This window comes from Tripterygium wilfordii, chromosome 7 (genome assembly GCF_013401445.1).
Source record: "Tripterygium wilfordii isolate XIE 37 chromosome 7, ASM1340144v1, whole genome shotgun sequence".
NCBI classification, from domain to species: domain Eukaryota; kingdom Viridiplantae; phylum Streptophyta; class Magnoliopsida; order Celastrales; family Celastraceae; genus Tripterygium; species Tripterygium wilfordii.
Window position 1 is genome coordinate 13,215,858 of NC_052238.1, and position 72,089 is coordinate 13,287,946.

General features: G+C 36.8%; 6 protein-coding genes across 7 annotated transcripts; 4 read left to right on the top strand and 2 right to left on the bottom strand.

The window, feature by feature from the left end:
• Positions 1–29,819: 29,819 nt before the first annotated feature.
• Positions 29,820–30,772, top strand: LOC120002605 (PKS-NRPS hybrid synthetase CHGG_01239-like). The gene is made up of 2 exons (XM_038851365.1): positions 29,820–29,869; positions 30,013–30,772. Exons 1-2 carry the CDS (start codon positions 29,820–29,822, stop codon positions 30,770–30,772), a joined length of 810 nt encoding a protein of 269 aa, XP_038707293.1.
• A 30-nt stretch (positions 30,773–30,802) lies between these two features.
• On the top strand, positions 30,803–32,203 carry LOC120002606. The gene is made up of 2 exons (XM_038851366.1): positions 30,803–30,820; positions 31,175–32,203. The coding sequence occupies exons 1-2, from the start codon at positions 30,803–30,805 to the stop codon at positions 32,201–32,203; spliced, it is 1,047 nt and encodes a 348-aa protein (XP_038707294.1).
• An 11,159-nt stretch (positions 32,204–43,362) lies between these two features.
• On the top strand, positions 43,363–44,691 carry LOC120002607 (RING-H2 finger protein ATL16-like). Its single transcript, XM_038851367.1, has 2 exons — positions 43,363–43,390; positions 44,348–44,691. The coding sequence occupies exons 1-2, from the start codon at positions 43,363–43,365 to the stop codon at positions 44,689–44,691; spliced, it is 372 nt and encodes a 123-aa protein (XP_038707295.1).
• A 1,396-nt stretch (positions 44,692–46,087) lies between these two features.
• LOC120001293 (GDSL esterase/lipase APG-like) lies at positions 46,088–54,698 on the bottom strand. Its single transcript, XM_038849543.1, has 13 exons — positions 54,683–54,698; positions 54,503–54,543; positions 52,245–52,478; positions 51,945–52,150; positions 51,653–51,749; positions 51,250–51,523; positions 49,181–49,222; positions 48,850–48,920; positions 47,631–47,951; positions 47,281–47,411; positions 46,950–47,183; positions 46,591–46,846; positions 46,088–46,496 (listed from the first exon to the last, which is right to left on the bottom strand). Exons 9-13 carry the CDS (start codon positions 47,887–47,889, stop codon positions 46,300–46,302), a joined length of 1,077 nt encoding a protein of 358 aa, XP_038705471.1. The 5' UTR covers positions 47,890–47,951; positions 48,850–48,920; positions 49,181–49,222; positions 51,250–51,523; positions 51,653–51,749; positions 51,945–52,150; positions 52,245–52,478; positions 54,503–54,543; positions 54,683–54,698; the 3' UTR covers positions 46,088–46,299.
• Positions 54,699–58,949: 4,251 nt separating this feature from the next.
• LOC120002608 lies at positions 58,950–59,976 on the top strand. Its single transcript, XM_038851368.1, has 2 exons — positions 58,950–59,009; positions 59,503–59,976. The coding sequence occupies exons 1-2, from the start codon at positions 58,950–58,952 to the stop codon at positions 59,974–59,976; spliced, it is 534 nt and encodes a 177-aa protein (XP_038707296.1).
• Positions 59,977–63,029: 3,053 nt separating this feature from the next.
• Positions 63,030–66,211, bottom strand: LOC120001775 (protein IQ-DOMAIN 1-like). 2 transcript variants are annotated; one of them, XM_038850235.1, is made up of 5 exons: positions 66,011–66,211; positions 65,729–65,929; positions 64,538–64,765; positions 64,314–64,427; positions 63,030–64,195 (listed from the first exon to the last, which is right to left on the bottom strand). In XM_038850235.1, exons 1-5 carry the CDS (start codon positions 66,077–66,079, stop codon positions 63,509–63,511), a joined length of 1,299 nt encoding a protein of 432 aa, XP_038706163.1. In that variant the 5' UTR covers positions 66,080–66,211; the 3' UTR covers positions 63,030–63,508. The 2 variants fall into 2 exon arrangements, with proteins under 2 accessions (XP_038706163.1, XP_038706164.1); XM_038850236.1 differs by having other exon boundaries at positions 63,030–64,192; positions 66,011–66,210.
• Between the last annotated feature and the right edge of the window lie 5,878 nt (positions 66,212–72,089).

The following is a 72,089-nucleotide window of genomic DNA, read 5'->3' on the forward strand; positions in this document are numbered from 1 at the left end:
AAGTAACTACCCAGGTACAGTTGTGCTGAGAGTGGTCCATGAAAAGAGGAAGAAGTTGTGGTAGTTACCACAAGGTGGTCCAGGTGGCAGCTTGTGAGAGATTTAAGGGAAAACTGACATGAAGAGGTGGTAATGGCTTCAAACTGACAGAAAATGACACAAATGAGGGGTAACTATAGTAGGATCATGGTTTATGGAGGAGATTTTTGTGCAAGACAGGAGGTATAAAAGATGGTAGACAGACAGATGGAGGGGACACACACAATCAGTCAAACAGACAACAAAAACTCAAGCCCAAAGGTACTTTCAAGCTTCTTAGCATTTCAAATACTTTCCAAATCCTTGTCAATTTCAAGCTATGTCATTCATTCCAAATTTTCTTGTATTTATTTCTTGTCAAGTTTCAATGCCAACCATCGTTGTGTAAATTGTTCTTGGCGTCTATCTATTTTTCTTCATTACAAGATAGTTCGTTCAATTGTCTAGATAGAAGTCTTATTTACATTCGGTGCATTTCATTTCATTAGTGTAGGAAACTATAATTCTTGGCACACCTGCAAATTATCATCACATTGGGCCACTTTTTGGTGACAACAACCTTTTTTGGCACACCTGGTTGGATTGGAGTAGAAAAATCTCAAATCTACCATGGCACTACGTACTCGCTTGTCAGGAAAATAACCAATCACCGGGGAGAATCCGTAGGAGGAAAACCCACAGACTGAGATGGAAGAGGCTGCCAATAATGGTAGCACTGAAGAAAAGCAAGAGCTCATTGAACGATCAGCTGGCTTATCTGATGAAGCCGCCATTTTGTTTGAACATTTGGTCAAAACCATCAAAAATCTGGAGGTACGTTCTAACCAAACAACTGAAGATGCCATGAAACAGGTGGAGCGAAAATTGGAACAAAAGTTTGAAGATATGACTATGGGGGGGGGGCAATTCCCATCACAGAAAGGAGCAAACTACCAGGCTGATGGTGGTTACAACAAGTACACTCCTCCCCCAATGCGCTCTCCATCTGGTAATGGTCAGAATTTCAGGCCTGTCGCATATGGGAATACTAATCCTATGAATAATCCAACTGCCTATGCAACCACTGAACCTGCTGGACCAGGAGGCAACGTCGCTGCAGGGGTGGGTACTGCTCGTAGGGTGCAACCTATTATTCCACCACAAACACCACCTGTTGATCTGGAGATTCTCAGATAGTTACTTCAAGATTTATATGGCCACGGCCTTAGACAGGTTGGTTGGCCAGAGCATCACAAACCCTATCCAGTTGTTGTGGATAGGGAGAATCCTTACCCAAGAGGATTTAGAGTACCTGATTTCACTTTATTCTCTGGAGAAGAAGGACTGTCCACCTTGGAGCATATCGGTCGTTTCACCATACAATGTGGTGAATTGGCGAACTATGACAACTTTGACAACTTTCGTCTCAGATTATTTCCAAATTCTTTGACAGGAGATGCTTTTACTTGGTATTCTACATTACCAAGAAATTCCATTAACACATGGTGGGAGATGGAACGGTCATTTCATACTTAGTTCTTTAGAGCTGAACCAGAGGTGTCTGTGGCTGAATTATCCAGATTGGTGCGGAAGGTAGGAGAAACCACCGATGCTTATATTGCTCGTTTTAAAAGGCTGAGAAATAGATGCCGCATCTATCTGCCTGAGTCAGAATTTGTCAAAATGACCTAGCGAGGATTGGACATTAAACTACGCAAGAAGTTCCAAGGTATGGAATTTTATGACTTTTATGAAATGGCAACAAAGCAGAATATGAAGAATTGTTGAAAGAAGAAAGTAGGAGAAAGAAATCTTCTATGGGAACTTACTACCAGGAGGTGGAGATGGCTGCTGCAGAGGTCACTTCAGAAAAGAAAGTGTGGGTTTGCCCCGCATTATCCAAACCAAAGACAACTGAGCCAGTAAAGAAGCAGCCCACGGGTGGTAACATCAATTACACTTTTGATGTAACCAAAACAGAGGAGATTTTTGATTTTTTATGGCAGGAAAAGTTTGTTACATTTTCAACTGGACACAAAATACCATCCCAGGAGGATATGAAAGGGAAGGAGTATCGCAAATACCATGACCTATGGTCTTATACCACCAACAACTGCTGGACTCTGAAGAACATGATTCAGGATAAAATAAACAAGGGTGTCTTAAGATTCCCTGATAAGGAGTCGATGCTGGTAGATGAAGATCCATTTCCTCTAGTGGCAACCATAATGCATGCAATTGATGTAGATCTTCGTGACTACCTAGAACTTAAAAGGAAACTGAAGGAGAAATCTCAGGTATGGGAACCAAAAGCTCATAATTCTCAAAATTCTCAGGTTCATAATGAGAAAAAGACCCAGAAACCACGCTATGTGCAACCACCAGCCAGCACTATTACCAATAGATGACAATTGGTGAAACATAAGAAGTTTCCGGCACCTTTGACCAGAACTCAGTTGAGGAGAAAGCAGAGGCAGTATGCTACCTATATGAGGAGTTATTACAAGCCTCCAGTGATTCAACGCAGGAGCTGGACATGGGTACACAGAGAAGAAGCAAGAGGATAACCATCAAGTAAAAAAGGATCAACCACCTACAAAGGAATTCATGGTGGGAGCAATTCAGGTACCATATGAATGTTCTACTACTACTTTAGTTTTGCCAGCTGCTTGGCAGGCTAAGAAGTATATGAAAGAAAATCAAATGCCAAAGCTTGACCGGCTAGGGAAAGGCGATCAACCTTTCAGTTCAGTGACGGTGCAGATAGTGGATGAAGAAACCCCCAAAAGGGTTATCTTGGAGAAACCTTCAATCCAAATGTCACAACACATCAAGCCACTGTATGTCAGAGCGCATATGAATGACAAACCGATTGATAGAGTCTTGGTAGACAATGGTTCTGTAGTCAATACCATTCCACGATCAGTTCTCAGGTTGTTGGGTAAGAAAGAAGATGATTTAATTCCAACTGACGTGACTATGGCAGGTTTTACAAGTGAAATTACTAAGGCAGTTGGTATACTGCCAGTGGAGTTGACTGTCGAGCAAAAATCTTCCATGACTGCCTTCTTTGTCATTGACAGTCAGGCCAAATATCAAGCTTTATTGGGAAGAGATTGGATTCATTCCAATTGGTGCATTCCATATTCACTACATCAGCTCTTGGTGTGCTGGAGAGGAAATGATGTAGAAATCATTTGGGCAGACAACCAGCCATTCAAGACTACGTCAGACCAGGTGGAAGCTCGCTATTACCATGCCCAATGTGGACCAATCCAGTTTGAAACCAAGAAAGAAGAGATGCATAAAATTGCAAGATAATTGTTGCAACCAACAAGCATTGTTTCTTATAGGTCGAGGAGGTCAGAACCAATCATTGAAGAAGTTCCATGACATGGTCAAAGGATGAAGAGAGGATAGTGGCGGCCGTAATAAATAAGATTGTAGTACAAGCTGCCATTGACAGAATTGTAACAGAAGAAATTAGTGAAAAAGAAATGATAGTAGAAGATGATGGCTGTTTAGCCACTAATAATAAAGAGGATTTGAATTGGAATGATTTGCAAATAGCAGCGGCCAAATTAGATGATTTGAAGGTCGAAACCCAAGATCCTTTGGAAGAAGTGAACTTGGTGGGGCAAGAAGAGTCCAGAGTTACCTACATAAGTTCTACCTTGGATCCATCTATCAAGGTAAAACTAATAGCTTTACTTCACGAGTTTCGTGATTGTTTTGCTTGGGATTACCAGGAAATGCCGGATTGAATAGAAAGGTAGTGGAACACAGACTGCCTATCAAACCAGGATACAAACCATACCAACAACCATCTAGAAGAATGTCTCCAAAAGTGGAGTTGCGTGTCAAAGAAGAAATACAAAAGTTGGTTAAGGTCTGCTTCATACGGCCAACCAGGTACGCTGAATGGTTATCCAATATTGTACCGGTAGTTAAAAAAATGGCAAAATTCGTATTTGTGTAGATTTTCGTGATTTAAATACCGCTAAACCTAAAGATATGTATGTTATGCCAATTGCTGACATGATGATAGATAGTGTGTCTCAACACGAGTTACTATCTATGATGGATGTTTACTCTGGATAAAACCAGATATTTATTGCTGAACAAGATGTTTCAAAAACGGCATTTAGATGTCTAGGAGCATTGGGCACTTATGAATGGGTGATGATGTCCTTTGGCCTAAAAAATATTGGAGCCACCTACCAACGGGCAATGAATGCTATCTTTCATGATATGATAGGCAGAAAACTGAAAGTTTATATTGATGATATCATTGTTAAGTCATTCAAGGCCAATGACCATGTGGCCGATCTCAAACTTGCATTTGAAAGGATGAGTCAATACCAACTAAAGCTCAATCCTTTGAAATGTGCATTTGGAGTTAAAGCTAGAAACTGCCTGGGGTTTTTGGTCCATCAAAGAGGCATGGAGGTTGACCAAAACAAAGCCAAAGCCATATGCCAAGCTCAACCACCGAAGAACAAACAACAACTCCAAAGCTTCTTTGATCAGGTAAATTACCTTAGAAGATTTATTTCTAATCTTGCAGGTAATACCAAGTTATTCTCAGAATTATTGAAGTTAAAGAAGGAGGAGGCATTCAGATGGGAGTCAAAACATGAAGAGGCCTTTCAAACCATCAAGGCCTACTTAAGCAAACCTCCAATTCTCATGCCACCTACCAGGCACAAACCATTGAAGTTGTATATATCAGTTACTGATGATTCCATTGGGTACTTACTGGCCCAGGATAATGATGTTGGAAGAGAAAGAGCAGTCTACTACCTGAGTAGATTGCTGATAGATACTGAAGGATGATATTCTGTGGTGGAGAAGCTCTGCCTTGCATTATATTTTGTATGTACCAAGTTGAGGCACTACTTGCTTCAAACTAAGGTATACATGATCTCAAAGATGGATTTGATCAAGCACATGCTGACCAAGCCATTGCTAATAGGAAGGATAGGTAGATGATCATTGGCCTTGACAGAATTCAACCTCAAATGGAGACCACAACAGGCAGTCAAAGGGCAAGCACTTGCTGATTTTCTTGCTGACCATCCATGTCTGGAAATTCCGGAGACTTTACAAGGCATGATAGATGCGCATACTACACCAAACTTTGAAGATGAAGGTGAATGGGTGCTAAAATTCGATGGGTCTAGCACTGAGATGGCTGCTGGAGCTAGGGTAGTCATTCAATCCCCAAGAGGTACAAAAACCACCTTAGCTTTTAATTTGGATTTTGATTGTACTAACAACCATGCAGAATATGAAGCGCTCATCATTGGCTTGGAGATCTTACTTGAATTAAAAGCCAAAAATATTATGGTGGTTGGAGATTCTCAATTGGTGCTAAAACAACTGGTTGGAGAATACAAATGTGCTAGTTTTACATTGTCACCATACTACAGTAAAGCCTTGCAATTGCTTGATGACTTCCAGGAGGTGGAGTTGAAGTACATTACACGAGAACAAAATCATGAGGCCAACGGATTGGCCTAATTAGCTTCTGGTTTAATACTCCCAGAAAGTTTGATACAACAAATCGTCACGGTGGAAAGACGATCACATCCATCTATCATAGAAAGAGGCATGGCAATTGAATGCCTAGCTCTTGACAATCAGATGGAAGATTGGAGGAGAGATATCATTAATCATCTGACATATCCCAATGATCCAGCATCCAGAAAGGTCAAAGTGATGGCACAAAGCTATATAATGATCGAGGGGGAATTCTTCAGAAAAGGATATGATGGTTTGATACTTCGCTACCCTAGTTTTATTGAAAGTATGAAAATAATGCAACAGGTACATGAAGGTATCTGTGGTGCACATCAAGCCGGTCCAAAGATGAGATGGTTGATAAAAAGACAAGGCTATTATTGGCCGACCATCCTGAAAGATTGCATTAAATATGCAAAAGGCTGTCAACAATGCCAGAAGTTTTGCAACATTCAAAAAGCACCAACAACAGACATGCAGCCTATCATTAAACCATGGCCATTCAGAGGGTGAGCACTTGATATCATTGGAAAAATCTTTCCTGCCTCATCTAAAGGCCATCATTTTATCCTGGTGGCTACTGATTATTTTACAAAATGGGTAGAGGCAATACCCCTGAAAAAGGTCGAACAAGCAGATGTAGTAAATTTCATCAAAGAACACCTCATTTTCAGATTTGGCATTCCAGAAACCATCAGAACTGACCAGGGGACAATGTTCACTGGAGGGGAGGTTAAAGCATTCCTGGAAGACTATGGAGTTAAATTTATCATATCTACTCCATACTATGCTCAGGCCAATGGACAAGCAGAGGCTTCAAATAAGGTGATCATCTCTATTTTTCATAAAACTATCAAGGATAATCCCAAAGCATGACACAAGATACTACCAGAGACTTTATGGGCCTACCGCATATCCAAGAGAACAAACACTGCAACTAGCCCTTTTGTTCTCACTTATGGGCATGATGCAGTACTACCTATGGAGCTGGTAGTTCCATCTTTGAGGATCATGAAGCAGCATGGTCTATCTACTAAAGAATATTCGGAAGCTATGAATATGGAGCTGGAACAGTTGGATAAAAGTAGGATGGAGGCTTTGAACAGGATGATAGTCCAAAAGAAGAAGATAGCAAAAGCCTACAACAAAAAAGTGAAGAAGAAAGTGTTCCATGAAGGCCAAATGGTGTGGAAGGTGATCCTACCATCAGGAATCAAGGATAGAGAGTTGGGTAAATGGTCTCCAAATTGGGAAGGACCCTTCAAGGTGCACAGAATTCTCAAAGGCAATGCATACTGGTTGGCAGACCTAGATGGTCAGCCACATAAGAGATTTATTAATGGTAAATACTTAAAGCCATATTTCCCAAGCATTTGGGAATCCACATCTGTAATGGTATAAAGAATGTAAAAGCAGGCTATTTAGCCGCAGCCATGAGCTAGCCCTGGTGGCCGCATATTATGAATTAAAATAGTAGATGGCCACAGGCCACACAAAGGAAATTACAAATAAATTATTAGCAATTATAAAAGAAAATATCCGAAATTAAGGCCAAATAATGGCCAAAGTCAAGTACTAGAAGCCAATACAGATGGCAATAAAATAAACCAACCAAGGCCAAACAAAGGCCAAAATCCAACGATCAAGTTAGCATATGCTTTAAGGCCGACCAGGTATTCTGATGAGTCTGAAGACGTGCTTGAGTTAGCTGCAAATCTGAAGACCAAGCTTGAGCATCAGGTAGTCGTGACTTGATGGAAGAACCTAGAGTATTGAGGCTTTGCTGAGCCTCTTGGAATTTTTTATGCACCTACCTTCTTGCATCATATTGCTACAAAATATTATCTTTCAAACCTTGGATTTTGAGCTCCGAAGCTTCAATTTCTTCTTGAGCAGCAATAATATCCTTTTGAATCCCAAGGTCTTCAGTAGGCAGGCTTTCAAAATTGACAAGTAAAATTTCGTAAGCAGCTCGGTCTTTGGATAAACTTTCCAACTTACTAGATAAGGTCTGTTCCAGAGAATAGTCTTGATGAAAAGCAGTGGGTAGATGATGCAAATCATGCTCCAAATGTATGAGCCTACTTTTACTCTTTGGAGCTATCTGAGGATCTGCCAGCAAAGTCTTCACATGCTTCAAAGCTTCCTTACCATCTGCTTCTTGAACATTTGAAAGGTTTGTCTCGAAAAGCTGGACCAATCTATGGTTGCATGCTACAGTTCTTCCTCAGTTGGCACTTTGCTAGCAAGAGGAGGTGGAGTTAGGAAGGAGAAATCCAGACCTGTCAATGGATTTCCCACGCTGGTTGGAATGATGGAGGTAAACACTTTAAATGATGTTGCTGCCTGCATACATACGATACTGTCATAAGCATCAAAGAATTATTTGTGGTAGTAAAGTAAAGAAAGTGAAAGATATCAACCTGGGAAGAGAGAGGAGTAACTGAGCCAGAAGGTTGGTTAGAAATTTTGGGAGTGACAATTGGCTCATCTGATGAGGGAACTCCTACATAGCTGGTGGAAATCTTTTCACTCTCATCTCCAGAAGCTTCACTATCATCATCTCCTGAAGTTGTAATAGGCTCTAAACTTGATTGGGTGGTTTTCTTAATTCTAGTAGAATATCGTTGAGATATTCACACAGCTACTACTTTCCTGTTGATTTTTGGCTTCTTTTTGGGGGAATTGGCTCATGTTTAATGTTCAAGTTTCTAGAAGAAATTGGAATAGCAGGAATAGCTGCATAGCATATTGCCATATCAGAATTTCATAGACAGACAAGCAAATGAAAAAGAGGTAAAGAAATATACCAGGTGTAACATCTGCAATGTTTGCCTCAGATTCAATATTGAGAAGAGGTAGTGGATCAAGTGGAAGTAGACTTGTGTAATATCTTTCCCTCCAGGATAGATAGTCAGAAGTACTACCAGGACTGAATGGTGGTAGTAGCTGGAACACAAATCTCCTCAAAGCGTTACTATTGGCAGCCACCTGGTTTTCAATCCTTTCTCTGGAATGAACACTGGTTCTCTCTTCTCCAAGAGGGTTGTAATGGAAAAGGCGGTTAAGAGGCATATTTTGGGTATAACCCAACTGCCTAGCACAGAGTTGAGGATTGTAGGCCTCAAAGCCACAAGTAGGGTTCACAGGGTTGTCAATATTGGCACCTTCATAGAGATACCTGGGTGTAACAAGACTGGCCCAGAAATCACGAAGGAGATGGTCCATTACCATAGAGATGGTAACTTTTGAAGACAATAATGGCATCAAAGGACCACCAGGAAAAGTATCAGCAAACAAGAAATATTCAGAATCAGGTCGATCTGAAGGCAAGGATAAGAAGAAATTGAAGATTTGTACAAAAGATTTATCATTAGTGCAAGCTAAGACAAACTGCCCATAGGAAGTGAATTTGGTAGGTAGTTGATAACCAGGAGAACGTAGAGCAAGGAAGTAAGTGAACAGCCAAGGCTGAAGAATCCAAAGGCTGCTAGAAAAATGATGGTAAAAGGGTTTCTCAAAGGTGAGCAAAGAAAGACAGTGACAAATACGGCCAAGCCAAATACTACCTAAAGCTACATTTTGACCTTCAGCTAGGGCATATGCAAGGGGTAGATAATCTTTGGCAGGTTGATTTGCAAAGGTACCAAAGACATACCTGCATAGCAAACACCACAGGAACAGAGCATGCTTTTTGAAGGTAGGATCCCCAAGATGCCTTGTGGAGCTCAAACCCTGGTAGGAAAAAGTTTTCTTTTTCCTTCATTAGTCCTACCTCGGTGATCCTGACAGAAGAAAAGAGGCAGAGAGCATCTGGACCTGTGATGGGCAATCCATTTAGGGCATACATATCCCTCAGGGTGATGGTTATATGGCCACCGGGAAAGACATAAGAATTTGTTGAAAGAGACCAGAAACGGCAGGCCACTGAAATCAAAGATGGGTCGAAAGGAATTGGCTCAAGGGTCATGTCAACAAGCCGATCAAGTCTTGCTTCATCCATTGTACACCGAAGGTAGTTCGAAGTCGATTGATCCAGTCTCTCCATCCCAGAGGTGGTAAGAGAAGAGTTTAAATTTTAAATAGAGTTTATTTGATAGTAATTGATATTTGAGAGGGATTTGAAGAAGGGCCGAAAAATCAGCTTGAAATCTAACTTTGAACAGTTGAAATTCAAGCTGGGGGGGCAATTGTTGGCACAAAAAAATATCTAGGGCCTAATAAGCTTAGTCCATATACAAGCCCCAAGGTGCAGCCCATACGGTCCATCATGTTTCATCACAGCCCATGAGCCCATTATATTAAGAAGAAAATGAAGCCCAGATGGTATGTAACTGCCCAGGTGCAGTTGTGCTGAGAGTGGTCCATGAAAAGAGGAATAAGTTGTGGCAGTTACCACAAGGTGGTCCAGGTGGCAGCTTGTGAGAGATTTAAGGGAAAACTGACATGAAGAGGTGGTAATGGCTTCAAACTGACAGAAAATGACACAAATGAGGGGTAACTGCAGTAGGATCATGGTTTATGGAGGAGATTTTCATGCAAGACAAGAGGTATAAAAGATGGTAGACAGACAGACGGAGGGGACACACACAATCAGTCAAACAGACAACAAAAACTCAAGCCCAAAGGCACTTTCAAGTTTCTTAGCATTTCAAATACTTTCCAAATCCTTGTCAATTTCAAGCTATGTCGTTCATTCCAAATTTTCTTGTATTTATTTCTTGTAAAGTTTCAATGCCAACCATCGTTGTGTAAATTGTTCTTGGTGTCTATCTATTTTTCTTTATTCCAATCTCAACAAAGCGCACTTCAGTGGAGTTGGGGAACCTAGAACTATTGAGGTCCCAAGATAGTTCGTTCAATTGTCTAGATAGAAGTCTTATTTACATTCGGTGCATTTCATTTCATTAGTGTAGGAAACTATAATCCTTGGCACACCTGCAAATTATCATCACCTTGGGCCACTTTTTGGTGACAACAGAAATTAATACCGAGTGATTTGGGGGTGTATGAGTGGTTTTAAAACTGAAAATTTTTACTACAGGGGTAACCGTCTAGACAGTTTTTAAAAGCCGTCCGGACAGATATAGAAGAAACTGAAACTGGTGGATTTTTAGCATAGCTGTCCGGACACCTCCTTAAAATTTTCACCCGAGATGTGTTTAAAACACCCATTTTGCTATTTCTTTCAAAACAAACCCTAAACCCCATTTTCTCTCAAATTTCCTCTCTCCCATCAATCTAAGATCATCAACCAAGGTAAGATTACCCTCTTTCAAGTTGTTTCAAGTTGGATTCCTAACTTCTCTCTCTTTGTTCTAATCTTTCAAGGTTTGAACCCAAACTCAAATCCATGGGTTCCTACATCATTTAAGGTCTAAAGGAAGCTTGAATCCCTTCCCTCTACCTGTTTCTACAACCTTAGTAAGTTTCGTAAACCTAAAAGCTAGTATTTAAAGATTTGGTGATTTGGGATTCTAGGGTTTTATGGGTTTTGTAGATTTGGAGAAAATTCTTTAAATTAGATGAAATTAGTGGTCTAATAGGTTGATTTAGACTTGTTTATGGTTGTATTGCTAGATTCTATTGTTGATTGTAGTAGCAAGCTTGAGTAGGTGAAGTTCAAGAATTTGGGAAGTTTTGGGTAAGAGAAGGTAATCAGTTCTTGATTTATTGGATTAATTTGTATTAGATATGCGCAATTGAAGTTGTTTGCATATTGATTGGAGGATGGGTTTACCTAATAATAGGTTGGTTGAGACCGGGAAAAGTCAAGGTTGAGTATTGATTTACATAGCTAATTTTTGGAGTGCGAGGTAGGGATTTCACCTTTGTTATTCTCTTGATTATGTTAACCTATCACGAATGTTGTTTTTTCCCAATGTTTATTATAAATTGGTTCTCGCCTTAATTGCATATAAGGGAGAATAGCCCCACTTTGTGATATCCTTATTGTATGATTTGAATTATATTGCATACCCTACTTGTTCAATCTTTCATTGAGCATGAATTACTCTTAAACATGCATCATGTAGTAGTAGTATATATATATATAGGATGTATAAATACCCGATTGCATAACCATGTTGGACATACATTGTAGTTGCATGGTAGATATCGGGTATGGACCCGTATATCTCCTAGTTGTGATTGATGTGAAATGTGGAATGTCGTTCGGCCGTTCACGGTTCCCATGAGTACGAGAATGCCGGTGGGCCGGATCAGGATTTCACATGTGCTCGAAACACCATGCGATGATGCCGTTGGGCTATTCAGGGCCCCGATATGTATAGGGATGTCGGTGGGTCAAGTTAGGATCTCATATGGCGTGATTATTTACTTGTGTTAGTGTACATGATATTAGCTATCATATTGTTGTATTTGTGCCTTTCTTTAAGATTTTAGCTTTATGTTATTCACTTACTCCTTATCATTCCCTACTGGGCCTTTCGCTCACCCTTTTCTTTCTCCTCTTCCCTCCTCGTAGGTGAGTCTAGTTCCGGTACCAGGGTCGCGGATCAGGAGGAAGGTGCGTGACATGGATGGACCCCTGGAGAGTGATAGGACTAGATAGTTCTAAACTTGATATATGTTATTACTATTTTGTCGTATCTATGTTTCTTAGTTAAGACATTGTGTGATATCCCTATTCGATGATGGGATGGACGGTAGAAAGGGTACTCCATGTGATCGGGACTCCCGAACCGGGTTTGTGGACTTCGTGTCCTGACGATTTCTTATGTTTGCTGGATTGCTATTTGTACTGGATGTTGATTATATATGTTGTTGTGTGGAGAAATTATGTGTGACTATTAGGTAGCCTGAGGCCCTACTTAGATGTGAGAATTGATTGATGCTATGATTGTTAGGTGGCCTGAGGCCCTACTTATAATTGAGAGTTTAAATTTGTGATGTGAATTGTTAGATGGGCGGAGGTCCTGCCTAGGTTGTGAATATATTTGTGAAATTGCTGCGTGTTAGTCCAGGTTGGCATCCTCCGTATTATGGGGAGGTGCCGTCGAAATTTTTGGTGACCTAATGATTGAATTAATTAAGAGATTGATTAAGAGGATACCAAAAGTAACGCATTCCGGGTCGGGGCGTTACACATGCCCCACCTCAATTTTTTTTTTAAAAAAACATGTACATTGATAGAGGGACAAAATCATCAAAATACAAAGCGCCCCCATCGTAGAGAGACGAAAGTGATCTAGTGATCTTCAATCCCCTTTGCAGAATTGCAGAGTTAGGGCTTTGGCCATTTTGAGATCATTAAGGCATTGCTTTGCTGTAGATTTTTTGATTTTTCAGGTTGTGGTGCTCTGTGCTCCACACAAATTTGAGGTATGAACAAACTTTGAAAAGACTAAAGTTAAGGCTTATGGGTTAGTGTTGAATTGTTGATTGTTGAATATTAGAATATTCATTTGAGATCAGTGATTATTTATTTTCCTTTGTTAATCAGGAGTTTTACTTATTTTTTTAATAGATATGTCGAGATATTTTTAGAAAAGAGAGTCATCACCCCCAAAAAGATATCTTATTCCTACAAAACAAATGAATAGGCTAAGCTCAAAATTTTCAACTTTGTGAATCCTTCAATTCTAAGTTCACAAGCAAGTGACAAATGTTAAAAGTCACACTTCTCAAATGTAATGAATTCAAAGTTATTGAAGAGCACGCTAAAAAAATTATGTGTAGATAATATTGTCTTTTAAATAATTTTTTCAATTTAAATTTTAAAATATTTAAAAGTAGAATATATATACTTCAGTCTTTTTCCCTTCTAAATTTCCAAATTTTTTATCAAATTAATTTATTCTTAATCTTTTCTAAATATTGAAAAAGATTGTGACAAGAAACACTTTAAAATTATATAAAATTTTCAAATAGGATAATACGTAAAACTGGCTTTAAACATAAATTTCTTCAAATATGATAATACTTAAAACATATTTGTGTTTATAACCAATACTTCAAAGTTATCTAAATTTTTTTTTTAAAGAAGAAAAATTGATTTCATTAAGAAATATCAACTTCTACATAATGCAGAACCAAGTCAGGACATTCTTCAATCAAAAAAACATCGCTATCAGATGAGTGAGCCAACCTAGCTAAATGATGAGCTACAAAGTCAGTTGTACTTTTAACATGAAAGAAGGTGTAGCTGTTAAACCACCTTGCGCGAGCTACAAAGTTATCTAAATTCTTTTAAATTGGATAATACTACTTTTAAAAATAAAAACTTCAAAAAGGGGGACAAATTAAACTTCATTAATCATATAATCTCATTCTAAAATATTTTTAAAAATTAATATTTCATTTAATCATACAACCATTAATATCTATCAATCAATACCATCACCATTTGTTTTTTCACTGGCCAATAAGAGCATCTCCAATGGATATTGTATCAAGTGTTTGAAACAACACTTTATGATAAAATGTAGTGTTAAAGCTCTACAATGGGACAAAAACCACACTTGAAAATATCTAGTAAATTAAAGACACACTCTAGTTATGGAGTGCACTTTAAAAACTTTAAAGTGAACATAAGTGGGACCCACATGTGGTATCATCATGCTTTTTCCTTTTTTTTTATCTCATAAGCGGGATCCACATATGATAATTGGTATTTTATCAACAATTTCAAGTGCTTATTATAGTGTGTGTCATTGTGGATGTTAGATTTCTAACATTTGATCACAAGTTTTAATACATATGGAGTATATATCAAGCATTCACCGCCGTGGATGCTCTAACATCATCACTTAGAGCAATTGTAATGGTGCAAGTGTTGTTGATGTAATAAATTATCGCAAGTGCACAAGAGTACGAATAGCATAGTGTATGCAAGTTCAAGGTCGATCCCACAGAGACTAGTTAATCTAATTAATGTACCTAAGTTGATGAATGATTGAGAAAAGGTAATGAATGAGAATATGTATGACGTAATTAAACTAAACTAGCAAAGGAATTAAAAGTCAGATTTTTGTGATATCAATATGAGAAGAACACTAGGGCAATGATTTCACCTAGTAATCCTATCACAAGCATTCAATTAACAAACACACAATTATGATTCCGATTCAAGGGATGATTCTTTCTTAAATATGCTGGTTCATTCATTCACGGTGCCACCAAATAATTATTAACAATGGATTAATCTTGTTCGGTTCGTAATTTTTAAGCCAAGGCTAACAACTCATTACAATCTAAAGAACTATAATAACCAATGAATCCCCTAAACCTTGTTCATGGCAATCGACAATTGATTTCCTTAATTCCGGTTCAGTCAAGACATGTGAATTTGGTTCGTTCCTTAGTCTTAACTAGATGAATCTAATTGAGCATTCGATTGGTGGCCAATCAATCAAACAAACAATAGATTATAAGCTTGGCAATTAAAGGCAAGAATCATGAACCAAAATTATGCATTCAATTAGTTGAAATACTTGCAACAATCATACTAGGCTGTATCAAGCCCTAGCAAAGAAGTTTAGTTACAATCCATCATCCAAGGGACAAAAACAAAATCAAAATCTAAAAGAGAATTCATAGAAAGAAGATTAAGAAACCCCATTGAGATTGATGTAATTGTTGTTGGGTAGGAAGCCTTGAGTCCTTGGATCCTTGTAGAAACTTGGAGAGCAGTTTTGCTACTTGAAACCCCAGGAAAAGAGTGTGTCTAACCCTTAAAACATGGTCCACCTTTTGTACTAAGCTTTTAGAATAAGGAAAACTTAATTCTCTGAAGTTGGCTAAAATTATTCTCTCAAGCGTATGTGGGCGGAATAATGTAAACAAATAGCAAAATCCCACATACAAGTCAAGAAGAATGCTATGAAAGAAAATAAAAATTAGATCTCGTCAACGGATATCACTCATCAAGAATCGTGAACAATATCCCAAATCACTCTTCAAAATCGAACCAAGTCATTCTCAAGATCAAGTAGGACTTTTGAGGCTTGTAACGTAAGGCTTAAGGTATAGTGTAGGTAAAAACAAGGATAAGGGGAACATAAAATTCAAGAGAACCATCCAAGTTTATATATAGCAATCCAAACCTTTCTCAAAACTTTAATTCCCAACCAATTCACAATACAACCACACTTTTCAACTCTTTGAAGCTCATCATCCTACATTACAACATATCAGCAAGACAATGATTTTTTTTCTTTCTTCTTCCAACGCATGCTCTTAATTTCTTTTTTTTTTTCATTCATTCCTGCCTCGTTTTTTTTCCTTTTTCTTGTCCGAAATTCTGCACTTTTTTTTCTCTGCATTTTTTTTGCTTTCTTGCACCACTCTACACTTAACTCCCTTTTTCATAACCCAACACAATTTTTATAAAACCCATCACAGCACATCAAACAATCAACTCTCGTTCAATTATTCAGTCAACTCAATGGTTCTCAAAAGGAAATAGAAAATTCAATTTTTATTGATCAAAAGAACCTCAATTAAATAGGGTAAGGTTGATTGGCCATGAACAAAAAGGTTTGTTTAGGCTCAAACAGGTACTAGCGATAAACATATGTAAAGATAGGCTATAAAGATATCAAACGAATCAAAGAAGGTCTACTTTCATCTCTCAAGATCAACAAAGTCATCAAAAGAAGAGTTCATCAAGACACAAATTCACAGAGATGTATTTTTGGCAAGCAATCAAAACAAGGAATATGAGATCTATTTCAAGAAAATTTAAGCACGGAAGAAATTATGGAATACAAACAAAATCCCTCCGAATAAAAATGATTGGCTCAAAATCTCACCGGGTATAAGTCTCCACAGTTTGTATGTGACAAACGACACCATGCAATTTTTTTTCAACTTCACATGCAAGTTAATGATTAATGAAATATTTAATCTCCAAATCAAGAATTCAAGCCAATAATCTTTAGAGCAATTAAGTGGCACAAAATTAATTTCATCATTGTGAAGCAGCACTGAACCCAAGACTCATCAAAGACTCTAACTAATCCTAACAGCCCATTGTCGTAGAGAATCACGGTGATATTTAGCGCATACCACAAACCTTTAAACCTTTAGGTGTCCCTAGTGGATGAGTTATAGTCTCGTGAGAGCTTACCAGGACGATAACCACAAACATCACAATATATTACTTTTTGGTTTTTATTTATTTATTTTTTGAACCAAAAAGAACAAGACCCCACCCCACACTTGAATCATGCAATGTCCTCAGTGCATAGAATAAAAAAACCATGCTCAGTTAGGGTAACACAACCTGAAAACGAAGCCATTCGGGAAGGAATTCTCACATAGACTTCAGCATTGTGTAGCTGTCGCAAAAGTATCAATTTCTCCTTCATCTGAGATTCGATTGATGAACCGTGAAATTTTACAGAAACTAGACATCTATAACTTTCTGCAGATATATGGCTTGCATTCTGGCTTGTCCTGAGCTCTTCCCAGAAAAATTGTCAATTCAGCACTTGAGCATAGTTTTTTCTCGGTGGCATTCATTGCACAAATAATCAAACTCAATTTAGTGTGGGATGAGTGCTCTTTTATAATGAACTAAAAAAATAATATAAAATAAAAGAAATGAATTTACCGGGTGGGTTGTCTCCCACCAAACGCTTTTTTTAATGTCTAGGCGAGACGTAGCTCTTCAAGTAGTTAGATTAGCGAACTTTGAAGCCCACTTTCAGCTCATTGGGTTGTAGCAATCGCCTTCCTCTAGCCACACCCACATCAGCACCTAATGCATAACTTTCGTCCTTCATAATTGCATGAGCAATTGCATCCTCAAGAAGATCAGAATATTCCTTTTCTCTTTTACCGAAAATCGCTTGTTGAAGGATATTAGCCTGCAGTGCTTTCACAATGGAGGGAAACAACTTGTTAGTGGATAAAGGAAAGGACTCAAAGGCGGGAGTATACTTACCTCTCTCATATGGCATGACTCTAGGTAGATTCATAGACTCAACCTCAGTTGGATGTTCTTCTTTCTCCACAATGTAATCTTTAATAGTGAGCACCTTCTCCATTGATTTCTCACCTCGAGCTGCCTTTTTCTTGAAGGTCACTGTTTCTTCTTTATTTATCATTGTCAATGTGCCTTTATACACATCAATTGTCATCCTTGCAGTCCTCATGAATGGTCGCCCAAAAATCAACAGAAGCTCTTCTCCTTAATCTTGGCAATCCCGCATATCAAGCACTGGAAATCAATTGAAAAAATTAGTCCGTGTACCTAAACTAAAACATCTTCTAGTACTCCCTTAGGATATCGAATAGATCGATCAGCCAATTGGATGCCCACAGAGGTCTTTTTGAGCACTCCTACATCCAAAGATTCAAAGACAGAAAGAGACATTAGATTAATTGATGCACCCAAATCCAATAGAGCATGTTCAAAATTTTTATTGGCTATGTAACAAGGTACAGTGAAACTCCCTGGATCCTTAAGCATTGGCGGCAACTTCTTTGGTAATATGGCACTACACTCTTTAGTTAGTTGAACCACCTTATTCTCATCTACTTTTTTCTTTCCTTGCACAACAGAAGGTTCCACGTTCGTCTTCAGGGTTGTGTTTTGCACTAATGGCTTTTCTTCTCTATTTCTCCTAAGACTTCCAGGAAACGGGATTGGAGGGACATAAGGTCTCACAGGTGGAGCAGGTTTGTCGGGGTCAGGCAACCCATACATGATTACACGACGCGACTGTTAAAGCGGTTGCTCTTGGGCTTGAACTTTCTGCTCTACCAACTTTGTAGCAACTCAGCTTTATTGCTCATCACAAAGTATGATAGCCATGGCATGCTCCCTAGTGTTCAGATTGATCTCAGTTTGGCTTGAAAATTTTCCAACCTCCCTTTGACTCAATACCTCTGTAATTTGACTCACTTTAGCCTCCAATTTCTATTGACTGATAGCCAATTGTCGCACCATGTCCTCCAATGTGGTGGTAGGTGGATTAGCTTGATTTTGGATGGTCTTCCAAGAAAAGTTTGGATGTGCCCAAAAACCTGGATTATAGGAGTTAGAATAGGGATCAAACCTTGGATTCCGATTATAGGAGTTCGTCGTATTTGTTTGATCTTGCACAAACTCCGAGAAATCCACTCCTTGAGGGCATGTAATAGTGGCATGGCTAGGAACATGACAAAAACTTGATGTGAAATTTAATTGCAATAGCATAAATCACACAAGTAATAAAGAGGTGAATAAAATATCGTTCCCACAAGGATATGTTGACAATTAAAATTAATGTCAAACAAGCACTGACTATGTAAATTGGGGAAAAGGATTTTTGTTGGTTTTGTTTTTAACTGAACTAAAACAAAGAACAATTAAGTTAACACAATTGTAATCAAAGATGGGAAGCACTATGGTACTTAATTTCACCTCACCTATCCAATTCAACTCCCTTGGTCCCTTAATCCCAAGTTCCTCTCTCAATAATGACAATCGGTCTCCCTAACATATCAAATGCTCTATTTCTAGTCACACCATAAGTATCTCTATCTCTAAACCCTGTTATGTCTAATAATCGGATTCAAAAGATAGAGACCCATGAAGATTTGTGGATTAACCATTTAGCGATTGCATAGGTCATGCCCCTATATTTCTATGGTTCATGCACCCTATGTCATCTATGGCTTGAGGCAAACCCTAGAAATCTCCTTCCGGTCTCAATCTGAGCAACAAATCATTTAGATGGTGATCAAACATCCAAAAGCATTAAGCACATCCATAGACAATCAATAAGAGAGAGAAATCAAGAAATAAGGAAACCAAGTTATTGAATCTTCAAGATTTGGTTACATTACGACCTTAGTAAAGAAATCTAGCCACTCATAGAGTCAAGATACATCATCAAGCAATGGAAATCAGACACGATTCTGATCGATCGGAAATGCAATCTACCTTCATGATTTTTCGGGTATTTTGATAGGTCTGATTGATCGGGAATGACCTCTGATCGATAGAAAATTGCTTCTAGAGTCGAAATCTTCATTTTGCACTCTTTTTCTCCATTTGTAACCTTGGCATCTACAATATGCAAATATAGCTTTCTTAGGCAATATCAACTCCTAATCAACTCAAAATGGAACGAACTTATGTGTAAAAGATGTACAAATGTATGTATATATTTGTCACATGAAACACCCCCACACTTAATCTTTGCTCATCCTCGAGCAAATTGAGAATGAATAAAGGAGGGAAAGAGTATTTTTCGTTAAGTTCAAATGAAAAATAAAATAACTATGACTAACTCTAAATAAGAAACTAATCTATGCCACTTTCATAGGCCTCACGATGACACTTAGCATGTGTCACAAGCCTTTAAACCCTTAGGTGCCCCTAGTAGGAGGAGTTGTGTGTCCTGAGAGTTTACCAGAATGATACCCACAAACATTAAACAACTTCAATGCCAAAATTAATGTCATTAACAAAAGTATAAATTGGATTCTCAATTGCAACCTTATCCACACTAACAAATCAAGCATTAGGGCAATCAAATCAAGAATCTTATCTCATCCACTTTGCTTAAAATTTCAAGACTTAATGCATATAATGGATTTCGCTTGATATTTGGCTTCAAAGTGACATAAACAATGGTCATGTAGTCTTCCAAGAGCAATAAGAATCAAAGAGCAAATACAATGAGCATTTATTCAAACTTCATTCCTATTCACATTTTTTTTCTTTCTTTTTCTTCTCAAAGGTGACTTGTGGAATGTTCAACCTCCTTAAGCTTTCTAAATGACCCATGTAACGAGCTTTCGACCAATGACTCCCAATCCAGTTGGCTTAGGGCACTAGGTGTTAGGATACCCCAATGGATCTAATTACCCGAGTCAAAAATGCTACGAGGTTAAAGTAGTCACCAAGGTACTCTAACATTCATTTCCTACCTTTTTACGCGAAACTCATTGCTTGCTAGGCAAGAGGCCCCGTTACTCAGCAGAAAATTTATGAAAGAAACCATTTATTCATAAACACAATTTTTTCTCTTTTCTATTCTATTCTTTTCTTTTCTATTCATTTTTTTCCTTTTTCATTGCTCAAGTAGTCCTACTTAAAACCAAATTGATCTCAAACAACCACAAATGTCAAAGTCAAGTCATATTTCATACCCCACAATCAAGTCTTTCATATTCACAAAAGCACAATGGACAAAACAATTTCCAGGATAGGAACAACTCAATTTGAAAGAATGTTCATAGCAAGATCCATCCATGCTTTAAAGATCACAAAATTCATCCAAATATACTCAAGAATGACATGGCATAGGACATTTGAAGTAAAAATTTTATTTCGAGCAAAAACTAGAAAAACCTAAATTCTCACCCCCACACTTAAAATATGCAATGTCCTCAATGCATGAAATAGGTGAAAATAGAATTAAAAAGATAGAGATAGAATAATAAAACCTGGGTTGCCTTCCAAAATTGCTTGGTTTAAAGTCTTCAACCTGCCTTCCTTTCGTGAATTCAACCAAGATCATTGAGGGTTGTGGTGTAGACTCCCCTTGATGGCTTCTTAGGATTAACATTGGATTGCTTAGGTGCCATGCAAGGAGCACAAGCCTTCATCACCACCTCTTCCTTGGAATAGACATTTTTCTTCATTTTCTTGGTCTTCCCCTTCTTCTTTTTCTTGCTCTTCTTTTACTTCTCCTTGGGATCTTCAACTTGACTTTTGAACTTCAATTTCAGCTTGGGAGGCTGCCTTAGGAACTTCATGCTCAGCCTTGGAATTTTGGCATAGGAAAACTTCCACCGGAACATATTAAGCTTCCTTCTCAAGAGTGTCGGGGATGATCATGTCAATATGTTCCACTTGGAGGCATTGTTGAGAAACCTCATCTTGCCTTCTATTGCCAAATACTTTGAAAGTGATTTGGTCACCTCCCACACCTCTCAAAGTAAGCTTCCCTTTTTCAACATCAACAAAGCTCTCCCAGTGCTTAGAATGGCCTTCCCAAGATTATAGGAGTAGTAGGGTTGGCCTCCATATCCAAGATAAGAAAATCCACTGGGAACATGAGCTCACCCACCTTCACTAAAAAATCCTCCACTATGCCAAGAGGGTACTTAATAGATCTATCCGTCATTTGCAAAGACACCGTGGTTGGACTAATCTCCTTCATCCCAATTTGCTTTGCAATAGACAATGGCATCAAATTAATGCTAGCTCCAAGATCACACAAGGATCTCTCAATCAAGGTGTTACCAATGGTGCACAGGATTGTGAAACTTCCCAGATCATCTTGCTTAATTGGGAGCTTCCTTTGCAGAATGACACTATACTCTTCGGTCAATTATATCTTTTCATGCTCCTTCAAGCTCCGCTTCTTGGATAAGATCTCCTTCATGAACTTGGCGTAGCAAGGAATTTACACTAAGGCCTCGGCAAAGGGGATGTTCACTTGAAGCTTTTTGAATACCTCCAAGAATTTAGAGAATTGATCATCATTTTTCTTGTTGCTCTTTAACTTTTGAGGAAATGGAATTGGAGGCACATAAGCCTTGACTGGAGGTGCAGGAAGTGAATTATCAGGCCAATCCAACTCCACAACATACCGAGTCTACACATCTTTCTCATTTATGCATTCTTCATCATGTACTGTAGCTGTCCGATTGATCGGGATAGGGTCCGATCGATCAAAAATGGCCCCTGGACAATTTTCAGCTTGGGTCTCCCCTGTTTTGTCGCACTCCTTCTTTTCTTGTAAAATTTTTGCCTTTTCAGCATCTGGATCAGTAACATTTTTAACCACCTTACTAGTCTGGAAAGTGATTGCCATGTATTGCTCTTTCTCCTTCACTTTTGAATTCACCTCCAATTGGCTTGGTAATGTACCTCTTTCTCTATATGACAAAGTGTTGGCTATATGCCCCATTTGTACCTCAAGATTTTGGATGGAAGCTTCATAATTTTGCATCAAATTTGCTTGAGCTTGTAGAGTGGCATCGGTTTTGCTCATGTATTGCTCCGTCCTTGTCATAAATTGGGAGGTATGAGTTGTAAGTGTATCTAGACCTCTGGCTAGCTTTGAGAACATCTTATCGATATCTCTCTTCTTCTCTTGGGGTTGCACTAGATGTTAAGGATTTTACACATTTTGAGTATTGCTCCAAGAGAAGTTGGGGTGCTTCCTAAATCCCGGATTCTAGAAGTTGGAATAAGGATCATTACGGGGTTGATTGAAATTACCTCCACCAATGGCATTCACTTGCTCACTAGAGTTAGAAAAAGAAGCAATAAGACACTCCCCCGTAGGATGATGTCCACAACAAGAATCACAAGACATATGGGAAGGTGTGCTTTGCATAGCATGCACTCATTGAGCTTGACTTAGTGTCAATGCCTCAATCTTCTTTGCCATAATAGCCAAGGTAGACATAACTTCATCATCTCTATAACTTCCCCTTTGCTTTGGATTCCCCCTCATCGAGAACCAAGAGTTAGTGGTCTTTGCCACTTTATCAAATAATTCCGAGCCTTCTCTTGATTTTTTGTCAAGAATAAAACTCTCGCGGCTGTATCAATAGTCTCCTTAGTATGCATACTCAAACCATTATAAAAGGCTTGATACACTACCCATTCCGGAAGTTCATGGCTTGGGCAACTTCGAATAATTCCTTTAAAGCGCTCCCGAGCCTCATAAAATGATTCAAGATTCTTTTGAGCAAAAGACATGATATCCACCTTAATTTGCACTGCCTTGGCCGAAGGAAAGAATTTTGCCAAGCATTGCTCCGCCATCTCATCCCAAGTGGTGATAGAATTGGGAGGCAACGACATCAACCATCCCTTAGTCTTGTCCCTCAAAGAAAATGGGAATAACCTCAACAAGATAGAACGAAAATGGGCATTGGGCTCTTCATTAGAAAGACCATAAAAATTCACCGAGTTAGAGATAATGTTGATGATAGCCGGCTTGATCTCAAAATTAGTAACATTGCTAGGAGGATAGCGGATGCTTGAAGGAGATGTATCCCAAGTAGGCATAGCACAATCCTCAAGAGAGCGAGGGTCAAATTACCTAGGAGGGTTTTCAACCTCTTCACCACCATTTCTTCCCTTAGCATCTCCACCATTACCATTATCATCATTAGCATTTAAATCACCACCGAGCTCACCAACATTCCTCCTTGCTTGATTGTCTCCCATGCCTTCCATTATATTATCAGTATGCTCCCACCTAAGATTGTGAAGTGTCCTCTCAATTTCCAAATCAATATTAATCAATTCTGAGTTAAGAGTACGCCTTCCCAAGCTCATACAAGAGAAAGAAATTCTACAGAAAAATAAAAACCAATTAACACAATTGAAAACCTAATTTGACACAAAAAAAAAATTGTCTCAATCCCCGGCAACGGCGCCAAAAACTTGATGTGAAATTTAATTACAAGCGAACAATCGCACAAGTAATAAAGAGGTGAATAAAGTATCGTTTCCACGAGGATATGTTGACAATTAAAATCAATGTCAAACAAGCAATAACTATGTAAATTGGGGAAAATGATTTTTGGTTGGTTTTGTTTTTAACTAAACTAAAACAAAGAACAAAAGAGCAATTAAGTAAACACAAATGTAATCAAAGATGGGACGCACTAGGGTACTTAATTTCACCTCACCTATCCAATTTAACTGCCTTGGTCCCTTAATCCCTAATTCCTCTCTCAATAATGAACATCGGTCTCCCTAACATATTCAATGCTCTATGTCTAGTCACACCGGAAGGATCCTGTTTTGTCTAAAATCGGATTCAAAAGATAAAGACCCATTAAGATTTGTGGATTAACCATTTAGCGATTGCATAGGTCACGCTCCTATATTTCTATGGTTCGTGCACCCTATGTCATCTATGGCTAGAGACAAACCCTAGAAATCTCCTTCCGGTCTCAATGTAGGCAACAAATCATTTAGATGGTGTTCAAGCATCCAAAAGCATTAAGCACACCCATAGACAATCAATAAGAGAGAGAAATAAAGAAATAAAGAAACCAATTTTATTGAATTTTCAAGATTTGGTTACATTAGGACCCTAGTAAAGAAATCTAGCCACTCATAGAGTCAAGATACATCATCAAGCAATGGAAATCAACCATAAAAACTAAGATAAAATAGGAGAGAGAAAACCCCTTTGTGAACCATCTTCTTCTCCAAGCTCCAATGGTGGCCTCGAAGGTAGAGAATGAATCCGAGCTCCTAGAACACTCCCAAAACCCTATTTTATACCCTTTATACTTCCCCAAACTCTTACTTCTTTTCCCAAACAAGTTGGAGTCATTTTGGTTCAAAAACACGTGAATTTGAAACTTTTTCGCGAAACTGCACTTACTGTGAATAATAACTCCGATCTATCAAACAATGTTCTGATCGATCAGAAATGCAATCTATCTCCATGAGTTTTTGGGTATTTTGACAGGTCCGATTGATTGGGAATGACCTCCGATCGATCATAAATTGCTTCTGGAGCCCAAATCTTCATTTTGCACTCTTTTCCTCCATTTCTTGCCTTGGCACCTACAATATGCAAATATAGCTTTCTTAGGCAATATCAACTCCTAATAAACTCAAAATGGAATGAATTTATGTGTAAAAGATGCACAAATGTATGTATATATTTGACACATCACTCTTGTTGAATTGTACGCCCATTCATTGCTAGTAAGTTGAATGCTAGTAAGTTGAAGCATGTTCAACTTACTAGCGATGGCATCAACCTAAGATCTCGGTGCAAAAGAGTCAGAATTATTAAGTTCATAAACTCCAGCTCGTTTACTTCTTACTTTCGAATGCTGTGTCTCAATAGCTAGTCTGTCAAATAAAGTTTGACATTCAGTTGGAGTCATATTCCTAATCAATTCCCTTGCATAATTATTAACTGAAAAATTTGCTACGAACTGTCAGTTCTTGTAGAAAATACGCATCAACACTAAGATAAGTAAAGCATGATGAAGACATTGATTCAATAAATTATTAAACCTTTCCCATGCCTCAGAAAAAGACTCATCTAGTTGTTCCTCAAACTACATGAACTTGTCCCTTAATGCATCAGTTTTTTAAGTTGAGAAATTTTTTTTCCAAGAACTTGTTTTGAATCTCTGTCCACGTACGGAGTGATCCATGCCACAGACTATTGAGTCACATCTTTGCCTTGTCCTTCATAGTGTAAGGGAAGATTTTCATCCTTAGATATTCCTTAGTGACCCCTGTAGTTAAAGACATGCTAGAAACCATATTAAAAATTTCAAGAATGTGACTAAGTCGATCCTCCGAACTTAGACCATGAATATTGGAGTGAATGGTCTTAAGCTTGTAGTTTCTAGCTGCTGTCGGGAGTGTGATGCATGATGGAGATTCTGGAATGGTGGGGATGTCAAGATCACCCATCGTTTCAGCTCGCACAACCATCGCCATTGCTTACAACCTGAAAAATAAAAAAAATTAAAATTAAAAGAAAAAAGAAAGCTAATTACACAATTAAATTAAAACTAGTCTCCGGCAACGGCGCCAAAAACTTGATGTAATAAATTCTCATAAGTGCACAAGAGTACGAATAACACAATGTATGCAAGTACGAGGTCGATCCCACAGAGAGTAGTTAATTTAATTAATGTACCTAACTTGATGAATGATTGAGAAAAGGTAATGAATGAGAATATGTACGATGTAATTAAACTAAACTAACAAAGGAATTAAAATTCATATTTTTGTGATATCAATAAGAGAAAAACACAAGGGGCAATTATTTCACCTAGTAATCCTATCATAAGCATTCAATTAACAAACACACAATTATGATTCCGATTCAAGTGTTGATTCTTTCTTAAATATGCTGGTTTGTTCGTTCGCGGTGCCAACAAATATTATTAACAATGGATTAATCATGTTCGATTTGTAGTTTTTAACCCAAGTCTATCGACTCATTACAATCTAAGAGCATCCACATCAAATTACCTAAACATGTGTCTATCTGTAAAATAGAGAACTACTGTAGAGAATTTATCAAAATTTAGCTCTGTATCAGATTACCTCGAGTTCCCTATTTTACACAATATGAGCAGTGATTCTCTACATCTAGAGAACCACTATTCACTCCCCTAAACATAAAATAATACAGTTTATTACTTTATTCTCTCTCCTCTCTTTCTCTCCTCACTCTTCTCTCTCTCCTCACTTCTCTCTCTCCTCTCCCTCTCTTTCTCTCTCCCCTCATTCTCTCTACTCTCTTTTCTCTATCCTCTACCTCTCTCCCTCTCTTTCTCGCTCCTCTCCCTCCCCTCTTTCTCTCTCCTCTTCTTCTCTCTCTTCTCTTCTCTCTTTCTCTCTCCTCATTTTTTTCTCTCCTCACTCCTCTATTGTCAAAAAAAATAATTAATCTTCTCCAATTTTTAATAGCATTAATTTATTATTTTAAATAAAAATAATTGATTTATTTTAAATATAATTAGGCTATTGTTTTAGGTGGAATTAATTTATTATTTTAAATAGAAGTAATTTATATTAATAGAATAGACAATGGAAAGAGAAAGAAATATTATTTTAATGCAGTAGAGAATATGATAGGTAATCTGATGCAGTGTTAGTTGGATAGAGAATCTGTAAAATAGAGAAAAGTGGCATTTTGTATGTATTTTAGGGAATCTGTCAAGGTAATCTACTGCAGGTGCTCTTAAAAGAACTATAACAACAAATCAATCCCCTAAACCTTGTTCATGGCAGTCGACAATTGATTTCCTTAATTCCGGTTCAGTCAAGACACGTGAATTCGATTCGTTCCTTAGTCTTAACTAGATGAATCTAATTGAACATTCGATTGGCGGCCAATCAACCAAACAAACAATAGATATAAGCTTGGAAATTAAAGACAAGAATCATGAACCAAAATTATGAATTCAATTAGTTGAAATGCTTGCAACAATCATATTAGGCTACATCAAGCCCTAGCAAAAAAAGTTTAGTTGCAATTCATCATCCAATGGACAAAAACAAAATCAAAAAGGGAATTCATAGAAAAAAGATGAAGAAACCCCCTTGAGATTGATGGAATTGTTGTTGGGTAGGAAGCCTTGATTCCTTAGATCCTTGTAAAATCTTGGAGAGGAGTTTTGCTGCTAGAAAACCTAAGAAAAGAGTGCGTCTAACCTTAAAAACGTGGGCCCCCTTTTGTACCAAGCTTTTAGAATCAAGAAAACCTAATTCTAAGTAAATTCGAAGACTTGGTCCGTCAGCATTCCGCTCGAGCAAAAATGGGTGCTTGAGAGGTAGGGAAATCAGCTTCTGGTCCCGCAACTCTATTATGCTCTGCTCGATCTCCTCTGGCAACTCGAGGGGGCATATATGAGATCCATCCTTCTCCACATATCCTTATGTCATGTATAGTTTTTGTGATGCCATTTCATTCGCCTTTGTCTCTTTTTACTCCAAATCTTCGCGACGGTGCTCCTACATCAAAAACACAAACAACACAAGTAATACCAACTTAATCCCATCAAATTTACCTAGAACAATATATAAGATACACACAAAAGTGTGTATAAATATATGCACATCAGTTGCTGGGCCAACAAAAGTCATTTTTGGGTCGCACCTCTATTACACAAAAAGTCAAGCCAAACACGTCTCCCAATATAGCCACATTAGCAAAACACAAATTCCAATACATTATTCATTCTCAGCCAACATAGAGGTAGTGGTCACCATTTGGCCCGCGGGCCTAGGCTCGACCCAGTCCAAAATTAGATCGACCCGGCCCGAAGCCCGACACTTCGGGCCAATTTTGGCCAGCCCAAGCCCAAGCCCGAGCCCAGCCCAAGCTTGACTAGACAACATATATATATATAATATGTATATATTTACATATATTATATATATACATATATATAAATATATGTATATATAAATAATGTATTTTGATTCTCAAAATCCGGCCTGGCTCGGCCCTATGCCGAGCCTTACATGGAGGCGAACAATATCTCATGCCTCCATGTTGTCCACAATAAAATTACACCAAAACACCACCTCCCAATATAGTAACATTAGCAAAATATGTCTCCCAATACAACTATATCAACAAAACACAAATCTCACACTGTTTTGTTGGCCCAAGTCTTACTAAAAAGAAGAGCTCAAGTCAGCTTTGTTTTGTTCACTTTGATTTTTTTTATTTATTTAAAAAAAGCGCACATAACAAATAAAATACCATGAAAGTACGTTATCACCTACTAGAAGTGGAAAAGACTTTTAGTGCTTTTTACACAGGTGTTGCTATTGAAACCCACCCTATACCTATATCTATATAGAAAAAAGTTAAAAAGTCAACAAATGCTGCTTCTCTCTCGACTAAAATCCTCTCTCTTTTCCTATTTCTATGCATTAAAAGCATCAATGTTATCATTACACTATCATCTTCCATGTCTCTATATATTATTTTATTTTTGTGTTTTTTATACTTTCTTTTACAAATTTATTTGTGCAATCTAATTAATGCAAAGAGCAACTTTGTTGATTGTAATATTGAAGGACATAGTCGTCATTAAAAAATGACGTAGCCGGTATTTTAGCAATTGTTGACAAGCTCCGTTTCGGGCGACCCATACCTTGTCAGAAGCGGAACGACGACAGAAATCATACACTTCGCCTTTTGGCGTAGACGTTCGATGGATTTTGGCCATCCGAGTTCGTTTAGGGCCTCATATTTGCAGTCAAAGCTCGGAGTTTACTTTTTCACATGTTTTATTTTAATTACGTTTTAATTTAGTTGGATTAGGGTTTTCAAAACATATTTAAGCCTTTGGGCCTTGTTTCAAATATATTATTGAATTTTATAAAAATCTTGGGTTTTTACCTAGCCTAGTGATAAGCATGCTCATGTCTTGTCTTGTCTTGTCCTGTGTTATTTGTTTGAAGAGAATATATTCTCTGTTAAAGTGTACAACTATTTAGTTACAGAGAATATATTCTCTGTAAAAGGGTGTAACTCTTTAGTTTCATCAACAACTTCAAGGTTAACACCATTAATCTATATATACATATACATGATTATTCTTGGCAATATACATACCAGCAGAAGATATGAATTTGGATCAATTGAGGATTTGGGCCTATGATCTGCGATTGTCAAGTGGTTCAAGTGATCATGTAAATATACAACTTTTTAATTGTTTTAGGAAATTTTTTTCTTTAATTGCAAATGCTCAAGTGAATGTCTATTGTTCTCAGGATGATATTCTTGGACACGAAATAGAACAAAAAGACGAAAATTTGGACGAAAATATTGATGGAAATGTCGATGAAAATGTTGACGAAAATGTGGACGAATTTTCCACCGACATGGTATGATATTTAATTCAATTAATATATGTTTTATTATGTCAATTTGTAATAAAAAATTGTTAATTTCTAACAGAATTAATACATTTTTAGGTATTCAATTCGTGACAATCTCTTATTGATTGGATTCAAAATACTGGATGCAGTTTAGGATATATCATTGTCATTAAAAGGTCAGAGACTAGTTTAATCGGGAAGAGTTCTAGACTGTTGTTCCAATGTGATCGCGGTGGCACGTACAGAAGCAAGAAAACCTCCACAAAGGTTACAAGCACACAAAAAATTGATTGTCCTTTCAGATTGAAAGGGGTGAAAATGCGAACAGGTGATGACTGGATGGTAAGGGTGGTATGTGGAACACATAATCATGCCCCTGCAACGAATATGGAGGGACATTCATACCCCGATCGGCTCTCTGAATTCGAAACCCAATTGACATTACATCTGTCTACGAAAAATGTGAAGCCACGAGATATTTTGACATCGTTGAAAAAGCAAAATCCGGACAACGTGTCTACCATTAAGACTGTATATAATGCACGCCATACATTTCAAACTGCAGAGAAAGCCGGTAAAACCCATATGCAAGTTGTCATGTCATTCCTACAACGTGAAGGATACATTTTCGAGAGTCGAACAAATGCTGTAACCAATGAGCCTGAAGATTTATTCTTCGCACATCCAGGATCATTAGAGCGATGGCATGCATTCCCGCACATGTTATTGATGGACGCAACATATAAAACAAACAGGTACAAGATGCCTCTCTTTGAGATTGTCGGCGTAACTGCAACTAATATGACATTTTGCATAGCATTCGTGTTCTTGCACTCAGAAAAAGTATTCAATTATTCTTGGGCTTTAAGGTGTCTACATTCAACAATGGATGGATGCACTGATCCATGAGTTATTGTCACCGACAGAGAGTTGGCCTTGATGAATGCATCTGCCCAGGTATTTCCTGATGCTAAAAAATTACTTTGTAGATGGCACATCTATAGGAGTATTTTGAGCAAATGCAGGTCATCCATAACAGACAACAAAACTTGGAATGTGTTCTACAAAATGTGGACTAAGTTGCTGGAATATGAAACTGAGAATGTGTATGTGTGCAATTTGGCGAACCTTAAGGTAGTGTTTCAAAACTTTCCAAGTATTATTAATTATCTTAAAGATGTATGGTTGACACCATATAAGGAGATGTTTGTATCTGCATGGACCGAAAGATATATGCATTTTGGAAACCAAACAACTAATAGAGTCGAGAGCCAGCATGCCAAGTTGAAATGATACTTGGAGTCATCACAGTCAGATTTGGTGACATCACTGTCGTTTATTCATCACGTCATCCAATCACAGGACATAGCTATCAAAGCAAGTATTGAGCAGAGCAAAACTATCATTCAACATCGATTCAATATACCGCACTTCCAGGAAATATGTGGTTTCGTTTCAATCCACGCATTGCATCTGATTTTGAAAGAATTTGAGCGATCTAAGAATGCCGGAGAAGTTTCCTACAAATGCGGATGTCAACTTCGTACAAGCTACGGACTACCATGTGCGCACGAGCAAGCAATATGTTTGAACGATGGTCATCCCATACCAATTAATTCCATAGATAATTTTTGGAGGAAACTTGACTTATCACTGTGTGTGTCTCTTCAAGACGATGACATCGATTGTGTCGTCGATCTGCAAGTGTTCACGAAACAATTTAAGCAGCAAACAAGGCATGGCAAATTCAATCTTTTAAGGAAGTTGAGGGAGATAATCACACCATCAACAACTTTAATTCGTGAACTTGTTGTTAAGACGAACACTCTTGGACACCCCTCGAAGAAAAAAGTTGCATCAAATACTCGTGCTAATCCGTCTGCATTAGTGTTCGTTGAGTCTGATTCCCCTCATTCTCGGGAACCAAGCAGACACAATTATTCGTTTGGAGGCCCCGACTCAAAGAGCAGGGAAGACATATCCACTCGTGCTAATACGACTACATTTGAGTTTGTTGAGCCAGATATTTTTCAGTTTCAGGAACTAGCGAGACACAGTTGCTCCTCTACTTACAACTACTCTGTACATGCCTATGTTCGTCAGTTTCCACCTATACTTCATCCTTACATTATGCATGTACAAGACTTAACATCTGATAGAAATTGTGGCTTTCGGGCGATAGCTGTCTGTCTTGGTCTTCACGAAGATGCATGGGCAACTATCCGGTATAACTTAATAGAAGAATTGTACAAATTCAGGACACAGTATGTTGAAATATTTGGCAGTGATGATCAGTGGACTCGTGTTTACAACTCACTGAACTTCTTTACATTAGATTGAGAAGCACCGATTGAGCATTGGATGACTATGCCCGACATGGGTCTCTTGATTGCTTGAAAGTTCAATGTGATATTACACGTTTTAAGTGATGCACTGAGCTTCACGTATTTTCCACTTCGATCTACTCCACCACCATCGTATCAACATGTTGCTATCGCTATCGGGTACGTAAATAATAATCACTATGTCCAGGTTGCATTGACAGAGGGTTACCCGATGCCTCTTATTATGCCTCAATGGGTTCACTTCAAACATTATTGTGCAACTGCATGGGCTACCCCGTTTGAGGAGCGAATTCTTGCGTACATGCAGTATATCCGTCCTAGGTTTCATTCTGAAACCATTGTGTTGGACGATTAGAAATGTAATATGTGTTAATATATTTGAATAAATTTGTTTTAAATATTCAAAACTTTTGTGTTATTTAATTTTACCTCGTACAGAAAGGGAATGATCGAAAATTCAATCAGATTGCATTAACTTTGTTAACAAAAAATAAAGGATACATAATTACCAACTAAATGAATAAAACTATATATAATTTAATCATCCGCGCTCTCTGATTTAAATTATCTAAAAATAAAAAAATATAATTGGAAAATCAATATCATATCAGTAACATATTATCCTTAACTTCCTTATAAAATATACAATTGTAGTGCAAGAAAAGGAAAAAAGAACCATTGAAAGTGGGGGAGGCAAGAAAGAGCCGATGAAAAAATGATAAGAAAAGAAAATATAAATAAAAATTAAAAATCACATTAGATTCTCCTGACATATTTAACACTTATCATGTCAAATAATCCAAAAAACTATATTGAAGATGACACACGCACAAACATCAGTGTCAACAAAACTTTTTAATCGGTCAAATCATGTATAGGTGGATTTAAATAGCAAATACATTGGGTCTATTTAGAAAGACCCTTTTTACACTCCAGGTCCATCCATCTTCCTTTACACATCCAGGTGCATGTATTTGCATTTTAAAACAATGCAGTTTTAGTCATCTTTATTTATTATTATTTGTTAAAACGATGCAACTTTTAGAAAGTAAGTTTGAATAATAATTTATTAATATTTGACAAATTCAACATTGCACAAGTATCCCACATCGTAAAACAAAGAAAGATGAGTACAAGGAAAACTTTTAAAAAGCACAAACAAGTCTGAGAATTGGTCTCTTGACATTAAATTAAGTTTTTTTAGTCGGGCTATCGGGTCACCCGATGGCTTGAAAATTATTAAAGTAATGACCTGGGACCTGACCTTGTGATTAATTTATCAGGTCGGGTCTGACCCGGACCGATAAAATTAATTTCAAACCCGTCCGATAAGCATTGGGTCGGTACGGGTCATCGGGTCGGATCGGGTTTGGATACCCGATGGACACCCATATATATTAGGAATGTTGGAAAGTTTTTGACGTACGCTTCTAAGAAGCACGTTAGCAAAAGAATTGGATACTTCCAGCTCTTGAAACAGAGAGAACAAACACTTGTGAGAAGAGTGTTTATCAAGCTAACCTGTTTTATTGCTTAGGGTATTTGTGTTTTGAAACCGGTAACCGATCGAGTATTGAATCATCATAACCTGAAAGTTCTTAACAATTCACGCTACAAGAGGTATGTATTCCACTGCGTACTTAAGCTATGATTTTCAACATTTGTATCGGAGCCAGGTTGGTTTTTTCACATGCTAAATACCTAAAATTGCATATAGTATGTATGCATATTTTCTGTTTTTCATTTAAGTACCTAAGATATGCATATTAAGGTTTGATTTGCTGTTTTTGATACAAACGATATCTGATTTGCATGAAATTGTGTGTGGGTTACAATAAATATTTAGATTTATCTTTGCGAATTTCATATTAATATGTGCAATAAAAAAGGCCGAACCGAGCAAAGTGTCCCGAAACTTCTTTTTAACACAATTTTTTAACCAGATAAAATTAGGCTTTGATTTTGATATGTATGGAAAGCTTATTTAATTATCTTTCTGTTGATATATTATTTGCCTAATTTGGATGTGTAGGTTAAAAGTTATGATGCTTTAAATTTTTCTAGACTTGATTTAAATTAATTTAGAAAAACTAGGTTTTATTGAAAATAATTTGTGCAGAATCTTACAAATTTCTCTCGGGAGTGGAAGGTGTAGTTCATCGTCCTACTCCCAGACACGATTTGGCCAATATGAGGCCATGGAAAAGACCAAAAACACACATATGATATAATCAAATGTTTTTAGTCAAGCTATAAGCCCAGTATGGCGGCGCGTGACATGCACGTGCCACAGAGATCATCAGCTATTTGGTGGGTTGTGAACTGGATCCGGATCCGGATTCGGGTTCGGGCGCTGGGATGACCCGCTCTCAACTAGTTGGGCCGCGCATTGGATTGGGCTGCAACCTAGTCCTGGCCCAAATGTTTATTATTGAACCAGATTTAATTTTTGCAAAATTAAATATTTTTCCTATTGGGCTGGGCCGTGCGTGGGAGAACGTGAAGACCTATAAAAATCCGATTTTTTTTTTAGAAAATTTTGTTAAAATATAAAGATTATGTTCATATTATTTTTCTGAATTTTTATGGGAATAAGTATGTTTTATGTGGTGATTTGGACATAAAATGCATTTTTTTTATGAGCTATTGCAAGGCAAATAAAGAGAGCCAATTTTTTTTGCTAAATTAAATTGCTTGATTGCTGCCTAATTCTATACTTATTTTTAGAGTATGGATAACCTAGAGTATGATGAGCCATTGGATGTCAACCCTTTAGCATAGAGAGAATATCATGGTGCTATCCCCTCTGTATCATCTTATTCAAATGATGAGATTGACGAAGAGATTGATCTTAACAGTGAGTCTGACAGTGATGACTCAGTTAGGTCAGTCATAAATATTGAGTCTGACCCCGAAATCATCGATCTAATATCGGATGATGTTGAGGGCATGCATGATGGGATTGGAGCGGCTCCTGAGATCATTGATCTCACTATGGATGAGGACATCGCGACTGAGGGCATGCATGATGGGCCAGAGGTGGCCAACATGGATGAGCCAATGTTAGATGCTGAGCCGCAAGATAATCTAAAGGATTTATTGATTTTAATGATTATTCTCATTATTTTAGGGCGCAACTAGGATTATAAGAGAGCAATTTTACTTTTAGGCATTTAATTTATTTGAGACTTTCATAGTTAGTTGTTTTGGATATTGGTTTTATAATATTCCTATGTTATTGTGTTGGATATTATTTTACAATATTCCCATATTGATCTATTTAAGTTGGACTAGTATGGTAGAAGTATGCTACTTAAAATTGATTATATACAAGTATATATATTGTTTTTCTTAGCATATGAGATACTGTATGATATGTCTAGCTTGAAATGTGATACATAATGTGTGACAATAAATGTTGTACTTGACTCTAAATGTGAATTAATTATCTTTGACAAGAGTTATGGCTGCTGTAAAAAGCATTGTCGCTGACCTGAACAAGGGTGATAAGCTGACTGACAAGAATTACGACATTTGACGTCATAAGATTGAATATCTGCTTGAAGAGCAAGACAATCTTGAAATTGTGACTCAACCAATGGTGGAACCGCCACCAGGCACCACTGCGCAACATAGGCGGGACCAAGAAGCATATGTAGCTTTCAAGTGCAAGGATCGCATTGCTCGCATTTTGATGCTAAGTAGCATGCATAGTGATCTAATGCAACGTTTTGAGAAGCATAGGACGGCTAAAGCAGTGTGGGATGCTGTGAAGCTGCAGTTTGGCGGTACTACTACCACTAGATTGTGCCATCTCTCCCTCAACTTTGAAAGGTTTGTGAAGCGCCCACATACAACTATGAGGCAACATCTGACTTTAATGGCTAACATGATTAGCAACTTGGCAGAGGCTGGGCACGTGTTGACAAATGAACAACAGGTGCAAGCTGTGATTCGATCTTTGCCACCCTCGTGGGAACATATGAGGGTAAATCTCACTCACAATGAAGGTATTGTCACTTTTGATGATGTTTCTAGACATGTGGAGCTGGAAGAGGATCGTCTCATAGGTGATAAGCCCAACTCTGAGGCAAATATGGCCCAGTCCAACAAACGCAAAGGAGGATATTAGGGTAAGGGTAGGGGCCCAAAGAAAGCAAAATATGATGCAAAAGGCCCAAAGTACCCAAACCGCAAACGTGACAAGCGTGGTGGAAAGAAGAAAGACAAGGCAGAAATGACTTGTTTTAAATGTGACAAGCTGGGTCACTTCGCTCATGAATGTCCCGAGGCGAAGGTGAGTAAAGACTATTCTATTCTTTCTCAATTATATGTGACTAGTAGTTTGATGTTGGCTGAAACTGTTCATCATTGGACTATAGACTCAGCAGCAACAGACCACATAGCACGGGATAGATCGGCCTTTGTAGATTATCGTCGCATTCCTAAGGGGAGCCATAGGATTTACATGGGAAACAACACTTATGTTGAAGTGTTGGGGATCAGTACTTGCAAATTGGATTTGCAAGGAGGACGCACCCTTTACATCCATGATGTCTTATATGCCCCTGAAGTTAGGCGGAATCTATTATCTGTTTTAGTTCTTCTAAATTTGGGTTTTCGTTTTGAATTCAAAGTTGGTTGTGTTAATTTTTTCCTGGACAAAGTATTTTATGGTTCTGGTTTCTTGCTTGATGGTTTAATGGTTTTGGATATCGTTAATAATGCGAATAATAATTTTGCTTCTTTTGTTGCTATGTCTACTAATGTTTCTGATAATAGTATGTTATGGCATGCTAGATTAGGACACATTGGGCAGATAGACTTAATCGTCTTGCTAAAGAAGGCCTTTTAGGCCCATTAGCCAAATGTGAACTGCCCATATGTGAAAATTGTTTAGCTAGAAAGGCAACAAGGTTGCCATTTGGAAAAGCAAAAAGAGTCATTTTTCCTTTGCAATTAATTCATTCTGATATCTGTGGCCCAATGAATGTAAAAGCAAGACATGGTGCTTCATATTTCATTACATTTATAGATGACTACACACGATATGGTTATGTTTATTTGATCTCCCATAAATCCGAGGCATTGGAATGCTTCACTAAATATATGAATATGGTAGAGAATCAATTAAACAAAAGCATAAAGGCACTAAGAACTGATCGTGGAGGTGAGTATCTATCAGAACAATTCAAGGAATTGTGTGATGAAAAGGGTATAGCTAGACAGCTAACTGTTCCATATACACCATAACAAAATGGTGTTGAGGAAAGGAGAAATAGAACCCTTATGGACATGGTAAGATCAATGATGGCGCAAGCTAATCTCCCAATTTCATATTGGGGAGATGTATTGTTAACTGCGGCCTATATACTTAACCGTGTGCCATCGAAGTCTGTCATGACAACACCTTATGAATTATGGACAGGAGAAAAGCCCAAATTAGGGCATTTGCGTCCATGGGGTGCTGCTGCCTACATTCATATGCCCACTTCAAAATTTGGAAAGCTGGGAGCCTGAGGAAAGAAATGTATCTTCATAAGGTACTATGAATATTCCAAGGGTTATGTTTTCATTGGAGAAGACAGTGATGGTAGGGTGACAAAAATTGAGCCACAAGATGTCACATTCCTAGAAAATGAATTCCCTACTCAAGGGGAGGTTGAAAAGGATTTTCAGTTCTATGAAACTAAAGATACCAACAATGGCGCAAGTAGTTGCCCAATTGAGGAAAATGAGGAAATACCTCAACCTCTTGGGAACAGTAGAAGCGACTTTGTACCTGAAAATGTTCAAGCGGAGCATCATCAGGATAAATCTCAACCTCGAAGGACTATGCGTGAACCTATCCCTCGTTGTCGATTTGAGATTGAAGGGGAGGCATTCATGATAGCTCCACTAGATACTGAAGATGAGCCAAAGTCAATTAAAGACGCTTTCTCTAGTGCTAGATCTAAGGAATGGATGGATGCAATGAAAGCGGAGATGGAGTCAATGGAACAAAATCATGTCTGGGACTTGGTTAGTCTTCCACCGAACCGAAAAACTATTGGGAATAAATGGATTCTCAAAATCAAACGTAAATATGATAGGACCATAGATCGATATAAGGCCAGATTAGTAGCCAAGGGTTACAATCAAAAGGAGGGAATTGACTATGAAGAGACATTCTCACCAGTTGTGAGGATTGCCTCAATTCGCCTTATCCTAGCAATTGTCGCACATATGGATTTGGACTTGTTCCAAATGGATGTAAAAACTGCATTTTTAAATGGAGAACTGGATGAGGAGATCTATATGAATCAGCCCTCTGGTTTTGAGGTCAAGGGTCAAGAGGGGAAAGTTTTACAAGCTCGAAAGATCCATTTATGGCCTAAAACAAGCATCTAGGCAATGGAATCTCAAATTTCATCAAGCCATCTTAAAAGATGGATTCACAATGATGGAAGAAGATCATTGTGTATATATTAAGACATCCAAGAATGGCATGGTCATTCTATCCTTGTATGTGGACGATATTTTATTGGATTGTAACGGCCCACCGGCCGGGCCCATGGACCGCTACCCCCAACCCCTCACCAGACTAGGGCAGGCGCACCCGAATCTAGTCCTGGTAGGTTGTTGATGAGAGTCGAACACCCGACCTCCCACCCTTTAACATAGGCCCCTCAGGCACACTATGTCACCAACTAAGCCATGGCCCGGCCGATGGGCCGTTACAGGGAATGACAAAGAGTTGATTACAACCACCAAAGGTTGGTTGGCATCAAACTTTGAGATGAAAGATATGGGTGAAGCCAGTTATGTGTTAGGTGTAAAAATCGTTAGGGATCGTTAGACAAAGTTTTTGGGTTTATCCCAAGAGACTTACATCAAAAAGGTGTTAGAGTGATTCAATATGCATAATTGCAAACCCATTGACACTCCTTGTGATAAAAATGTGAGCCTTAGTCGAAATATGGAGCCCAAGACTCCGGAAGAAAAAGAAAGAATGTCCAGGGTACCATATGCAAGTGTTGTTGGTAGTCTTATGTATGCAATGATGTGTACTAGACCAGATATAAACTATGTTGTTGGGCTAGTAAGTCGATTTCAATCGAATCCAGTGCCTGAACACTGGAAAGCGATGAAGAGGATATTAAGGTACTTGAAAGGAACGATGAACTATGTGCTAGTTTATCGAGGAAAGAATTTGCGGTTGTTTGGATATTGTGATGCTGACTGGGGAGGCGATGTAGACGAGTGCAAATCCACATCGATCAGGATATGCTTTTATACTTAATGGAGGAGCTATCTCATGGAGTAGTAAGAAGCAAACTTGTAATGCCTTGTCAACAATGGAGGCTGAGTACATTGCTTGTTACTCAGCAGTCCAAGAGGCAGTTTGGCTAAGAAGTTTTCTACAGCATTTGTCAGTTGTTAAGTCTGCATCATAACCTATCAAAATTTGGTATGACATTATGGTTGTACTGGCATATGCTAAAGATCCTAAGTACCATGGAAAGACCAAACACATTCAAATAAAATATCACTATGTCAGAGAAATGATTGCACAAAATGAGGTGGTCCTAAAACACATCTCTACCAGTCGGATGGTAACTGATCCATTGACTAAACCTATATCTAGGGACTCTTTTTTGTTACATGTAAAGTCCCTAGGATTAAGTAGGATGTGATTATTTGTTATAATGGTCCATTATTTTCACAGACTCATGTGTATGATTAATTTTATGTTGAGAATGTTTTTCAGTTTATCACTTGATGAATTTTGTGAAAAGATAAGTACAATATTGTCAATAGACAAGATTGGCTCACTCACATGAGCAATCACCTTTTTCGTAGTGGGAGTAAGTAAAGATGAGATAAATTTTAATATTGACACTGGAAGCGATTGGTGCGCTATAGAGTGGCCAAGATTCAAATATAGATCGCCTTAGTAAATGCTAAGGTGAGATTTTTTTAAAAAAGAAATCGACATGATATATCCACAATATATCGTGAGCCTATAAAGAAAGCCAAGTATGAAATTCTTTTGGCATTGGTAATAGCGAGCGAAGTTTGTAATTTCAATTTGGGCGCCAAAGGAAATAGGCGACTAAATTAATACTTGTGTGGTGTAATTTGATAGTAGACATATACTCTTAATTCATGAACGAATGAGAGAAACTCCTCCATAGCATGCATTTCATACTGCATGTGCTAGTGACCAGTTGGAAGGCGAGGGAATTAATCTCTACTTCCTCATCATGTGAGTTCCAAGATTTCTTATTTTAAAAAAAAAGAAATATATATTTGTACCCTTAGTTGACTTCAGACTATGTCATAAAGTTGTGAAATAGTTATCGCTACTTTAACATGTATCTAATGGTCATGTGATGATGCGACCTAATGGATCATAGTTAGGAAAGCGAGCTATATTCACATCCAATTGATATGAGTGCTCATGGAAAAACTGTAGTTGATTACACTAAGTTGCTTGTATTCACTAGCGCCAGGCAATGATGTCTAATAGGACAATATTGCAAATACATGTAATAAAACAAAGCTGACAAGCACATGACTCTTTGAGGGATTGAGTAATGCTTGGTCAAGATGTAACCAAACAATTTTGGGGTATGTAAAAGTACACGGCTTCCACACTGTTATGGTAAAACACTTCATCGTGACCCTCATGGGTTTCTACTTTGAAGATACCACAACCAGGTCACACGACGCATTTACCTGTATGAAAACATTAAAAGGTTAGCAAGCAATATAAGATATTCTCTCTTGATTAGACCCAAGCCCATAATGGGTGAGTGGAAGTATGTCGGAGATATGTGAATCATAAATGGGCTAGGCCCAAATTAATGGCTCAATATAAGGAGCACCCAATATGGGTATGTAATTTGATTATGATTAAGCCCATAAGGTTGTTATTTATGATAAGGCTCAAATCTCCAAATTGGATTTGAATTGAGCTTATCAGTAAATAACAACTTAATACTATTTCAAATATTAAATAGAATCCAAATACCAATTAAACTCTATTCTTAAAGGTCTCAATATTAGGACTGTTGGAGAGTTTTTGACGTATGCTTCTAAGAAGCATGTTAGTTGAAGAATTGGATACTTCCAATTCTTGAAACAGAGAGAACAAACACTTGTGAGAAGAGTGTTTATCGAGCTAACCTGTTTTATTGCTTAGGGTATTTGTGCTGTGAAACCGGTGACCGATCGAGTATTGAATCACCATAACCTGAAAGTTCTTGACAATTCACGCTACAAGAGATCGATATATATTCCGCTGCGTACTTAGGCTATGATTTTCAACATGAGCTGCACCTTTGATCTCCATCACTTCTTTAACTGGGTCATTTTGGATCATCCAGGTGCTGAAAATCCACAAATCCGCTCGTAAACCGAAGTCAACAGTATGCCAATTCTTGGAGTTTGCTACCATCGGTATTCAGTCACTTTACGGGAATGTCTCCTTAAGCATGTTACGGCTATAAGCCATGCACACCCGCTTATTTATGTGAAATTCCCGCATATGATTTTGTTTTATTTTGATTCAACAAAATATCTTTTAGGAACTTGATTTTGAAATAAATATCAAAATTTTTCTATGGTTCGTAAAGGGGCTAAGATGTGTGGGTGGGGGTGGGGGTGGGGGTGGGGGTGGTTTAGATATGTAATTAAAATATATGAAGGGTAATTTCGGAAGTTTCAAGTGTACAAAAGAAAAAAAAAAATTGGGATGTATTTGCAGTGAGTTTAAATTCGTGTATAAATAGCGGCTACCTAACACTATATTTGGTCACTCAGTTCCGGCCGAAACCGAATGGTCAATTCAATGCCACAAGTTATGAGTTATGACTCATGATTTAATTTCTTTTACACAAGAAATGTGTGTGTAGAAGCTAGGTCCCTTTCTTTCCTTCTTAAACCTTTTGTAGCCCATCCTCTCTCTCATGTTGAAATTTGTTCTATAATTTCCCTTTTGGGGTTTATAGAACCTGAACCTGAAGTTCCGAAGAAGTTTAATTTTCCTTTTAATTTTATATTTTTTAAAATTATTCTGTAGTTAAATTCTATTTGACATTTTTTGCCTTATATTCAAATAAAGTAAATGAATTTTCATTGTCCAGCTGTTTTTCTCCCCTCTTTTATATCTTTTTCTCCATCTTTGATAATCGAATAGGAATATTTAGAGGGGGTTTGTTTCTACAACTATTAATCATAGAGTACAAAGTAAATAAATGAAAGAAGGAAAATTCTTCCACTCATGCATTCAAAAGTACCGAGTTGTGCCTAATCTTTAATTCTAGAAAAATGTCAACAGCATTACATGTCAATGCCGCCATAAATATGTAGTCAATACTGGCGTTCCCAAAGCTTAAAGATATCGATCGATCAATCCACTCATTATTTGTATTTGATATAATGATTTCTCGTTTGCTTTTTTTAATTTATTTTTGCCTTCCGTGCGTACTGAGATTTAAAGTTTTACAATCAACAAGTGTGTAAAATATTGCAATAAACGGCGAATCTCTACAACCACCAAACAATAGAGGAAAAACCCAAATCATTAGCCAACCGAACGGCATGGAGGGCTAGTTTGTTGGTTGACTTGCATTTTTGTGATTTACTTATTTATATGTTATGTCTAGTTATTTGATGTTACTATTCTATCCTTGTGTGAAAGGGTATTTTGGTCAGTCTCGTTATGTGAGACTGATGGTTGTACTAGTTAGCTTCTCTCTGAAGAGTTGTATTTGTTTTATCATGTAAAGAATATATGAAAACCTCTCTGAAACCCTATATCTGTTGAAGTACGGATTCAGGGGTATTTGTGTTCTGTTCAAGTTCTTGTTCTTCTGTCTTGCTTCGTCTTATCCTACATAGCTGCCATAGCCTCTGCCACATCTGGAGACATAGAGAAACCTCGGATCAAGGAACTCGAAGAGAGAACATCTCCCTAACTATTGTTCACATCTACCACCACAACCTGTTAAGAAGCTAATCCAGTAATCGCCACCAGAAAAAAGCACAATCACATACACAGATATAGCTGTTGTAAGGCAGATAGAGAGATTCTAGATCAGTAGATTTAGGGAGAGATAAATGGAGGTGGGTTTTGTTTTTGGTATTGTTTAGTGGATAAAATCAGTGATGTTATTTCTACCACCACAACAACCAGGTTTGGTAGTAGCACCGGCAGAGATGATGATACATTTCTTTTATTTTGAACAAATCACAAACTAGTAATTAAACATAGTGTTCCTGTCAACTCACAATTCCTTCACCAAACAAATATCGGAATCCAAAGAATTTTCATTCATGTTACCATTCTTGTTCTCGTTATCGTTCCCATTTCCATGACTAACCAAACATAGCGTAAATTTTTTTGGATTATCCTTATTGGAACATGTATTTCCAATTGTGTCATTAGGCTAATTGTCCCTTTTTAAAAAAATTAGAAAAGATGCAGGTATCTCAATTTTCAAAATAAACTGAATTTTACTTAGAATCTAAACTTCCATTAGACTAATCTTTAGGATTGAAGTTCTGTTTTCCTTCTTCGTTTTCTTGTACGTCTCCTTTTTTAAGAAGGGTGTTTAAGGTTTCACCCATTCTAATCAGACATACACGATTCTTTCATGAGTTCGTCCCACATACATCATGTAATTAGCAAACCTCTCCAAACCCTAATAATTTTGTGGCGATTAGGGTTTAGAATTCTTGACCTACACTATGCAATAACATTTTTTACGTTTTACATTTGTCATAATTTTGTGGCGTAACAATATTGATTAGTGATAATTAATTATCATCTAAATATCGCTCACTTAAAGTACAAATAGTACTAAGTAAATCATAATTCATATTGGTTTCCTATGTTAAAAAAAAAAATCTAATTCATATTGGATTAGTAAACTAACCGATGTGCTTATACACACACACACACATATATATACATATATATATATATATATATATATCATCGAAGAACAGCAACTCTTGATTTCTTTCACAATCTGCTCATCTCCTCCTCCTCTTGAGATGCCTGACCTTCTTTCCTTGTCCGTAACATTATTGTGTATTGTCATATTCTTAATCTTTCTAATCCTAAATTGGTATTTTTATGATGGACAAGTTGTGACTGCACAAACGAATAATGAAGACACCATCAACCCAGTCCCTCCCCAGCAGCGCTCCTTTAGTGAGCCAAGGAAGACGATGATTTCATCTGGTGTTGTTTTTCAATACAAGAAGAGTCATCATGAAGAAGAACAAGAAGAAAGTAGGAATAACGATTGCGTGATATGCTTGGACAAGTTTGAAGAAGGAGAACTTTGTAGGGTTCTTGATAGATGCAACCATGTCTACCATCGATTCTGTATCGATAAGTGGCTCTTCAAGGACACACATTGCCCGCTCTGTCGCTCTTCTGTTTGCCACGAACGCACTGTTGACGATCGAGTGCTCGACCAAGTTTAATAGAAGAGTTCTGAGGAGCCAAAAACACATCCAGTTCTCTTCTTGTTGATGTATATATATATATATACATACATACACCGACGGTGAAGCAAACGTGAAGATAGTAATGCAACGAGGAAAAGAATAGAGGGAAATCATGCAAGAGAGAGGGAGAAGAGGGAGAAGAGAACAGGTCTGGTATGGCCTAGTCTAGATTGGCCTGATTTAGTACCCGTGTCTCTTTGCCTCTCCGGGTATGGTATAGACAAAATTATGCTTGATGATTGGTGACCTTCTCGGGAGATTGGTGATTCCTTTTGGATTTGGCTGCTTCTACTGGGTTTTGTTGTTCTTTTGATTCTGCAATTGGTTTCCTTTGGATATGGTGTCTGGTGTGATGGTTTTAATCATAGACTATTGCTATGATTTTTGTTTTGCTGTCCTCTGATAGTTTTTTGGCCAAATATTTGTTTTGGCTTTAAGCTCCTTTTTGTTTGAACATTCTTAAAGTATGCCCCTCGTATATTGTACTTTTTTCCCTCTTAATGCATTTCTTATTTACCAAAAAAAAAAAAAAAAGAGGAGACCTAAATAGACAGTTGAACTTAATAGGATGTGTTGAGGGTATGACGGAAAAGAATTCGCATAATGGATTTTCATTAACTTCTCTCCCTAAACTCATATAGCCGATCGCAAATAATTTGGGATGAAGGAGAGAACTCATATAGTCAATCCCAAATAATTTGGGAGGAAGTTCAGATCGCGAAGATGATGATACAGACTATGTTTGGATTAACGAATAATCCTATAATAGTGGGGGGAAAAGAACTCGAGATTTGCTCCCTTGGATGTAAGCAGGGATTTTGTACCACAAACTTTTCTGTATTGATTTCTCACTTCAAAGTAGTACAACTTAAGTTGTGTTTGGTATCACTTTCAAAAATTTTAAAAACAAAAATAAAAAACAAAAACATAAAATTGAAACTTGTTTGGTTCAACATTTAAAATTGAAAACAAAAACTGAAAGCATAAAACTGAAAAAAAAAATGTGTTCATACTTTTATTTTCATAATAATGGAATATATCCAGACCACTATATTTTTCATAACTATAGCCTTTACCGTGTTTATTACATCATCATTCACCACTAAAAACATCAACAGAAAGAAAAAAATATAATAAATAAAACAATAACTCAAATTATATTTGATCATTGTCTTTCACATCTCTATACAATTTGCAATTTGAAATCTTAAAGAAAGTGCAATCTATAATAAGTGTAACTAATTCTGTTTTCAAAATTTTTAAAAACCTTTTTTTTCTTATTTTCAAAATTTTTGAAACCTGTTTTTGGTTTTCATAAAGACCAAAATAGAAAATACAAACAAACAATATTTTTTGTTTTTATTGCTATTTTTTGTTACAATTTAGACTTCATTGAAGTCTACTAAATATTTAAAGCAAAAATAACATAGAACTCTGTTTACCAGATAAGCTTCCGTTACATAATAAGTCCTACGATAAAATACTGACCTTATCATAAACAAGAATGCATATATAAAACCCAGAAAGAGCAACACAATTGAGACATTTCACATATAGAAAAACATTGTAAAAATATGCTTGACTTCATCCAATAAGGCTGATTCCTTGAATAATCAAGGTATCAGCAAGAGCCTGATTAGCAGCCTCTGATGGATGGACAGCATCCCAAAATACATACTCAGTGGCATTTGGACATGTTCCTGGTGACTTTGGATTGCACAAGAACACGGTTGTCTCCACTGTCCCCGTCCCACAGCAGCCTCTCTTCGCTTCCTTAAACCCTAACAAAAACACAATAAACAATTATCATCACCATTCAGTTTTGTATGTAAAAGGAATTCACACTAGGGTTACAGAAAGATCAGTTGATAGTACCATATTTTGAAGGGGACTTGACAATGTCGTAGAGCGGCTTGAAAATGTCAAATATGACGATCTTAAGACCAGGGAGTTGTTTTTGAAGAGTTTGAGACGCGGAATTGATTTTCTTATTAAATTGTTGCACATCAGTGTTGATCCTAGACACACATCCTGGCTCATGAAATCCAAATAAAGTAATTGCTGCAGGAAGGCAACCTAATGGGGGCAGTGAAGTTACCCCAAGTTTCCTGGCCCCCAAACCGTACAAACCCTGTTTGTATAGACAAGTAAATCACGTAATATCTATAAGTTTGAATGTCAATGAATATATTTAACTAAATTTTAACAATTATCAAATTGAAAAAATCTTTTACCTTAACAAAGCTTGTAAATGAACCAACAAGGTATGTGCCATATTGGTCAGCTGTGTAAACCCTGTTAATCAGAGGATTAACATAGTAGTTCTGAAGAAAGTCACTACTTCCAGCACTCAATAAATATATAGAATCTTTGATTATGGATGCTGATTTGTCAGCACCAGCCACTTGTGTTAGCTTGCCCTGGTACTCCCTGAAGTACTGTAGTTGCTGTGACAGTGGGATTGCATGCTGCAAAAGAAAAGTGAAATTGTAAATTTAAGAAACAAAATAGATATTTATGATAATGTTCATATAATGGTTTAATCAATTAACACAAAATTCTTACATTTAATGAGGCTGCTTTCTCATCAAAACCAGATGCAGCAGAAGCAAAATTAGCTCCAATCAACAGGTTCTTCCCTGATGCCTCTGGGCTAAGATATGCAGGTGCAAAACTAGTAAAACCCAGAGTTTCAGCTGCAATGAGAAATTCAAGTAAATTGGCATAATTTGTAGCAACAATAACAAGATACAAGTTCTTTTCTTTTTCATTTTAAATAACAAGATACAAGTTGTTTTCTTTTCTTTTCTGGTGGAACTTAGTGTCTAAGATTGTGTCAAGATTTGCACTTGACTTCTTAAAGTACTTACTCAAAAAGGAAAATTCAGCATGAGCGGTAGGTAATCTTTACTTACCAGTGAAGTCAGTGGCTAATTTGCCATTGCAAAACCTTCCAGTGGGTGTGTGACTGGTGAAGTCTCTTCCATAAGGTGGGTAATTGGCCTTAAAAAGAGTTGGTAGATAGTTATTGTTGCCAACATCTACAGCAGAATCACCAAATGTCATGATTGCTGGAACAAGAGCTGTTGATTCTTGTGCTTTCCCTCTTCCAAGACATGATAATGCAAATGCAAATAACAAAGCCAACAATGGTCTTCTCCAACAGATCTCCATTTCTGGTTTTTTGAGGTCTTGTGATGCTACTAAGGCCTTTTAAATTGACTCAATTGAAGTATCTTGATGAAGGCACATTAAATGTTAAAGTTGTATTAGTGGAGCTGAACATGACCCATCTGAAATAGGCTTTGATGAAGGAGGATGGAAGTTGAGAATAGCCTGACTAGACATTAATGGGAGTTGGTCCAGTACTTATCTTAGCATTCAAATCATCATTTGTATGTAGACGTAAATGAATTCCTAAAATGTAATTCATTTCTTTATTTAGCTTATATGTTAACTTTTACAGTAACATATTCTAATTTTTTCATGTTGACTACCCTTCGGGTGTGCACTAAGCTAGCGTCATAGCTATTTTATACGCTTGCAAATGGCAATTGGCATATGCTTTCCCCATTTCTTACAAGTATAATAAACTGGTGTTTTAAAAACTAAAATAGCATAATTTCTTGCGAGTATAATAAACTGGTGTTTTAAAAACTAAAATAGCATAATTTCAAGTGATCTGATAAATATGTGGTACTTGAATAATTTCCAAGACACTACTAGGGATGTCCATCTGGTTAGGTTGAATCTTTTTCAGAGATCTAAATTTGACTCATCATGCATATGCTTTTGCTATTTTATCAAGGTATTGGGAGAGAATTGAGCAATCAAGCACTCAAAAATTTACTCGAAGCCAAAGAAAGAAAAAAAAATCCAAGAACTGTACTTTATATAATTTACTATTTTCGTTGAAAATGCAAAATGACTTTCTTTGGTGAGAACTGTGAGTATGTTTTGAAAATTGAAATACAAAAGGGGTAAAGTTTTGGTCACCGTTTATTGTTCCAGGAAGCACAATTTATTGCTATACTTTGTAATGTTGTTGAGCATTGAATGCATGAAATATCTTTATAGTTTGCAAATCTTTCTTCCTCACCTCACAATAATAGATATAAAAAACACTGTGAATACCTGTATATATTGCCTAATGAGGAGGGGAAATCACAGTTGGAGACAATTAATGGATTGATCAGAAGTTGCACCTGCAAGTATTTATTAAACACGTCTGTCATTAACTACTCAACCAAACAGACATATGATATGTTGGCCTAAATGACTAAATTACTAAATACGTAATTTAAAGCTTGTGGTCACTCTGATTGAAAAGGTATTAGCCAATGCATGGCCCAAAAACCATATCCTATGTAGTAGATTTTGGGCAGAGAACGGAAAGGATAAACAAGTAAATAAGCAAAACTTGTAACAAATATTGAGATGGAAACTAGTCTATCTCGTACAATACCTGCAAGTCAGAGCACCAGTTAAAAGATCAGTGTCATGTCACCTGGCAAGAGGAAGACAAGATATTTGAAATAGTCAGTCTCAGAGAGAAAAATCATCTGCAAAACACACATCCAAATTATAATCATCTGCTACTTGCAATTCATTCTGGAAAGGAAAAGCATTGTCACATTGATATAAGCAAGTAGATCATAGAAGAAGTTAGTGTAACTTCACATTGCAAAACACAAGTTGATCACAAAATTAGGTTCCTAATGGTTAATTTATGCAATAAAAAGAAGTTAATTTAGTTGTAGCATTAGCATTTGTATTTGAAACCTTTGTACCACAATTACAACTTCTATGTGAGAGCATATAGAACTTAAATTTAAATTCTGACAGTAATTTTCAAGACAATGCTGCTAAGATTCCAATGAACCTACCGCGAAGATATTTTCCCAAAATTTCCAAATAAAGACTTTTCGTAGAGTCCTATTTCAACAATAAATAGCAATTGTATCAACATATTCGAGTCATAGATGCCCAAAACCCTGTCATTAAGTGCAACAGAATCCTCAAAATATTCCTACTCCTACAGCAAGTAAGAGTTACTCTTTAAAGAAGAGTAAGAACTCTTGTTCTGTATGAAACACTCCCAACTTTAGAATCTCAGCAAATTTCAGTGAAAACAGATGGATTTTCTGAAAGAGTAGAAAATATGTGTTCTCAGACCGCCGACCTGTTAAACAAGTAAAAAAAATCACTTCCAAGGATAAAAAAAAATTATTTCTTAATTTATTTCATTAGATGTTATCAATGAAGTAAATTTATATTTCTAGGGAAACTTCTACTCATATTGACAGGTCTTTCTGATATACTACTGAAAGATAACTCTCGCTAATTCTTTCTTCCTCTGTCTACAAATGATATTGTCTAAAGTCTAAACCACATTAAGGCAAAAAAAGTGCAAGTCATATACATATGTCAGAGCTTTACTGCAATAAACCTATAGTAATAATTGTTAAAACTGTCAAACTTTCTTTGCCAAACCTACTTCAAACTTCCTCAAAGACAAAGCAAAGGAGATGATATGGCTCAACAAAACCTCAGCTCATGATGTCAAACTAATGACATTAGATTGGCAAGTACTAATGACTTTCCTGGATGGTTGGCAAACATGCATATATATTTTCAGAACATTGTGAAAAAAAAATTGGGATGACATATTACAACAGGAGATTTCTACAATCTTACTTCCCATAAAATTTGATCTATTTTACACGACACGCTACTTACACCTTTACAGAGTTAGCTACAAATAATGGTAGACTCACGAAAAATATTTGAAAGTTATAGAGCATCTCAACAATATTTGAAAGTTATATCCAATAGCCTCTCATATCATAAGAATCCAACCAGAAAGAAAAATACATAGAAACAAATTCATACACAGCAACCCTAAAACTAATAAAACCAAAGCAACAAATTTGGGAATAAGCCATCCAAGCATACTACAGAAAATATAATTTCAAGCCATCCATGCATATTGCAAACAAACAGAAAATATAATTTCCTTTTCTGTACGCAAGTACACTCTGAGATGAAATCCACTGATGAGTAAAGAAATCATGGAAAGGGTGGCAAAGAGTCCTATCGCATTGAGGATAGTGTATGTCCCATTAAGACTACATAGACCACAATGACACCAAGCCATACCAAGCACAAGCAAAGTTAGAAATGAAAATAAGAATCTAGTTTGACTATTCCTATCAAAAAAATATCAGGTTTCACTAGCACTCTCAATATCAACAACAATTATGACAAGCCTTCACTTGCAGATTTTAGGTTGGAAAATACTTTTAAATGAATCTCGAAGAACTTTTATGAAGAATATGCCTGCATGAAAAGATACATAAGTGGGAAGACGTTTTTAGAGACAAGTTGACATAGACATAACCCGTTGAAGTTCATTGCAACAGAAAAACATAACACTACTTTCATCTACTTTCATGCATCAGACATTGTATGGAGAGCTCACATTAGAAGCATAATCTTGTTAACCATGAGAAAACATCGTGAATTTTGATAGACCTGCCTGAAATGCAGCTTCAATACAACCACTGACTCTGTCAACAGCAGCTTGAACATGGGTATTGATACTCTCTTTTTTCAACATGCTCTTTGAACAATTTTTCATATTAGTCCAGAGCAATCATCTTGTTTGAGTTGGTCGCACCTTTAGCATTCCTGACTTTGATCACCAACGCGTGTATTTGAATCGTAAGAGAGTATCTGCTCCAACCCCTCTCCAGAGGGTGGTGACTGTTCACTGTTGCTGACTAAGGAAGCTAATCATCTCCTCCAACTTAACAAGAAACAATTATTAGGTGATAATGCACCACATAAGAAGCTAATAAATGATGGGAAAAAATAATGAGAAAAAAATCCAAACATTAAGGCCGTTATAATTCATAGTAATTTCAAGTTTTCTTACATGGGCATTTCTGGCTTTTGTCATTAGCCCATGGTACATTTGGCTGATGGCGGATCATCATCCTTCATAACTCAGGTTCGTCAGGCTATTTCCTCATCTTTGGATCTCCCCGGAAATGTAGTTAAGAATGATTTTACAGTTATTTCATATAAATTTATGTGAAATAAATTATATGTTAACTCATCTCAGAGTAGCTCACGATCTGGAACGATTTGTGCCAGGTAACTTGCATAAATAAATAAATGAACTAAAGAAGGAAAAAAAAGAAAAAGAAAACAACAAACTTCAGTACCTTGTACTCGCCATTGCCAAAGTGGTTTAACAGAAAACCCCAATGTTGCAGGCTAACACCTTCAGGTGGATGTTGAAGGTGCTCTGCATCTCATAGTTAAGGTAGTGGTCACAATGTAAATTGTGGCGCCCCAGACATTGTAGAATTTGTTTTCATGCAAAAGAACAGAGTTATTCACCTCTGGGCTGTCTTTAAAATAAAACATCCTATACATGCATGATAACCAATAGTTAGAAGAATCAAATAAAAGAGGAGGAGGAATAATTGAACTCATCATGCAAATTGCAAAGTGCACTTTACCAGCACTCGTGGATAAGTCTTATCTTTAGCAGCATCTTTTATCTCTGACCGGTTTCAAATTCAATGGTGTTGCATTGAAACGGACCGCCAATCTAAAATCAGAAGAGAATTTTGATGCATACTTGTCAGCAGCAGCCCTGAATCCCTAGGAATATGATAATTTATAATCTACTCGCATGCAATAACTTTGTTAGCCCTTTCCTCATCTCTTTTTCTTCTTTGAAAGCTGGAGATCTGATCCAAAATAAAATGTGTTAACAAGCAACTCGAATATATTGAAAGTGATACAAGGTACACACAACTATTAAAAATATCACACCACCGCAAGATTGCTTAGTAAGTAAAATTTGAGCATTTTTATTTGGCTCTTATGGAGCAGGCTCATGTTATTCCTCATTGGCAGCCATCACACAAGTCTACTCTTAATACATGTCATCAGCACATCTGTCATGCAGTGTAGCATCTTTCAATTCATCTCCTTCCTGCTCTGAACATGGATCCCGGTTCTGTCCATGATACATCCAAAGGGTGTAGCAGTCTCAAAAGTTAAAGCCCCATTTCGACGAAAGTACTTCTACCTTATTCGTTGTCTTCCACTACCCATTGTTACAATTACAACATGGACATCGAATCTTATCTACTGTACCTAGAAGTATAAATGCTTCATCCAAAAACTTCAGTATTCCCTTGTCATATTCAAGGAATCCGCTACGAAAATGAATCCCTCCTATCCATTCTGTACAAATGAACCAAGATTTGCTTTTTTAAACACCACATATAAATGGATATTTCATTCTATTAACTCCTCCCTAAGGTTGAATGTTCTTATCCCATATGCAAATAAAATGTTTCCATTATAGTTAATAGCTAAACATCTTTCTTCTAACTAAGAGAAATTCAGCAGCATTCCCCCTCAGTTCTTCAAGTACAAAATGGTCTTGACTCTTGACTAAGCACGCACCCAAGAACATAAGGAACCATCAACAACAATTTCACCAAAACGAAAGAAAGCACGAGTTATAATTACCTGTTAAATACATGTGATGCATTTAGATACGTGGTAGTCCAAAAGGCTATGTCAATTGTCAATTGTCCAAAAACATTCAATTGGCATATAATAATCTGAGATGATTTGGATGGTAGATCTAAGCTCTATGTGCGATTTGATGCTTGAAGACAACACAAGTAGGATCTCTTATAAGTAAAGGAAGCTTTGACCTTACAAGAGTTATTTATTGACATATATAAAAGGTAACACCCGTGCACAAGAGCCAAGACTTCCGCAGTTGAGGAAATCAAGAACATGAAAGATGTACGCAGACCTTAAACCCCACATAAAATGTAGAGTGGAGAGATTGTTATCAGGAATTGAACCTGTGACATCTAGGTTGCACCCGTACAACTCTGGGCCACCTGTTAGCCTGGTTAAGCACTTTGCTCTGGTTAAACAGTTGAATGAAGAGAATCTTAAGATTATGGTCTTGTGAGATGTGTAGCATGAAATCTTAAGATTATGGTCTTGTGAGATGTGTAGCATGAAAGCTGCCCTACACACCTAAATATACCTACTAATCATTACATTTTAAATCTAATTAATGCAAACTGAAAACGTTAGTTTTGCTGCCAGTCTGTTGTCTATTTTGGTCCCAAGACTAGACACAAAGAAATTAGGATTCATACCACCAATTCCGTAGTTTATGGTAAACACTCTGGAATACGTAATCTGTAAGAACAAAGTCGAATATGGAACGTATATAATGGTAAACCCATTTAGCATGTCTTGTCCGTAAATCTAAGCCTATTTGATTTGGGAATATAATTTCGAAATCAAGTAATATGTATGCAGAAGTAGTTTTGTCACTAACAAATAAGGCTTGAACAATTGAAAAATTGGGCTACACTTTCTTAGAATTAAAATTTTCTCCGAAACATTTGTCATATCTTGTCTCTACTCCTGAATTGTGCATTCGGCATGACTTTTTTGCACACCAAATTAAGTAATCTAACTCTAACTAGCTAGTGAAGTAGTGATGATGACCTGACAAAATTTTAGTATGTAAAGCTTCCTAAAGAAGCTCTAAATTGTTCTCCTAGTCCTCAATCCATAAACAGCAGTAGTGAAAATAGATAACTTAATCTCTCAACTTTTACAATCTTTTCGCACAGACAAACATCACGAAAAGAAAATCGGGATAAATTCCTCTAGAAGGCAACGACTTATCAAGAACAGCATTTTTCAATCAGAAATGGAAACTTACAGATGAAGATACTGCAGCGCTAGCACCCACAGACATGAGAACTGCCAAAACACCATAAAGAAACTCAGAAACTCCTAATAAAATCTGAGAAAACACACCAAAACCACAAAAATAAACAAGTTAATAGAATATCGGGCACGTAAAGGGAGGAGGTGAAGAAATAGGGGAGCCTAGACTCACCGGGGACGCTGAACGGGAGAGAGAGAAACAGAGAGAGCGCGCAATGAGATTTGCAGTAACAGTATGATGAAACGGTGCCGTTTCATCATTCGTTGACATTTCAATATTTCGTGATCCAATATGAGATAAGCGACCCAATAGATGGGGCCTAATTGCACTCCACAAATTTCCGCTCGCATCTTAAAACACATAAAAACCTCTAATATGTAAATCACCCCAGCACGCCAATGTGTCACTCATTCCCCCTTCCCCTCTTTCCTTCTCTATCCCTCTTTATTTCGTCTCTCACCCTTCCTTCTCTATTTCATATGAAACTGATGGACGACGATGATTACGACATCGATCTGGACTTCGGTGACTTCACCGATGAGAACATCTTTGGCAATGAGGCCAGCTCCGATGACGAATATGTAGAGTATCCAGAAGACCTGGTAAGTCTGTCTCACCCACTCAGTACCACATTACCTTTGATTTCTTGTTGGAAAGACTGGATTGTTTAGGGTTTAGTTGAAATGACCACTGCATGTTGTCATCATCTAGGACGTGGAAAAAAAAAATGGATGAGGTGCACACCCCTCTGAACATTATGTAGGATTTGGAAAGAAGCTTACTTCTTCCAACATGTGCACAACGACTATTGTTGAGTTCATAGATTGATAGAGTTGTTTATATCTTAGTTGTTAGTTCTTAACTTACTTTTATGTTTGTTGGATGATTGTTGTTTATGCCAAGTTAATGCAAAGGCTCTATACCAATTTCATGCTCTGTTTTTATGGCTATAATTGTATTTGGGGTGTACTCGGATTTTTTTTGAAAAAATATTAAAAAAAAATGGGTGTATTCAGGCGATGCCAAATTTTAATGGGGTTTCTTAGTTTTGAGGTGTGAATGGGAATCTGTGAAGTGCAACTATCCCCCACTGACTCAATATTTTGCACACAGATTTGGACTCAATGCACACACATTTTTTAAAAAAAATTTAATTTACTAAATTATCCTTATATGAAATTACCTAAAAACATGTTTGCTTTTTGCACCCATATCTTTGTCTCAATACAATTAAATTGAATAAAACTTTATAACCCTAATCATTTTAACTAAACTTATCATATAAATAATCATCATCTCCGAGATCTCCTCTCTTGGCCTCCCATCTTGATCTTCTCTTAGTTTTCCATCTTCTCTCAGTATCAAATGTATATATTTAGTCATACTAACAAGTAGTAGATTTGAGAAGAGTCTGTTTGGAAAGGATTTTGAAAACAATTTTCTATTTTTAAAAAAAAAATTTGGTTCTAAAAATTCATTTGGTAGTAGTTTTAAAGAATTAATTTTGAAAAATTGCAACTCATATTTGTTTTTCAAAAACCAGAAAATGAAACAAAAACAAAAACAAACAGTTTTGGACAACTTTCAACAAAAACAAGCGAAATTATTTTGGAAACTGATAGGATGACTTTTTCGTAAAGACGCATGCGTCTCCTCATTCAACGCTTCTCTCTCGTCTTTCTCTAACCCTAGCCATCACGCTAGAAGTGTCTCGCCCCTTACCAAAGCTCTCAATTCAAGTATGAATCTTGCATCACCGCTTCTTCTTTCCTCCATTTTGTCTACATCTTTGATTTTGAAAACTGACAGGATGAATTTTCCATAAAGACGAGTGTGTCTCCTCATTCAATGCTCCTCTCTGTTCTCTCTCTAACCCTAGCCACATGTGAGAAGTGTCTCTCCCTTTACCAGAGCCATCTCAATTCAGGTATGAATCTTGCATCTCTTCTTTTTCATTCTTCCATTTTTTATACATCTATGATTCTTCTCATCTTTCGATTACTTCTCTTTGTCGATTTTTGGTTACGTCTTGTTGGATTCAAGTGGAAGTAGATGTTGCTAGGTTTTTGTATAATTCATTTCCTTTGAATAGTTTTTTGGCTTTATTATGTTGATTTGGTGTGGATTTTGCTATGGTTTTAGGGTTTAGCCATTATCGTCTATCTTTGCTCTGTATGTCTCGTACATATAGAAAGTATTCTATAATTATCTTCTTTGTTTATATCACCAAAAGGAAGAGAAATACAGTTATTAACATATTTGTCTAGGAATTAACATATCCACCACATATGTTCTAGTCTGCTCAATGTTTTTTTTCCTGATTTCTTCGAACTCTAATTTATTCATGTTCTATGTGCTATTAGATGTCTAATGATGCAGAAAATGACATGCAAGCCAATATTATCTTGTTGATTCTGGATACCCTTGCATCGCCGGCTATTTATCGCCTTTTAGAGGGGATCAATATCATATAAGTGAGTACCATGGTCAAGGTAGAGGACCACGTACACGTAAAGAATTGTTCAACTTTCGACACTCATCAATGAGGATGGTGATTGAAAAATGCTTTGGAGTTTTAAAGGCACACTTCCCAATATTGAAATTGATGCCCCCTACCTGCCAACTCTACAAAGACTTATAGTAGTTGGTTGCTGTGCAATTCATAATTTCCTCCGTCAACGGACACAACAAGATCATTTGTCTAATACATGGGAAAATATGGATCCTTCATATATGCAACCGTCAACTTCAACAAGGGCAAGCTCAAGCGGGGCAAGCTAGAGCAACAATATTACGAATGATCAAGGAGCTGCTATCATGTCCCAATATCGTGAACACATATCTAATATGAAGTGGATCGATCATTGTAATACATCAAATGATGAAAAAAGCAATGTAATCTATAGTCTTTTTTTTAAATGATTATAATATATATTAGTATTCGCTGTTTTAACAATATGCATCTATCCAAACGAATTTTCTACTTTAGTTTTTCAAAAATAGCATCTTCCAAATGGATTTTCGTGTTTTCTGTTTTCAAAAACAATTTTCGAAAAACACAAACCAAATGAATTTTTTTACAGTTTTTTATTTCTTAATACTCTTTCAAAAAACTAAACTCAAAATCGATTTTAAAAATGAATTTACAAAAGTATATCCAAATACACTCATAGTATCTGGGAACTATTGAAAGCCCATGAGATTAATTAAAAAATCTGGAAAAAAATTGCAAGGGTTTCAGGTTTATATCTGTGATTCCGTGATCTATAAATATTTTACGATCAATGTCAAAGCACGAATGGCCTAAATAACCATGGATCAATAACGTTGAATATTTGTTTTGGTCATTCTCTCTTGGGACTACATTGGCATCACCTTCCTCCATCAACCCCACCACTTGAAGCTGATGATTCTAAGTCATCTTTACACCACTCCCAACATCGACCCAACTTCCCTTCTTCTTTTCTTTAGCTTTGACGCATGAACAAACGGCCTTATCCTTTCTAGTATATACATGAAAAACTGACAGGACGAGGTTAGTTAACATGTCGGTGGGAAAGAGGGTATTAGCCGGGATGAGTTGTTGAGATGGTGGAGAAGATGGTAGTTTAGAATATTAGATATTATTTAATTAATATGTTCTGGGTAAATTGGGAACTTTAATGTGTATATTAATAAATGTTTAGGGTGTATTAATTGAGTGTGTGTAATGAGTTGAAGTATGTGTGCAAATAACTCCTCCCATGAGATAATTACCGATAAATCTCTCATGCATTGTTTACAAACGAATAAATAAGTCTTAATAATTGATACTCAATTAAGCACAAACGTACTTAAAATAAAAATTAAAAGATAATTGTATTCTTAGGGCATCTCCAACAGAGCATGGAAATGGGGTACGCAAAATCACAACCGTTGATACGCATACCCATTCCCGTGATTTCGTGAAGCCAACTGAGGCTGCAAAGGGGGTCGCAAATTTGTGACCTCATTCTAGGTTCCCAAATTTACAAACCGGGAGAGGAGAGAGATGGAGTTCACAAAGACTGGGCTCACCGACTGGGTTCGCCTGGCTCCGACGTAGTTCTAGCTATCGTTCCAACCACAATCATCCTCCTCTACCTCGGTCGATCTCTTTGTCTACTTCTGTGCTTGTGTAATTGAGATTGCACAACTTTATCGGTTCCATTCTTCTTCTCTCTGTCATAAGATTGCATCATAGAAGATCCTTTGAAGCTTCCATGGCGAGTTGCTCATTCCCTCGTTTCATCCATCAAGCTCGTGCAAATTCTAGAAGATTTTGAGGATACCCTAATGCAAGAGTTGGGCTCTTAATCACATTAGTTTTGGGCTCATTCATTTGGGCTTATGGTTTTATTATCTCATTGTATTTAAGGCCCATGGGCTTAAGCTTGTTGTTTCATCATGAAAACATGAAATGGAAATTCATTTTTCATACTCATCGTTGGAGTGGAATACAATCAAAATATGCATATGGGTATGTACAGCACTAGTCAAGTATGCATTGCCCTTACATATATAAGAGCATCCACAACAGCTCATCTTAACAGATTTTCTAAAATACAGTAAAATGAGTCATTTTATAGTTTTAAAGAATCAAAATTCAATAACACTCCACAACCGCTCTTCTAAACCATTTTCTATAACTTAAAATATTCATTTCTCCAATCACTTTTAAATCTTTTAAAATTCCAACGATCATATATCAAACGGCTAGATTTTACAAGATATTCGAATGGTTTAGAATATTCTAATGGCATATTGTAAAGGATCAAAATATTCTAAAGCATATTCTAAAGGATCGTAATATTCTAACAACATATTCTAATGGTCAAAATTTCAAACATTACTTTTCAATGGTCACATACTTTTACTGTAAAAGAACTAGTGTCTCTCAACTTCATTTTCACCTCTCTCAACTCTTCTTCATTATATTATATTATATTTTCACAATGAATTATCTTTTCAAGCGTATACAAAAAATTTATGATGATTCATCCTCAAACTCGTCGTCTGAGGATGAGTTTGAAGATCTTTTATTTTTGGAGTATGAAAGAAAACAATTCGAGCGAGGATCAATGTCACATACTGGTTCTCATCGACAATGTTCGGTCATTAATTGTAATCGAGTGCAAGGTCATGAACGCATTTTCAATGATTATTTTACAAAATCACCAGTCTATAATGATGTTATGTTTAGAAGGAGATTTCACATGAATCGAGCTCTATTTCTTCGCATTCGATCCACAATAGAAATGCATGAAACATATTTTCAACAACGAAGAGATGTAGCCGATAGACTGGGGTTATCTTCTCTTCGAAAGATAACTGCATCATTGAGGATTCTTGCTTCCGGAGTTATTGTAGATTTCATGGACAAATATGTGAGAATTTCAGAAAGTATTGCTATTGAGATTTCATGGACGATCACATGTTTTTTCTAAACTAACTCAAGAGCGTGCCCCTATAGTTAACTATTCAGTCAATGGTCATAACTATACAATGAGATACTACCTAGCTGATGGTATATATCTTTCATGGGCTACATTCGTAAAATCAATCCCCTTATCACAAACTATGAAGACCAAACACTTTGCAATGTGTCAAAATGGTGCAAGAAAAGATGTGGAATGTGCATTTAGAGTGATACAATCACTATTCACCATTGTCCGTGGACATGTTCGTTATTTTGAGATTGAAATACTTAAAGAGATTATGCTTGCATGTGTCATTGCATAACATGATCGTTGAAGTCGAGTGACATCTATACCTTCAACCAAATATGTCTTCCATATATGATCAAATCGATGAAAATCCTCCACCAATGGAAGTGCTAGATGACCATGCATATGAACTTCAGGATTTCATAGATCAACATTTTCAAATCAGAGGTAGGGAAGTTCATTCTCAACTCCAAAGTGATCTTATTGAGCATTTATGGAATATTTATAGTGAATCTTAGTTTGCTATCTTCTTATGTAATTTTAATGCAATTTTAAGTTTATTAATAAAAATATAATTTTATGTTGTTATTTTAATTATCAAGAAAGTTTGGCTATTAATAGAAGATAAAATTTATTTTCTTCGGTTATCTTGTTATTGCTTAAAGAAAGAATCATTCAGATAAGGATGATTGTGATGCCAGCGTGGTCCTTAGTGAAGAACTTACGCTACATAAGAGGGGGGTGAATTGTGTCCCCAAATCCCTATTAGGAATCCTCTAATACAAAATCGTCACACAAAAGCACAAAGATCAAATAAGCGTGCACTACAAAACAGGTTTTGAACCGTGTGAATACTAAGTTAACAAAAGTAATATATGCCAAAGTTGTCAATAATTGAACTAGTAGCGGAACCTTAATAGTATTTGAAACCAAAACAATAATCAAGTATCATATTACAAATCAGCTATGAAAGATAACTTGACAATCGTGATGTTCAAATATGTTATACTAGAAAATGATTAGATTTAGTTTGAAATCAGTGGCTTTGAAAACTATCAGAATTATGACAAGTATTCAATCAAACATGCAAGGCAAGTAATAGAATGTAAATAGCAGAAATTAAAGCACGCAATCGATTTTTATAGTAGTTCGGAGCACTCTCCTACATCTACTCCCTAAGAACCCTGCTTTTAATCCACTAGGAAAATACGATGGTCTTTCCAGAGTAAACCACCAAACTCGAAGGTTTTTCAACAAGTCACCTCCTAACTTTTTACACACGTGATTTTAAAGACAAATTACGAAACTTTCACAACTCACAAAGGGAATACCCACAAAAGGGCTTACAATGAAGTACAAGGTTCCACTCACAAATGAATTTGAAATAAAGTTTAGGAGGAACTCTCAAGTGTTTAGATGGCTCTCGGGTAGAATATGTAATATAGAATATTTGAGCTTTTGAACAACAATGATAGATAATGGTATGTTCACGGTAGAAGATGTAGAATGAAGAACTCAAGAATTAAGAGCCTTGTATGCTTGTAAGAGACGAAGATTGTAGAGAAAATAGGCTAAAGCTTTTCACAAAGAGTTCTTGCCTTATCTCTTTGATGCACGGCTACTTTAATAGGGGAAAGACTAGTACTTGTCAAACCCTTAATTATCTCTTCATGTATCTCATGATTTGCTCTTCAAGAAAGGAAGTTAATATCTCCTTGACTTGTAAACAGCTCTCCTTTTTGTATTCCATGTAATCAACAAAATATTTTCTTGCCTTTTATAGAAAAGATTCAACTCCATTTGTTTAACAAGGAAAGGATCTTGTAATCTTACTCATTAAAACAGGATTCCAACTCTCTTGATTTGGAAACAGAAATTCCATTTTACTTCTTGAAATTTGATTTCATACAAAATAGGTATTTCTCCATTAAAAGTGGCGCCCAGAGCTTCATCAAGATGCATGAAAATAGGCTTTCAAAAAGTGAAGTCTTCCTCTTGATTCTCCTTTATTTGGGTATTCATATATGGTAACTCTTCACTTGTAATCTTGATTGATATGGAAAGTTTCCTTCAGAGTTGAATTTGGCTATCCTTGATTCGGACCACAATTTACGGTAAGAGAACCTTCTCTTTCAATATCAGTATATCTCCACGTCAAAGAACTCCTTATGATAAACAAATCTTCTCCTTTGCACAACTCTGCCATATAATCTCGGCCAAATGAACAAGGAAACGATATTATCTTACATTAATGTTGAAATCATCTTCAAAAGATCTCCTCTCTTCTCCTTTGAAATTCAAACGGCTAGTTGTCTTAATATGGCAATAAAATCTCCTCAATTCACAAGCCTAGCTCCTTATAGCAAGATTAACTTCAAAACATTGCTGAATTAATCTAACTCTTCTTGCTGAAGACTTGATTAACTCCTCTTGAATAAATGAAGCTCATCTTCATCTTGACCAACTTGACACTTTCTATAAATGTGTTGAACTTTCCAAATATGGAACAACCTCTTCTAGTGGATTTAGCAAGGTGCTTAGGTATTTCTTAGCACGTCCTAGGTCTTCCAAGACCATTCTTGGACTGCCGAAAATGCTTATATAAAATCTGAACCTGAAATAATCTCGAAAGTGCTTGTAAGCTCGTTTGAGCTTTATGCTTGAACATAAGTTAATCATATTCAAATAATTAATCTTTTAGCATGAAAATAATAGCACATATATGTATGAATATACGTGTAAAGTTTAAAAATATCATATAGTCATATAAATAAATCACATAATAACATTGCGCAACAATTTCTGATAGATATTTGGGCAACAATTTTGAGCAAGCCAACGTCAAAATTTCTTAATCATGTCTTTATGAAAAATGTTCATTATTATGTAAATAATGGCTTTGCCAAATTTCAGCTTGATCCAAATTCATTTGATATAAAAATAATTATTTAGTTCTCAACTAGGTTTGAAACACTTTAATGAAAATCGATTTCATGCAACGCTCAAATTCATTACATAATGCATTGAATCAAATAGTATGGCATGATTCAATCTTCAAAACTAAAATGTAGGACCTTTGGTCCAACACTTAGATGATCATAATCACTATCAAAGTAGAACATAGTGTTACAAACAGAGCACAATGTCTTACTTTCAAACCTAATTTGATTTATAACATCAATCAATGAAGTGGTGGAAACCACATTCATCAAGGGATTACACACTTGATCAATCATCACCCAAGAAAGACACAAAATGAAAAGGAGTACAAGACAACATCGGCACACCAAACATTAAACAATCATCACTGCACACCTCTTCTAAAGAAAAAACCAATATTGACTCCAAATATCTATAATATACGTCTCAATGATTCCTAAGCTTTCTCGGCTTGTTAGTGTCAAATCTTTGATGTGTATCATGTAACTTCAGCTGAACTATCATCAGTCAGGCCAACAAGTAGTTGAACTCAAAGATTAAACACAAACTTCGCGTCAACCTGTAGCTTGATAATAGCATTCCTTGAACTTAGCTAACGTCGTCGATTTCTTAGTCTGTCATGTCCATCAACTGGTATTGGTGGATACAAATCTTTGTACACCTTATAAGAAGGATCAGAACCAGTAATACTCCCGCTTTCTCCAATTGAAAAATCCATTGATTTAGTATAACATTGTAAAGGCTCCACCCGATGCCTCAGCATATTATACGAACCATATCTGTAAGCCTTTTGCTTAGCCTTAGTGGACTCAGTCAGATTCATGTAACGCGTTTTTTGGTTGCTAGTGTTCTCTAATGTGCCAACAAACTGCGTGCTGCGCATTAGTATTGACGATGCAGATGTGGACGAAGTTGATCCTGAGCTCTCAGAATATGGGGAATCAGATGTTGAGGCAGAGGACGTGTTTGTAATCTGACTAATCATAGGAGGTCTAGCAGATACTTTCGTTGTGACATTGTTCCTTCTTACTTCTGTAGAGCTATGTTCAGAAGAATAAGCAAGAGTGCCAAAACTGTGACGTTCACTTTTCATAGAAAATGGGGTTTTTGATGGATCGTTGTAGAACTCATCCGTCAACCTGTCTTCCCAAGGCTTGGCAGCCATCCAACTGTTTAGCCAGCTCCATCTAGCCGCACCTTTCTTAGAAAGCCTTTGATGATCCATAGACATCACATGCTTATTTGTTCTCACATTCGGGCTGCTATTCGACCTTATCTGCTGAAGCAAGAAAATCATGCATTCTCAAATGCAATCCAATATAGGGTCATCATAAAGGACATTAAACTTAGAAGGAATGAAGATAAAAAAAGTTTATTGATTTTCTAAACTTCGTCACCTGTTGAGTACGAGAGTATGTAAGTGCCCTATCCCTCTTGATGGCTCCTTCTTGCCTCATTTGTAGCTTTGCCCTAACTTCATCCATAGATCCTGGGCTATCACACCATCTTTGCTGAGATTGCAAAGAAAACAATTATTCAGACCATCATCGACTTTCAGTTCCTATATTGTACTCGCAATGAACTAATCAAATTAGAGGTCGGAAAACAGCCTGCAATACACCTCAGCATTTTCAGCAGCATCAGCTTTGTCGGGATATTCATTGACAAATTTCTGTGGAGTTTCACCTTCTGAAGACATTATTGTACACCGTGTCCTTATTCGAGCCTGAACTCGAACAAGAGCTTGCATGCACCTCAGTGTCACAGCAGCTTGCTTCCTAACTTGACGACCACGAAAGATAGCTTGAATCCTCACCACTGCTTTCAAGGCCCTCAAAGCTTGTCTTGCCTGAAACACTCATGGATCAAGCATAAACATGGTTATACATTCAAAAAAAAATTAGATTACAGAACATGCAGACTGTAGGAAAGAAAACTGCAGTATGAAAATCATAGACCAGAGAAATAGCTATACACTGCTAGAGTATTCTAAATTAATGCAGAATGTTTATGTAAAAAATGGAAGACATTTAATCACTTGGCCTTAATTTTCAGTATCCCAAAGACATTACAACAATATTAATATTGGCTTCCCCCCCTCCCCACTAGATTGATCATGAATAAATGAACCAAGTGAAATTAAGTAAGATTACTTGAGCAAAGTTCAACAGTCTTTCATATTTTATCACAAAAAGTCGAAGACCCAAGATGTATGAGAGAGTCAGAGTGACTATGATTTCTCTTCCCTTACTCATCAACATCAAAATAAACACTCTGTTTAACATAAGCAATCGTTAATTTATCCATATTGAATGCAAGTAAACTCTTTGAATTCTCGTCTCTTGGGCTTTTCTCCATTGAAAATTTGTCTATCAGAATGGAACAACTTGACATTTGAGCTCAAATGCACTCATTAAGCAATCTATGACCTGAAAGGCTTTCTACCAGCCAAACGAGCCACAGAACTTATTGCTAAAATTTGCCACAAATAGACCAAGAACATCAACACCAATAGCTGATCTTAGGAGGACTTTTCGGCTACAAGCTAGCTCAAATTGAACCAATAATGTAAATGTCATAGCTAAAACTTGCCTTGAAGAATTTCATATAGTTCCTTGGGCCACATTAATGTCCAAAATAAACAGTGAAACTAACATTTGGACTCTTTTATGCCTGGGAATGAGTCAGTTCTTTGACACAAATTATATGTTTCAAAGTCGGATACCCACCACAAATTTTTTTTCCTTTTCTCTTCAGCATATCGTTCAAAAAAAAAAAGAACAGAAAAACAGCAAATGGAATCCGAACATACCAAAAACCCACGAAAGACCGTTTGGATCCGGATCGCGGCCCATTCTCGCTGGACCACCATAAAATCTCTCGGTGGAGCTCGAACTACAGTGGCCACCGCAGCAACGAATGCATGATCGGAGTAATCCCGTGACTCTGACGCCACCATGCGATCTCTCCTCCATAGCCTCCACTTCTTCTTGCTCTTTTCACTCCTTTTGTCCTAAAAACCCACGACCAAAAAAAAAATGATAACCCAAAACAAGAAAATTGAATCTATGAGAGAGTGATTAGTGATTATTACTTCGTCATCGCTTGTGTGGGTCTTTCTGGTTGAGATTAGTGATTTGATCCACTTCCCTGAACCACTCATTGGGAGAGGAAAATTTATTGGAGTCTTCTTCTCGTAATTGATGATGAGTTGTAGTGCTTTTTGAAGCAAAAACCAGCAGCAATTGAAGCTACGGGGAGGCCGAGACCGGTTTGTTAATGGCGAAGTCTGTCCGAGAATGTGAGTTTGAATTTTGAATTTGAATTCTTTTTTAAAAGAAAAGTAAATAAAATCTTTTTAAGTAAGTTAGGGAGTGAAAGACTCTCAACGGATAGATACACTTTTTTTTTTTTCTTTCACCCCTTTATCACATCGTAAGGAAGCCCTACAGCAGGTCCCACGGTAATACCAATTTTTAACATTAAAAATTTTTATTTTTATTTTTAAAAATTATAAATACATAGTGTTCATCGCAACGAACACAACGATATATTTTTTGTTAGAAACAAAAATCAAATTCAACATGAAAAAGACACGACAATTCTAGACCATCGGATATAAACTCAAAATATTCGATGTTTTTGATCACGATGCATTTGATTTTTGTTTTAAACAAAAAATATACCGTTGGATTCGTTATGAAAAATACTATATATTTATAATTTTTAAAAATAAAAATAAAATTTTTTACTACCCATAAAGGGTATTACAGCGGGACCTGCTGTAATAAAATTACAGCAGGTCTCGGGCACTCTTCACTTAACTATTTCTCTCTCCATTCCTCTCTCTCACTTTATTTTCTTCTCTCCATTCCATTCTCTACCTCTCCATCTTATTTTCCCAAGATTGCGTTGTGAGATTCTTTCTCTCTCATTTTCAAGATCGCACCATTCTCACAAGATTTTCTTCGTACTTAAACTTCTTTTAAAAGAAATTTCGAATACAGATTAAAGTTACACTTTTCTGGAAATTTATGTCAGTATTTTTTATTTTTGCCCATAATATAACGATTTCACTGTATTTTTTATTCCCTACAAGACTTTCAATAATGATGACAGTGTCACTATTTTTAACCCAAAAATGACCCTTTCCCCTTCAAATTGGACAAAACCCAAGATTTTTAATTTATTTTTCGTCCTCCACACCTGCAACAAAATCAATAATATATTCAAACATTGTACAATATATCCAGACTTGTCCAGAAGTTCGGATCTCAAAAATGAAGCAAAAAATTCAAAAAAAAAAAAAAAACAGAAAAAACGAAGAGAGGAGCGAGGTAGCGACGAAAGAGAGGAGAGAGGCTGCGAACTTTAGAGAGAGAAGAGAGGAGTGAGGTTATGTTTTATATAAATACTTTTTTGTCCAAATAAATTTCGGGAACTTATTGAAATAGTCAAAATGCAAGTGGACCTGATTGGTATAAATTTTTTTAGTGAGGGTCTTCTTGCTAGATCACTCTATCTTTTTATAATACTTGAGAGTTAAAAAATTTTGAGGATATACAATTGTGACACGAGGCATTAATTAATAATATTTTTATTAAAAAAAGAGTGAATTGGATACACAATTTTGACTTTTGAGTAGACATATAAATTTCACACTAACATTTCAAGTACAATTTTAGAAGCATTTCAATCAGCATTCTAAAATGCTCCTTTTGAGGATAATTTCACCAATATTTCAATTTTTTAACCAAAATATCCAATCCTTCTTATTGAATTATCCAGAAAAAAAAAATCTTGTTTTCACCAAAATGTATTATTTACTCTTGCATTCTTTTATGTCCTTGGGGCCCGTTTGATAAACCATTTTGACAACAATATTAATATATGTTAGTCAATAGCGTATATGGTGGGTGTCAACCAAACAGTCATTTTATGACATAAAATAAGACATTTTTGGGACATTTTTGAGACCATTCCAATTTTCTTCCCCAATCTACCCTCCTTTATTAATGACAATTCAAAACTACCCCTTTCCAATCCATCGAATTAGTATCATCGGTAAGGTTTACCATGGGTCGATTTTACCAATCATTATCAGCCAATAACCCATTACCAGCCAATCGATAATCAACAATCAATCGACCCACATAGTTGGGTCGATAATTTCATCCGACCCAAGTAGAGATGGGTAGGATGGTGGTTGCCAATATTTTCAAAAGTTGATTGATCGATAATTATTGGTCAATTGACTTTCATAATTAAATATTAACAATTATAGACCCAAAAACTAGGCTAAGCCCGCCCACCCCAACCCAACCCAAAGACCAAAAGAGACCCAAACTCAAACCCAAATATTTTACCCTCCCAAAGCCCAAACCAAGCAATCAATTAGAGTCCCATCTCTCTTTGTGAAATACTGAATCACTGATCACGAACACAAAGAGAAAACTCATCTCTCTCCATTGTAGCAGTTATGCACTCCAAGACAGCAAGACTCCATTGCTCCATTGCTCCATTGCTCCAACTCAGCAACTCCAAGTCTCCAACTCTTTAGTCTGTATTGCAGTCATACTCACTGCCTGTTAGCTTGAAAATTGAAACATGGAGACTAGGATATTTTTATTTTTTAGTAGCTGCTGCCTGTTGTTGGACTTTTTAGTTTTTACTTTAAATAGTTGCTAGATTCTAAACTTTTAGAGTAGTTGATGATGCCCGCTAAATATTATTTGAATATTTATATTTGTATGGAACATTTTGGACGGAACTATCTTGGGTAGCTACTGCTTGTTAGATTATTAGATTGAGAATTTGAGATTATGAAACTGTGTGACTTATCATATTATGGATATGGATGATGGAATGGACTATAGATGATTTTTTTTAATTGAATATTCACTTTTGAATGATGGAATGAAGTGATTCAGTATTGCAAATACAAGGGACGGGGTAATGAACAAAAAGGTCGGGTATACCCATCATCCGACCCATCAACCAACCGATAATGTCAGTTGACAACCATTATCCGACCCAAAAAGTTGGGTAAGATAATGGTTTTGTATTTCACTCAAACTCAGTTGGTCTGATTAGTTGGATTATCAGCCGATGATCAACCGACCTACCCCATGGTAAACCCTAATCATCGGTGATGTGAGAGTTCTCTTTGGAGTGGTCAACGCTCATAAAACCGGACGGTTTACAGCCATTATCACAGCGGCTCTAACAACATCTGCCCTTGCCCATGATATCGTGTTACCTGATCACGGACACTCCCTTGGACACTCCGTCGAGAGATATGAAATTGGAGGCATCAATAAGCATGGCAGTAACCCCGAGAGCTTGAGACATGTAGAACTTGAGAGAATAGTCGAGACAGTGGAAGAGCCTCACAGATGGGGGATAGGTTTTCTTTGTGGATTTCTCATGCTTGACCAGTGCTTCAACGCTGTTATCATCTACAGCAACAGTAATCAGGTTATGATGATTTCGATCTTTCTTGAAGTATAGCACCACTTATTCTAATTAAGGGATTTCAGTTTTGGTGCCAAAGTTAAGGGGCAAAAGGGATAAGGCTATTGCTAACTTGAGTTAATGACCAACTAGAGTTAGTTTAACTTGTACATCAGATATCTGTATTATCTGATATTTTAGATATTTATTTGTATTGAATGAATGTCCGTTTGCATTCAAATGAATTAAAAAAGTTTAAAGTTATTTCAATTGATGGCTTGTTTCAATATTCAATGATTTATGTCTGCTATTCACTTTCATAATTGCAACTATTTTTACCTTCTTTCACATTAGATGTATTAGTACTGCAAGTCATCCCTGTAGGCTTGTAGTTTGATATGATATTAATTGCTTCTAGTATATGGTAAAATATATAATACCCATATATGTTATAATATTTCAGACAACATATCTGTTACTTTCCAAATTGTTTACCAAACCACCACTAAAAGTAAGAACAACTTCATTACTGAAAGTGGTGGCTAGAAGAGAATTCTAGAAAAATGTTAATAATACCGACATAAAACCCCTAACTAAGATACTGACATGTGACATGATTATGCCAAGGAGGAGAACTTACCAAGGACAAGACAAGCTCTCACCAGGATGCTGACCAAGTAATTACCAAGTTGAAGAGCATCACATCGATATCCATAAAGGTACCTCGATATTAAACTACGATATATCACCACTGGAAAGACCCAGGGAGATACCTAGATAGCAAACCGAGAATGCGCTTGAACATTCTAGGTGTCCTAACACAAAAGAAATAAGAGAGTCTTGAAGAAGTCCGACTCCTATTAGGACAGGAATAAGGACATGATTCACCCTCTGAAAAATCCTTCAAACTGTCAAAAAGAAAAGAGATCTACTCCTAACCTATTGAGGACAAACAAACTTTCACTGGGATGCTGACCAAGGAATTAATGAGCTGAAGAGCATCACCTCGATATCTGAGAAGGTACCTCGATATTAAATTGAGATATATCACCATTGGAACAAACCCAGGAGATACTGATAGGAATAGTATGCTAAAAGCCATTATTTTATGTAATATTCAAACTCAATTCATTTATTTGAATAAAATATATTTAGCATTAATGAGAAAATACATATTGACATCAGTGTCTTTTATTCTATATGGTATATGAATTGGTGTGTAGAGTCTAAGCTTGCACACAGAAGATCAATTCATAAGTTCCTATCGAATATAAGTAAGCGATCACAGCTAAGACAAAATTGGACAAACCGTCGGCTTGGCTGTGGTATAGTATTTTAGTATACCTATCTTCGTTACGGAGAGCGGCAAAACTTGAACTTACTATACCAGTACACTTGGAGTGTATTGATCAGGACTACGTGTGAGTCAATTTTCTTAGTCTGACTATATGGAAAATTGTACACTCACACAGATGTTATAGAATTGTTCATATTCTTCATTTTTTAAAGATTATTAGTACATCCGCATTTAATGTACGAGACTTTGATTTACTAAAGGGTGAGGTCTTTTTGTATAGGTCAACAAACACCAAGTGAGTTGGGACACCGCATTAATTGCACGATGGAAAATAATCTGTTAATAAAATTCACGTCCAATTATAGATTGATGATACCCTCTTGAGAATGCTTATAGGATTTGAGATTGTGTCAAAACCCTGCGGGTGAATTTTAATTAATCTGACACATTCAAATAAGTTAAGTGGTAAGCTCAAGGAAATATTTAAAGATGTCAATTAAATATTATATGTTAGTGACATATTTAATTGATGGGTATTTGTAACTTAACGTGAGGAATTTTATGAATAAGTATAACGAAAGGCTCAGAGTTAATTTGAGATAAAACGGGGAGTGCAATTATAATATTTTAGTGGAATATATTATAATTTATGAATTATAATTATGTTCATGGGTTTGGACTGATAATTTTTTTTTTTGAAAGGCCCACAGGCCACACACACGCTAAGCCATGCCCAAGGGGCATGAAGGCCACCACTGCGGATGGAAAACTACCCAAATCTCAAACCCCCCGGTGAGAATAGAACGGTTTGGATTGATAATTAAATTCATAGGAAGCCCATGTTTTATTTTTCCTAGTTGGTCCCCACTGTAACCCAAAATCCCAATACTAGAAAATACAGAAAAACCAAAACGGACCCGAATTAGGAGAGGGAGAGGCTTAGGGGCCGGCCCACCTAGGGAGAAAACCCTAGGTGTGGCCAAACCCTATAAATACACACATAGTGTGTGTTTTGTTAACACAAGTTTTGAGACACCAGTTGGCCTCTCTACTCTCTAATAGTTTTCACTAGTTTTGGTTTGTGTTCTTCAGGTTCTTGGAGAAAAGAGACCACCCTCTCAATCCAAGTTTGGGAATTGGTGCATACAGTGGAAGATCCGCAGGTTTGAGCATCAAACTCGATGACTCCATTCTTCGTTCCTGATTATTAAAGATCAAATCAGAGAGATCTCCAGGTATATAATCTTCTTGCAATTAATTGATATAGGGTTTGTGCTATGGTGATTAGTATTTGATAAAAAAAATTTGAAACTTGTCTAACTATCGTTTATGTCTATAAGGTCCTTATACGTTTCCACAAGTTGCATGTTTCTAGCAGATACCTCGACAACAAACCAAGGATGCATCTCAACAATCTAGGCTC

What these genes read in the sequence shown, in the direction of transcription:
- LOC120002605 (XM_038851365.1), top strand. Translation starts at nt 29,820, where the DNA reads ATGTCGATGAAAATGTTGACGAAAATGTGGACGAATTTTCCACCGACA. An exon ending in ACGAATTTTCCACCGACATG is followed by an intron (nt 29,870 to 30,012) that starts GTATGATATTTA and finishes TACTGGATGCAG; the next exon opens with TTTAGGATATATCATTGTCA.
- LOC120001293 (XM_038849543.1), bottom strand. Translation starts at nt 47,889, where the DNA reads ATGGAGATCTGTTGGAGAAGACCATTGTTGGCTTTGTTATTTGCATTT. An exon ending in ATTAGCCACTGACTTCACTG is followed by an intron (nt 47,412 to 47,630) that starts GTAAGTAAAGAT and finishes TTCTCATTGCAG; the next exon opens with CTGAAACTCTGGGTTTTACT. An exon ending in CATTTACAAGCTTTGTTAAG is followed by an intron (nt 46,847 to 46,949) that starts GTAAAAGATTTT and finishes CTATACAAACAG; the next exon opens with GGTTTGTACGGTTTGGGGGC.
- LOC120002607 (XM_038851367.1), top strand. Translation starts at nt 43,363, where the DNA reads ATGTTATTTCTACCACCACAACAACCAG. An exon ending in TCTACCACCACAACAACCAG is followed by an intron (nt 43,391 to 44,347) that starts GTTTGGTAGTAG and finishes ATGATGGACAAG; the next exon opens with TTGTGACTGCACAAACGAAT.
- LOC120001775 (XM_038850235.1), bottom strand. Translation starts at nt 66,079, where the DNA reads ATGAGTGGTTCAGGGAAGTGGATCAAATCACTAATCTCAACCAGAAAG. An exon ending in ATGCTGCTGAAAATGCTGAG is followed by an intron (nt 64,428 to 64,537) that starts GTGTATTGCAGG and finishes TTGCAATCTCAG; the next exon opens with CAAAGATGGTGTGATAGCCC. An exon ending in CATACTCTCGTACTCAACAG is followed by an intron (nt 64,196 to 64,313) that starts GTGACGAAGTTT and finishes TTCTTGCTTCAG; the next exon opens with CAGATAAGGTCGAATAGCAG.
- LOC120002608 (XM_038851368.1), top strand. Translation starts at nt 58,950, where the DNA reads ATGGAAATTCATTTTTCATACTCATCGTTGGAGTGGAATACAATCAAA. An exon ending in CAATCAAAATATGCATATGG is followed by an intron (nt 59,010 to 59,502) that starts GTATGTACAGCA and finishes TATCTTTTCAAG; the next exon opens with CGTATACAAAAAATTTATGA.